The sequence below is a fragment of the Nymphaea colorata genome, chromosome 4 (genome assembly GCF_008831285.2).
Source record: "Nymphaea colorata isolate Beijing-Zhang1983 chromosome 4, ASM883128v2, whole genome shotgun sequence".
Taxonomy (NCBI): domain Eukaryota; kingdom Viridiplantae; phylum Streptophyta; class Magnoliopsida; order Nymphaeales; family Nymphaeaceae; genus Nymphaea; species Nymphaea colorata.
The window spans coordinates 18,041,865-18,113,953 of NC_045141.1; the positions used below are offsets into that span (position 1 = coordinate 18,041,865).

The 72,089-nt window shown below is 40.8% G+C and overlaps 3 protein-coding genes and 1 pseudogene across 3 annotated transcripts; all 4 read right to left on the reverse strand.

Moving 5' to 3' along the window:
- Positions 1-2,627: 2,627 nt before the first annotated feature.
- Positions 2,628-4,264, reverse strand: LOC116252284 (septum site-determining protein minD homolog, chloroplastic). Its single transcript, XM_031626441.2, has one exon. It carries the CDS (start codon positions 4,086-4,088, stop codon positions 3,003-3,005), a length of 1,086 nt encoding a protein of 361 aa, XP_031482301.1. The 5' UTR covers positions 4,089-4,264; the 3' UTR covers positions 2,628-3,002.
- Positions 4,265-6,997: 2,733 nt separating this feature from the next.
- On the reverse strand, positions 6,998-9,492 carry LOC116252142 (50S ribosomal protein L5, chloroplastic). The gene is made up of 3 exons (XM_031626226.2): positions 9,103-9,492; positions 8,705-8,905; positions 6,998-7,712 (listed from the first exon to the last, which is right to left on the reverse strand). Exons 1-3 carry the CDS (start codon positions 9,391-9,393, stop codon positions 7,374-7,376), a joined length of 831 nt encoding a protein of 276 aa, XP_031482086.1. The 5' UTR covers positions 9,394-9,492; the 3' UTR covers positions 6,998-7,373.
- A 1,457-nt stretch (positions 9,493-10,949) lies between these two features.
- Positions 10,950-15,643, reverse strand: LOC116253598 (probable polygalacturonase). The gene is made up of 6 exons (XM_031628504.2): positions 15,500-15,643; positions 14,959-15,378; positions 12,649-12,769; positions 12,363-12,537; positions 11,877-11,947; positions 10,950-11,748 (listed from the first exon to the last, which is right to left on the reverse strand). The coding sequence occupies exons 1-6, from the start codon at positions 15,518-15,520 to the stop codon at positions 11,027-11,029; spliced, it is 1,530 nt and encodes a 509-aa protein (XP_031484364.1). The 5' UTR covers positions 15,521-15,643; the 3' UTR covers positions 10,950-11,026.
- Positions 15,644-27,202: 11,559 nt separating this feature from the next.
- On the reverse strand, positions 27,203-32,088 carry LOC116253064 (selenium-binding protein 1-like; annotated as a pseudogene).
- Positions 32,089-72,089: the final 40,001 nt, after the last annotated feature.

Genomic DNA, 72,089 nt, shown 5'->3' on the forward strand with positions numbered 1-72,089 from the left:
CCTCTGAACTGAGTGAAGAAGGTCACTGCATTTAATTTTACTCTCTGTGCGTGATCATTGTGTTTCAATGATTTCTGTTTTCTAAACACAATATTTCCAATTTTACATTTAGGGCTTTGATTTCCTTATTTTACATAACAGGTGGAGTGTCATCATGTATAAATGACCTTTAGAACTAAACATCCTTTTTATGCCATAGAGTTTACACAGAACAAGTGCAATCATACATATCACCCATATATTTATGAAAATAGATACAAAAACCATGAATCTCAGTTTTAAAAATTTTCGTCTGGCAACATCAAGCTATTCCAAACATATATTTTTCTTCCTTATCATTTTTTGTGTGGATGGTTATATCTACCAAGATTCCTAATCAAAAGCAAGAATAACATCTTAGAATGTATAATTTTTTAACAACTCATTAAAACTAATAAATAACGAAAATAAATCAAATTCAGTGACTGGAATTGTGCAACAAGAACAACAAATTAAAAAAACAAAAATAACAATAGTCGCCAACAAATCAAACTTATAAGGAAAAAAATGAAGATATTAATAAGATAATCAGGTCAAACATGAGCTAGATACAGCCATCAATATCAGATTGGATCCAGAATTCATGACAGTATCACTTCAGGTGAACAAAATAATGAAAGGTTAGCAGAAGCCATATAGCTATAGTTTTGCACAAATGTGATAGCATTTGGGTTCTTTTTAAATTTTAAATCTTTGATTACACGAGTACCAATTCTTTCATGAATCTTGCGGACAAATTTTTAAGACAAAAACTATGATGTGTATATGAGTTCCTGCTGCCTTCAAAAGCACATTCAACTTTCCCACTTTCTTCCTATTCTCAACTGTCATGGATATGTAAAAAGGACATTTTAAAAAAAAAAAATTCATTCTCTATTTGAACATTTTCTTTTCTTGCTCATTTGAGAATATTTTAAATCGTCCCCTAGTCCCTACTTAATGTTCTGCACAGGGTCCTTTCCACTTGGTCAGCAAGCCAATGATGCCAAATGATTCCTTTTCACCTTCTTTACATCTCAAGATGCAACATTAGCCCTCCTCAAGTGCCTTTACTAAATACTACAAAATCCAGCCTTTGGCAGAGTCTAGGGGACAACTATAAGAAGTTTCCCTCATCATTCTTCCAGATTTCATGTTCCATGAGGAACAGCTGGCAATAGTACTCACATACTGCAAGAAAGCTTCAAGTAGATGCAAATGCATTTGGGTTGCCTATCACTATCTGATAAAATGAGTATAATATGGATCTGGAGGTCGAGCTCTGGAAAGAAAAGTCATTTTCTAGATATCAAAAGGCATACAAAAAAATGTTAATCACAAGAAATGGAAACTTCCCTTACCCTATAATCATGTAAAAGACATACTTAGATGTAATAACACCAGATGCAATATATGAAATAAATTTGACAGCGAAAAAACTAATTCCTGAAGGAAGCCATAAGAACTTGACAGAACAGAAATCAAGAACCTACCCAGTTTTTTTCTCAATAAGTGAACAGATTGAGGATCGTTCTAGGAAATTCCAAACTGGAGAAGAAGTGAAAACCGTATTTTTTCTGTCATGATCTACCCTGGAAAGAATATCTGAGGGGGAGGGGGTGGGGAAAATCAATTTCAGATATCAATGGTCTCCATTCCCGTTGTGCTAAATCAAACATGGATGAAAATTTCACTTGAAAAACTTCCTTCCCTATCCCCAAATATCCCCAACAAGGGGAAGAGAAGTGCACTAAAGGGTGAAACTGGTTTCACACAATAAGAGCCAACCACTCCCAAACCAAGAAAAGGACCCCAGACTTCCATGCAATAAACAAAAAGTTCTTAGTCTTGACAGCTATATAATGCTTCAGAACCTTCAACAACATGTTTTGCATTTTAATTTTCTGTTTCTCTTTTGTGACATAGCTTTATAAAACAAATTAACTTTAAACTATTTCAGGTTCCACAGCATGATTCAGTTTTCTTGACAAATCAGTTGTTTAAAAGCCAAATATACGTACCTGGTCCTTAGTGCTCCTAAAAGGGTAAAAACAGTAGTCTGATTTTTTTTACCAAAGAACAGTGGAAGCGAGATATCTGGGACAGCAATGACACAGCTAGACTGTATAATAATCAATACGGAAACCAGACTGCTGTTGCAACAGTTGTTATAGCAGCTTCCTTTGAGAGGGAATTAAAGGCGGCTATTTATATTCCACGGTTCGCCAAGTCCATACCGTGATTTTTAGTCTCACGGCAGTTTTTGTCATCCAAAGAACACCATCAACCCCACAGAATCTGACTCTCCATTAAGGTAGTAGCATGTAAGTCGAACAGAAGATACAGCATTTCAGGGCAAATACTAAAACCTTTAGTTTTTGTTTCCTCTAGTTGAATTTTAGAAGTCTTCATTAGCAGAGAGAAACATACTATGGGAACACATGAAGCTGATGTTCATACTCCTAATCTGCAACATCTAAGGGGCAACTAGATGAATGGATTAATGACCAGCAATCTGACAGGCAGAAGAACCAAGAGGAAGGCGCACATTGATGTTTTGATCCAATGCAGAACCAAGAAAATAATTGAACGCAGAAGTTTCTTCAAGGTAAAAAATAGAATCAGTGGTTTTCCATAATTCATGCAAATCATTCCTTTAAAGATATACAATTGGCCAAACAAAACCCACAGTGATAAAAAATTCCCACAAGTTAAAACAGCTGACTTTTGGGAGGGACAAGTTGAACACATTTCGATCCACTTGGCTAAACTAAACATTAACAGAAACAACTACGGAAGACAAGCAACCGAACTCCAAGTAAACAAGGGTGATTTACTCTAGCAACCGTTTTGAACTTTTCACATATGCATAACGGTTACTCACATCCACATTGCTCTTGAACCTTCTTCAATTCAATTACCGAAACCCAATGACGAAGATGAAAAGCAAGAAAGAACACTTCATTGAACCGACTCTTTTCTTTTCAGCCACCGAAAAAGGAGAAGAATCCACCTCTTTTTTTGGGCTCTTCTTCCACCATGACAGCCTGCATACTGTCCTGCTCCACCAATCGCCATGCCGTCTGCTCGAACGCCAGCCCCGCCAATGTCGGGGGGTTGTTAAGGACTAGAGGGTAGCCTCTGTTGGTGCTTCGAATCACCTCAGCATCCTCAGGGATGACGCCCAACAAGCCCAATCCCAGCATCTCTTGCACATCCAAAACCGACATCATATCCTCCCCCTTGATCATATCCGTCCTCACCCTGTTCACAATCATCTTGATGTCCTTGATTCCGTCGCACTCGAGCAGGCCGGTGACGCGGTCCGCGTCGCGGAGGCTGGTGATGTCCGGCGTGGTCACGAGGATGGCCTCGTTGGCTGGGGAGATGGCGGTGATAAAGCCGGCGTCGATTCCGGCCGGGCAATCGATGAGGACGAAGTCAGGGCAGCCTTCAGGGCGGGACTTGAGGGCATCGACGAGCCAGACGAGGGCCTTAGCGCCGAATGTTATGGGGATCTTGAAGCGAGGTTTGCTGATGCAGAGGAGGTGGAAGTTGGACCATCGCTTGTCGGAGATGAGGGCCTGATCGAGCCGGCACTCTCCCTGCAGCACGTCGACGGCCGTGTAGTTCACCCTGTTCTCCAGGCCCAGCAGGAGGTCGAGGTTCCGGAGTCCAACGTCCGCGTCGATGGCTACCACGTTGAATTGCAGGCGAGCGAGGGAGAGGGAGAGGTTGGCGGTGGTAGTGGTCTTGCCAACACCGCCCTTTCCGGATGTCACGACCACCACCCGAGGTGGCTCCCCAGCGTACTGCGGCCTACGGTTCCACTGTAGAACTGCATTGACGGAGAGCTTCTTCTTCTTCTTCCTCTTGCACTTGTGGTGGCTGTCTGGATGGTGGGTGACAGGGGTTACCAGGGTTTTAGGAGGGTATAAAGCGAACGAAGAGACAAACGGTGGGAAAGTGGTTCTGGTGGGAAGATGGTTGAGCGAAACAATCCCCATTCTTGAACAGCAGCAGAAGCTAGGGGAAAGGAGGGAAGGAGAGGAGGGAGAGACGGTGCACATTCGATATTATTGGACTGGATCCAGACGAACATGCGGACCTTGAAAACAACTGCACATGTGGGAACCGCTCGGCTCCGACTCCTCCCTTTTGGTTCAGTTTCTGCGTCGGTTGGATCTTGGCTCATCGCACGTGAGGCCAGAGCATGATAGCAAGCCGGAAATTATGTCAGCTTCAGTTTTTCAGCATGTATACCAGCTCCAGCGGACCTGAATCTCGGTATAAACATGTACCATAGGTGGATTTGAAAGAATTATCAGGACCGATCATTAGTTGGTAAGTTGGCAGGCACTGCAAATGAAGAGAGACCAGCCTTTGGTATAGGAGGAGCCAACTTAGTGTGCAGTCAATGCAGGTGGTACATAAAAATGGAAGTATTCTGCGGGTTAAGTAGTTTTTAACCTACTTCTCTAGGTGACTGCAGTCATTTTTTCATCTACTAATGGTGGTGCCCATTTTGTCGAAGTTCATATTAGGTGGGACCAGGAGCATCTGAACTTGGTAGTCATGCAGAATTCCCAACACTTAGAAAAAGAGTTGACACTGTGCAAACAAAGTTCTTATGTCCGTGGAGATAAAGATCATGATCCTCTGGAGTTGCATGTAAAGAAAATCGTTTTGTTGGTGTTAGAAGGCAAGTAAAGTTCTCTCTCGCCTATGTCATCACAACGCTCATCAGAGACTGTACCGAGTAATCAGATGAACCTCCACCCAGAGAAAGGGGGCTGGAACAGATCAGGGTGACCCGGTGCCCGCTGGGTAACCTTATGTAGGTCAAACATCCACCGGGATGCAACTTGCTTTCCGGCTGTCTCGGTTTCCTGTTGATGGTATATAGAAGGAAGCATCACGCACCATCCCGAAATATATTTCCTTTATATTTCATGTAATATATTTTCATAAATATTTTTCCACCAGGTTTTCAATCCATCAAACGGCCCCTAGATGATTGAGATTAAAATTTTTTTACTATATGGAATCAGATGGGTATGCGTAGGAAAGAAGACACCAACTCCATGACAGCCGAAAGGGATAAATCACCTCTCAAACCCTCAAAATTTGATTGTGGTGAAATAATGGCCCTACTTCGCTTTTAGAGAAATGGTGACCGAAAAAAAGATTCATATGCCATTCACATAATTATCACAATGTTTCAAGTTCTTGGTTTTTTCCCATTATAATATAATATGATCTGCGCGATGTGAATGCCTTCATGAACTCATAAGAAAAGAAGTGCCATTTATTGATTTATATGTTTAAAAAATTTCTTTTGTGATTTATCTTGAAAATAGGTGTCTGTTTATTGTACAAGATTAAAAGCTGTCGCCTTGTGAACATTAGTGCATATCAGCTGATACACATTTTATTGGCCCTCCCTAGAACATAATAATTCAGATCCTTTCAAATTAATATCAACTGATATGTGTCCGATTAAACTTACCAAGTTCAGCTCTATATCAGTCAGTGTTCTAATAAAAATAGTAAATTTATTGTTTTTTATTTTAAAATGCTCAATACAGGCCGATACGAGATGATGGTGTTGGCTCAGGCTTCTGTAAGCTGATATTTACAACATTGGAATGTGCTCTTCTTGTAAGTATTTAAATTTACAGAATCAAATATATGGATCTGAAGGATCATTTGGAATCAAATATAAGCAGGTTCCCACCATTGGCCTGCTGCGCCCTCAGTCGACGGTGAAGGAACAGACATCTCTGTGTTGGGTACAAGAAATGCTGTTGAACAGTGTACTGGGTCTATCTTGCCTGTCCAACTTCTAGGTTTTTTTTCCCCCATTGTCTTGTTGCTTCTTTTTCTTTCTCCCTGGTAAGTTGGGGTTTGGCAGACGGATACAATAAAATACCCAGTGGGTACCCCTTTATAGTTAGAAGGTTTCAAACTGAACCCTTCTGTTTCACACTAAGAACATTTTGCGAAATTCCTTGATTCCCAAACTGACAGAGTTCCTTTTTATTTGACATAATTCAGAAGATTGAACGGACAATCAATATCTCATAATCAAAGATGTCTTTTCTCTTCATGAAGTGCATAGTATTCTTTCTCATTACAGACCTGCACAAATAAAAATTTTCTTCGCCCCATTGCACCACGGAATGACACTTTCATTTTAATGGCAGTTTTAATGACACTTCATGTGAATGCAAATAGAGCACCATGCACTTCGTGAAGGTAACCATCCGGTAGCTTCCCACTTTATTACAAGACCAATTCATACTAGTTGGTGACTTTTCCTGTTTATGTATTCGTTTATTATTATTCTTATTATTATTATTATGGAAACCCAGTACTACTTAAAGCCTAAAGCGCAAGCTAGTTAATTAAACATACAAAAGTACATGAATTTAAACCTGCATAGTACGCTGACTGGATTGATTTTGGTTTAGAACCATCAACAACTTATTGAGATAAGAGGATATATTTGTTGGACTTTATAATGTGAAGCTAATAAATCTCCAAGTCTGGCCTTCAACGGCAGAAAATTTATTGAATTCATTATAGAAGTTTTACTTTACCCTTTTCAGGAACTCTTCCAGAAAGACCGCTTAATCAGCCTGCCCTTGAGAAGCTGCAACTTCACATGAGGTCTTCAATTGGAGGACTCTGAAATCCCCTCTTACCACTTCTTTTTTTATTTCCAGTGACAACTCTCTCTTATCACCTGCTTTGCACTTGTGACGATTTGAAGAGAATTTTATGCGCAATTGAAGGTCCATACATCTCTTTAATTGCTTATTTGCTACTCAATCCAAAGTCTTTGGGAGAAAGCATATACAGGCATTGCGTAATGAACAAGAAATTCACTTGCTGAAATCCTGTCAGAAAAAAACGAATTAAGCTATGGCATACCAGGTCAGATGATTAGTAGAATTTGCTACTCACCGCAGGCACATGCATCTAAGAATTTACTCATTGAATTAAAGAGTTACAGCTCCACCAATGACAATGACACTTGGGTAGGTAGCAAAAGAGAATTCAAACCTATCTCATCCCAAGTGCGCTCCAACAACTGGAGAAGAACATCAGACTTTAGGACGTTGCATAGAAAGAAGATCGTACCAGAAAGAGTTCAGATTCCCATAACAAACCAAGCAGAAGATGATGCCAAACTCTAAGCTTGATTCAAAAGAATGGTGCTACAAACAGAAGATTGGAGCATAGAATTTCTCTAATTCCGATAACACAATGAGATAAAAGAGATCGTTGTTCAAAGGGAAAAAGGATAAAAACATGACTCCCTAGAGTTCCCTTCATAATCTCAACTATCATTACTTCCTTCCTTTAGATTTTTTGGAATCAAAATGAACAGCTTTTAGCTTCTTCTTTCTGACAAGTGGGGCCGTGCTCACACCTTGGCGGAATGGCATACCCAAGAGGGATAGTAGCTTCTGAGCTTCATTATCTGTCTTTGCTGTGGTTGTTATGCAAACATCCATTCCTCTTGGCTTCCCTAGAGCATCAAACCTAATTTCAGGGAACACACTCTGCTCACGCATCCCAATACTGTAATTCCCATGTCCATCGAAACTGTTAGGGTTCACACCCTGAAAATCTCTAGTCCTAGGAAGCCCCAAGTTTATCAGCCGATCCAAGAATGAATACATCAGCTGTACAAAGTCACACGGATGAGACAGAAATCAGTTAGACCATAGAAATGCAGATTGCTGGCCATCTTTGAGGGAAAAAAAAAAACTATTCCCAATGATGATATCTTATCATTCAAGATAACAGAACATAATATAGATCATGCATCAAGCAAAGCAAGGTGTAGAGAGGCCATGACTCGGAGATCAATAACTCTCTTTATTTGCTTTGAAACTGTACAACACTGCAGGATAGCAGATAGTCTAACCGCTTTCATGATTCGAGCTACAGCAATCAGATGGATAGTATTCCACACAAAAACTGCATGGTCTGCATTTAGGAAAGAGCTTCCTATTGCTCTAGTATAATAATATTAACAAATGGACATCTTGTCAAGCTTCAAAAGACCTTTTTTTCTAAAATTATCAAAATTGAATAATTGAAGCCAGGAAACAGGTAAGCAATCGTGACAATACTTGGAGAAAGCTATCATATGGTCCGCTCAAGATCATTTGCTGCAAATTTGACAAACGAATAATACAAATAGTGAAGACCAAGAAAAAATTGGATTGACATTTGGCTTAGCCCACCTCACTAAAAGCTTATGGAAAACAATGCTAAGCTGGGATATATCGCTTTACGAGAAAATTCACGAGGTCTGAGGTCATTGTTGATGAAAACCAAACTCAGCAGTACAGCAGTGGCAACCCGTGGCAAGCATAAGAATATGGTTTCCATTTAGCGTTACGGACACAAAATAAATGGCATTAAGCTGTTCGTTAAGTCTCCCCAAATGTATGTCTCTCGTCTAATGAAAATATAGATGCAAAGGCAACAAAATTTAAAGATAGTTAGAACATTAATTAATATAGCAAAAGCAATGAACCCACCTTTTTCACTATTAAAATAAAGATATTACACTGCAGAGGAAAAACTAAAGAAACCATGAAAAACTCAAGGAGGCGAACAAAAACAAAATTGAATTCAAAGAGCTAGTGTAGGGGAAGAGATTTACATTTCCTCTGAGAGTGACGGCAATGCCGACGGTAGAACCCTCCCGGAGCTTAAACCCAGCAATGGACTGCCTAGCCTTGGTCTTGACAGGCCTTTGCCCCGTAATCAGACTCAGATCCTTCATCGCAGCCTCCAAGCCCTTCGAATTCTGCGCGGCATCCCCAATTCCGCAATTCACCACGATCTTCTCTATCTTGGGCACCTAAATACCAAAAAGTACGAGGAGAAAAGCAGGGGACTAAGAAAATTTTTAGATGCGCTTAATCTAACGATAAATTCTGTAAGAAGGGAAGAGAAACGTAAAGAAATAGAGACAGACCAGTATAAACCCTAAAAAAATAAAAATTGAAGGTGAGCAAGAGATCGAAAACCCCCGAGGGGGAACGAAAATCGGCGGACCTCGTGTATGTTGGTGTAGGAGAACTCCTCCTTGAGGAGCGGAACGGCCTTCTCTAGGTAGGCGGTCTTCAGGCGGTGAACCTTCTCCGCGTCCGAGCGGTCTACAAGGACGACGCCCGTCGGGGACGTCGACACCACCGCCGGAGCAGCGGACGCCCTCACCACCCTAAGCCCATGGGTGGATGGTCGCAGCCCACACTTTCGTTGTTGGTAATGTTGCAGAGAGACCGAAGGAGTGAATGAAGAGCGGAGCTTCAGATTACAGGGAAGAATGGCGGAAGACGAAGCCATTGAAGCTACAGAGAAGGGAGTGTGGCCTCTCCCGCAATGTCAGTTCCTCGCTTCTCCGACTCTTTCCTTGCCGAACGGATAGGACAGCTAAAATTACGCGGGTATCCTTCATCTCAAAGCAAAGTCGCGTCTACGACACATGGCATGTTCGGCGTGCAGCTCGAGTTCATGATCTCATCGAATTCTCGCGCTAACTAGCTGAGATGTTTATGATCCGAAACCAAGAAAGCACCTTCAGATCACTTTTTGGGAGGATGTTTAGTGAAGAAATTTGTATTCATGATACATTTTGTTCAAGATGTATAAATAATTAATTCAGTAAGAAAATCTTCCATAACAGATCCAGGATAATAACCGTTTTCCTTGGATGATTCGTGCATTTATTGTTGGTAGAACGATGAGGAATTTTCTTGCACATACGCTAAATAACATGATTCAGATACTAATTAGTGGCTTTAAAGATCATGACCATATCTGTATAATTATTTCCAGTTACTTGTAGTCTTGTAGATATGTATTTTAAGTCATCAATACTGTGACTGAGAATATAATCACCAACAATATTTAGGTCATTTTAATACTCGTAGACATTTTGCTTAGCCTTAATCCTTGCTAAACGAATGAATGACAGCCATTTTAAAAAATGAGAAGTGCTAAACCTTTTGGGATCTGCTAGCGCTCCCTCTGCTTTTATAATATTTGAAATAAGATTGTACATATTTGATACGGTATGCTTAGTATACCTACTATTTCTTTTATGTCATTGGGTCAAATGTTTGTTCTCTTCCCATGCAAATGCTTTTTAAAAGAGTTGATATAAGAGAGAATAATGGGAAATCAAAATTCTCTTTGCATGGAAAGAGAACAAACATTTGAATCTCTTATCTAAGCTATCGAATTAGACCTAATTCGAAATTTCGAGGGACTAAAGAAACAAAGCTGCATTGTGTTGCTACCTACGTATCCTTCACTTGTCATGTTTGGTGGAGAAGTTGCCAGCACCACAACCGTATCTACTTCAAAGATTTCACCCCTTGGATTGCCTCTTCGTTCTGGTATTCACCTCGCCTCTCGTTCAGCTTGACGTCCGCCTTCACCCCGCTGCGCATCGGGATTCTCCATTGTTTTTGCGTCTTTTGAATCTCCGGTTTCCCCCTTTCTTTTTCCTATCTTGTTGCAGGATATCCTGAGGTGATTCCTTATTACCGCTTTTTTTTTAATGAATTCCCCATTTTTCACCTCTCTCTCTCTTTCTCTCTCAAACTTGCATTTTACAGCAGCAAGCTTGAAGATATTTGCTTAATTTAGGGGCATAATTTAGAAAATTTTGATCCTCCTATTACATTTCTGATACATAAAAATTGCAGAGTTGGATTTGTTTTTGTAACTTGGTTGCTAGGATTAATGGATCTGGTTCTGCAGCTACTGGCATCATTGATCATTTAGCAATGGGTCGTCTGCTCGAGTTAAGCCCTTCACTTATTAGATGCCTTTTTTTGTTTAGAGTATTTCTTTCTGAAGAAGATCGATGCAATGAAATTATGAAACTAGGAAGATAATACTAACAAGCAGATATATGGCTCCTGGCCTTTACATTCATAAGTTAAATAGAACGTAGTCTACACAACCCACTTCACAGGTGGGTGCTGCTGAAACTGCAGTCCTTGAACTCTACATAATCTATGGGGTCGCTCACGTCAGGAAAAGGGCATGGGCCTAGTTCATTCTTACCACTCTGCTCACCGGACAACAATTCACATGGTGGCGGTTCAACACCATTTGATGTACCCTGGATGTTGGTGCAGCTCCATGCTGGATGCTTTGGCGACCAATTCTTAGCCATGTTAATGGTGATATTGGACATGCATATTCCGGTGAACGGCGCATTTTCGATTCCGTCCATTGCTCCGGCGATGCTGACATTATCGGCAACCATGTTACTGTAACTTACACCATCAACAACTGGGATTGCATTGGGATCATACTTTCCATCAGGGTGCGATCCATAAGCCCCTGTCATTCTGAAAACCCACTTCATAGTCTGCATGGTCACTCCTCTGACATAGATTCCCTTGATGAATCCTCCTCGGCCCGGTGCAGTTTTGATCCTGACTGCTGATTCTGTATCGATTGCTGTTATGTCTTCAGCATGAACTTCTTGTATTCCACCAGACATCTCACTGCCCACAGCAATGACGGCACTTGTGGGGGAGATGCAGGTGAGCCTTCGAATGTAGATGTGCTCACTTGGCATGCCGAAGCTGATCCCATACTCGTCCCAGCCGCTCTTTATGGCTACACAGTCGTCTCCAGAGACAACGTAGCAGTCCTCAATTCGCACATGGGAACACGAATCTGAGCAGGAGATAAATGAATGAGAATATCAACAGCAAGCAACTTCTTAGTGAACATGAAATTTAAGTTATTTAACTCTAATTTCCTTAGTTTGATGGGTATCTGACTGCCAAGATCGATATACCCACCTGGGTTGATACCATCGGTGTTAGGAGATCGAACAGGAGCAAGAATGGTGATCCCTCTAACAATTACATTCCTGCATATTTTCTTCACATATTAGTAACAGGGGTTTTGACATCTCAAGAAAATCGTCGTGAGGAAGCTTTTTTGATCAATTAGAAACTTTGAACTTCTAAAGTAAATAATGGGCACAACCATTTCTGTATCTGTATCAGGATGAATACACGATATGTCTAAAACAAGCGATGATTCATCTGAATAAGTGAAAAACGAAGAAGGAAGCTTCAGACATTAGTTTTGTTGCATCTGTATCATGATGAATACATGATATTTCTAAAACAAGCAATTTTTCTGAATCTTGTTGATGACCCTCCATAAACATACTACAGCAAAGCTTGGTGTTGTCAAAGGTAGTGACTGTATAAATAGTACAACCATTTACATGACTTGTACTGTTAAAAATGAATGAGTACAAAAATTATTGCTTATACCTGCTATATACAGGATGAATATTCCATGATGGAGAGTTGAGAAGTGTAAGGTTTGATATGACAACGCCATCTGAATGCATAACTTCTATAAGGTAACCGCGAGTGTATTTTAGTTGGTTGCCTCTGAACTTGCTCCACCACAACTCTCCCTGTCCATCAATCGTGCCATTATCACCTGCCATTTTTTTAAGGAAAACCATAAAAGTTATCAGCACATGGAATAGATTCAAGTAAATTACTGTGAGATTTCTCAAGGAGAAGTTGGGATTACAAAAATTAAAGTTACCTGTGATTACCACATCGGTCAGGTTGGTTCCAAAAATCAGACTGCTGTATCTTCCTCCTGGCTCGTCCCTTCCTCTCCCGTAAGAAGGTAAAGGGTCAATCAGTGGCCACTCATTGAAGTCCTGTCACATAATAAAGAAGCAAATAAATGCACTTGCTAAATAACTTATACTAAGGGAGGAAGCTCGTTTCTGGATTCAACTCAGAAATGCTTACTGCTGCTCTCTAGTTTCTCTTTTTTTTCTTCAGTTAGGAACTGGAAAAAGCATCTGCTGTAAAAATTTGCATTTTGCAAATATTATTTTCAAAATCTCTTTCATTTACATAGGTAAGTACTTAGGTGTATGCAGATTACGATTTTCCCAGAGAGGTGCTCCTGGGTCTGGAACTCTTGGCCTTCTTCAATCTGAAGGTTTTAGCTTTTGTGTGACACAATACAAATAGTAGGAAGAGGAAAGAAAGCAAAGTGGAGCGGCGTGAGTAAAGCAGAAAAAAGTTCTGTTGCATGGAAAAAATTAACTAAAGGCAGATCAACAGGGTTGCTGGTAAAATGGCTGGTTTAGAAATTTGTTCTTGGTGAACTTATTGCTGAATGAAAATTTGCATTAAAATCGCAGAGTCCCATGGTTTACTAAAAGGACGTTGTTTTCAGACCTACTTTTATATAAAAGTAAGCAGGCAGAACAGCTTAACTGATGGGTGCAAGGAGAATGTTGTATTGCAGGTTTGGGAATAAGAATGTTGAGAAAGAAAAGGCCCATTTAGACGTGGGACAATTTTTTCTTTTCCAAATTTGGAAATCCCCAAATGGGTCTACATTTTGAAACTTGAAAGTGAAGCCTTCTACTTGTGGGTACTTGTCCTTCTTTTGATGCACGCTATATGTGGAGGAAGTTTTCTCATTTTGCTCTTGTTACAAGAGAAGTTGTCCGAGACAAGTTTTATGCATGCCTTTGAGGGGGTGAACGAAAAGGAAAGTTCAAACGCAAAACTATAATTTTCTTACTGCAATCAAACAAGGGCTACACTTTCCAAGAATTGCATAATATGGGTTGAGTAGGTGCAACCGCCCCACTAACTTGAGTGAGGTTGATGTTGAATCACTGCTCAAAGAAATTCTTTGAGTGGTGCATCAAAGCCCAAGCTTCATTCATATAAGGGTTTTCAGATATTTTAGGCAAGGCCCTAAGAACCTGTTTGGCAACAGTAACAAGCTGTTACTGTCATTTGTCCCATAAATTTGGATCAAAAATTGGGTTAAATACATATCACATTATGTTGTCATAATTCAGTGTCCCGTAAATCTGGATTAAAAGTTAGGTTAAATACATAGGACACTATGTTATCATAATCCATGAATCTATTTCAATCTTTAAGTAGATTCAACAATGCAACTTGTTGTGTTAAAACATGCTCTAAGGGTTTGCAAATGGAGGGTCCAATTTGGGTCTGCTAAATACATTAAAGATCCGATCAGATTTGGATCTGATGCACTAGAAGTCGGAGAAACTTTCAAATCCAATCCGCCCCATATAACTTTGCAGTAATTGGAAGCTTATCTCATGACAAAAATGGGGTAAAAAATGTCTCAAAACTTGAGTAACTTTTTTTTATGACTGGGAATCTTCCAAAAACTGAACCAAAGGTTTATGAAACAAAATTGTCCAAATCATGTGACCGATTTTGGTTCGCAAAATGAGAAATATATATATATATATATATATATTAGTCAACATCACGACAAGGTGGTGAGCTTGCCACAACAATCACGGAAAAAATTTTACCAAATAAATAAACGCCCAATAGACCAAACCCAACCCCTAACGGCAAACTTGAAGGGTCTGTCATAAAAATTCTCTTTGTGAATTTACAACCAACTACCTCAACTTTCAAACATTTGCTACAAATGTCTGATTCGAGGGGTAACAAATTACATAAACTCAGATGCCAGACGCCCATAGCCATAGGCAGCTTCATATATTGCCGTTTTCTGAAAAGACAATTACCCCTCTGCCCACAAAAAGGCCAAATTTCTAGGCAACTTTCAATCATTAAAAGAGAAAAATGTTTAGAAAAAAATAGCAGCAGAATTGATAGAAGCAACTCATGAGACCGCGGGGTGTAATTTCTTAAGCACTTGTGCAAATTATTCGGAAATTTTAGCTGGTCAAATATTGAAAAGCCATGTGGTCATCGGCCCTATTAATTTCTGGAAAACCTTAGGGGCGTTTTCGACTACAAAAAAGAAGGCCGGACGAGCGGCCTGAGGAAAGATCGGAAACCGGCGAGAATGGAGGCAGGAAGGTCGGACCTGTGAGCCGAGGATGACCGCGTCGCGGTGGAGGTAAAGGGTGAAGGCGCTGGTGAGGTTGAAGCTACCGGTGAGCCACCGGCCGGGAGGAATGAACAGCTGACTACCACCGTCGTTCGCGTACTGGCTCAGGTGCGCCACGGCGTCCCGGAAGGCATTGGTGTTCAACGTTTCGCCGTCACCCACCCCTCCGAAATCCGTTATAGACGCGCTGTGAGCCCTGCACGTCGGCGCCAAGTACGTGAACGACGACGAGATGGGGGTGCTCAGTCCAGGCCTCGGCGTTGGCGATGTCGTAGGCGCCGTCGGCGACGGAGATGGAAAATGGGTTTTTCTCGACGACCTCCTCCTGCATTCCACCGGAGCAGCTAGAAGGCACAGAGCCACTGCTGCCAACACCACCAGTCGCCTGTTCATAACCTGCACACAAGCACAAGCACCACAACCTGACAGTAAATCTTCGGAACAAGAGAGAGAGAGAGGGAGAGACGCTTCTTTATATGCAGAGCAACAGAATGAAGGAAGAAAGAAGAAGGATTACGTTGCGTCTCTGCGAATCCATGACTACCAAACAAGAAGAAGGATATAGAAAGGTTGAGAAGTTGCAGAAGAGCTGGAGGGGAGGACTCCCTTTTATACCCGTAATGAATTATATGCGTCTGTTACTTTTCTTTTGAGATAGCTCTGTTGGTGCTTTGTGATCGTTAACCGACGGTTCACGTGCGAACTGGGAGGCCAGTCCATTGCATCGTCCAGAATCCGACGTAAAATGATGCGGGTCTCTAGTTAGTTTTAGATTATACTAGTACTTAAAGAAAAGAAACACGACCTGCATTTGTTTTTCTAGTTTATTTATACTCGATCCGATGAGTGCAGCAGATCTCATGGCCCTTCAAAGAAAGTTCCGCTAATAACCGAAGTTGGATCTCTTTAGGCTTTAATATTGTGAGTTTATATGCTGACTATACTTGTGACACATCGCCTTGGAAGTTGGAAGACAATAGTTGGTAGCAAGAATTGGTGGAAAAAGAGGTTGAATTTGACTAGTAGAAAGCTAGGAGCAATTGATTTCTTCATTAAAATCATAAATCCGATCAAATGGATGGGTAACTTATGGACTTCAACCGACCAGTTTCCTGCAAAACAGAAGGCCAGTATCAGAAATCTTGCAATTGGGAAGTTCATTCCCAAATTACTGGCAAAATAATGGCTTTGAATAAATCTCCTGATTTTAAATTTATGAAGGGACCTGATGGTTTTCTTCTCGTGACTCATTTCTTTTATTGCTATCAACATCACGAAGATTCCTACTTTCATTAAAAAAAAGGAAGAAAGAATTTCGTCATATCATTTTTCTTTTGTGCTGGCTCCCGTGCTCAAGTGGCACCTACATTATTTGCCTTGTGAGTTGTGAGTTTGGAGAAGTTGACGCTGTTCAACGCAAAATCAAAAAAGGAATTTTTCACTCGAGAACCCTATTTTTTGTCATAATTTTAAATAAGGGCCTCACATTTCTGATCTTTCTGATACAGGCAAAAGGTCTTTCATGTAAGTTGCCAACTTTTTATGCCAAAAATTGTTTTCTAAAACCATCATTGAGATTTCCTTCTTTCTAACACACAGAGATGATAAAAGGCCCTTATGATCGAAGTTGTACTGGCCTGTAAGGAATCCTCTAATTCTTCTTGAATTTGCAAACATGAACAATAACATAAATCACACGAAACAAATTTTGAAGGTTACCATTCAGTCACATGTTGCTCCTTGCAAAGTGGGTTCGACTCTAAAAAACTTGATCATATATATATATATATATATACATATCAGTCAAAGGTGTGAATTAATTAGCTGTTGAAAGCCACAGTGATCAAAGGTATGAAGCTTAACGCCTACGGATGAAAGCAAATCTCGAGGTTCTGCAACTTGCAATAAGGTACATCTTACTATATATGTCAATCTAACCAGAAACAGCCTGTTGCACACAGCTTCACACAAACTCTTTCTTTCCCTCTCGCGTTTTCGAAGAGCTTAAACCTTGTGATGCATGGTAGTGAATGTGGCATCAACTTTTATTGTTATCGACGGATACACGGGAATAAGCTTAAGGACATGGAAGAAGAAGCATTCCCGACTACTTCCAAGAGAGTTCGGTCATCTGCTTTTCTTCATTTCCAAATAAAAATGATTGAAAGCGTTTGGTGATCAGATTCGTAAAGCAATCAATCCACAGGAAAAAAAAAAAGAAACTCCTTTTTATTTAAAAACATTATTTTAGAATAAAAAAAAAGAAAAAAGTAAAAACTACATATATTGAAAGTGGAGCAGGGCAGAAGTGTGACACAACAGTGTTAATTAGTATGAGCATGGAGGTGTGTGCTTCTTGGCCGTTTGCTAATCTTTGTGGAGGGGAGGTGTGGGCCCCACCCACACTTTTTTCGCTTTGCTTGCAGGGCGTGCAAGTGATCTCGTGACCTTTTTCTTGGCCGCACTCTCTTCTCCCGCCCGTGCTCTCGCCCCGTCACGGGTGCACCCCCCCCACCCTGGGCCCCACCCACGGCCTACGGGGCCCCACGCCCACAGCTACTGTTACCAAACCAACTCCCCTCCCGTCCAATCTTTTTCTCAGGACTTCTTCTTCCTTTTCCGATCCTTTTCTTCTTCAAACCGTGGATTTCAGCATTCATTCCTGATGTGAATTTTGAATTTGTATTTGAACGTAAAAAACATGGATCTAAAATGAAACGAGAAGGTTGGACCTGAAACCTGCAGAGAGATCTCTGAGATCATCGATTTGAGATCGGCAGTAATCAAAGACAAAAGTGTTCCCATGATCGTATGTGGAATGTCGATAAAGAATTCAGGCAATCTATTGCTGATGGTGACGTACAACGACACTACTTAGTGATATTAAGCATGATCTGACTATGGTGCAGCCATAAGATTCTCGGCCGGCCGTCGGTCGGCCCAAGATCGCGAAGTTGTTAGTTTTTATCTCCTTCTCAACCGACTCGGGCCACCATTCCATCAACATATTTTCTGCTCCTGCTGCTTTAATTCAGGCGCTGCCGCCCTTTATTCTCGTGGTCGTTGCTTTAGCTTCAAGTTCTGGCTGCCGGCCCCTTCCACTTACTCCCCCACTTACTTTGGCTCTCCATGCTCTACAGTAGCATTGGTCGGCCGGCGTGCTTGCACACACAACACACACACATGCACGCACACATTTTTAATCAATACTTGTTTTACTGAATCTTTATTCATCGAAGTTGTTGGCCATGGCGCCATGGTGCCATAAGTTTCCTTTTAGAGTCGCCATTTATGGGGAAGGAAAAGTTGTTTTGTAAAATTAAATTAATTTCCGGATTTCAATTGGTGGTATGAGAAAAAGTTCCGTTTCACATTCAACTTTTGATAATTGCCAAGAAAACATCAGTGGGTTCACTTGGGGAAGGATGGGGCTCTGAATCCATGTCTGGTTAGCTATGAGAAAGAGAAGGATGTCCTATCCATCCAAAAGCCAAGATGAATGGAAAGATGATCTAAGAATAGAACAGTCTTTTCTTCTAAAAAAGCAATGCAGTTGATAATCTTCAGATGAGATCCCACTTCACCGCAGAGTGCAAATTGATATCCTCCAGCCGCTGATGGAGAACGAATAAACTATACTCAGTCGATTAATTCGGCCCTTTTTAGATGAAAGATTCGAGTGCTGAACGTCACAGGAAGTCTGCCCACCTACTGCATTTGAGGTTCCGAGAGGGCTTTTCTTCTTTCAAAACTTTGGTGATCAAGTATAATTTTAAACATCTATTGCCACATCATTGTTATTGCGCCGACAAGTTTACGCAAATTTCCCTTTGAATGCTCTTTTAAATAGGCAACCTAGCGTTAGGCGGATTCTCACTAAATTATGTTAAATGGAGATGCACTCGAAAGGTAGAACTCCCAGTGTCTGACTTTTTTCAGGTGAGTGGGAGGAGTATCCTATACACAAGCAAGAGTCCAAGTCCCCAGCTTAAGGATGTTCAATGAGTCTCAGTCAACTCCAGTTCCACTCAAACTCCTCTTCTGGTCAAACTTGACTCGAGATCGACTAGTTTAGTTCAAGTTTAAAAATAAACTAGTTTAAGAATATGAATGCAGCCCAAGCTAGCCAAGATCAGCTTAGTTAAGCTCGATTAAACTTGTGGAGACTTAATTTTATAAAAGGGCTTTCAATATACTAACAATCAAAGATAGCTTGAATAGGACGTTCTTTTGGCTAGCAAGGGTTGCACCATCTTAAATTTTTTCTTTTTTTTTTCTTTTTTTAATGGTTTGGCTAAGCTCAAACCTAAGTGAGCTTATATTTGGTGGAAGCAAATAATATGATTTTATATTTGGAAGCATGTTTTCTAAAATATTTTCAAAACTAAATACCCTCCCTAATGTGGCCTTGAAGACTTAGCTTAGGCTCTTTCATGAGCCCAAGTTCCCCTCCGGCCTACATTAAAAATCGAAGTCGGATATTTTCAATTCATTTTTTTATTTTAACTCTCATGAAGACATATACGTATATATATGTTACATAAGTACACGTGCACATGAATATATTTCTTTGTTTTTCTTTCTTTATGATTTAACATATTTTTACAAATTCTCATATATGAATATATATACATGTATTTTATTTTAAAATCTCTTTCTGTCTTTCTAAAATGATCTTCTCTTCTCTACTTGATTTAAACCTCATTTATATATATATATATATATATATATATATATATATATATATATATATATATATATATATATATATTCTTTTAAATCTTTGATTTTGTGATTTTCAATATCTCTTTATTTACTGACTTCACCAAGATCAAAACTCAAGTAGTAACCCAATATTAAATTCATGCTTGATAGTCTACAACCTCAATCAATTTTCAAAAACTTTTCTTTTTTTATAAAAATATTTATGATAATTATAAAAACAAAAATCTTATATGTATGTGGTTGTAAGAATGCTTTTAGATGAATGTTATGGTACAAATGTTTTATTCTCATATAATCATATAAGATCAATGCATTCACACTCACTTAATATCACTTATGATCACAAGCACATTTCTAAAAGAATTTAAGCAAGATGAGATGAAGTTCTAACTATGTAGTAACTGAATTAGAGCAAAACCTCAAACCTACTTAAAGATTTAAGAGAACACTAAATGTTTTTAAAAGATGATTTTCAAATTTTTTTAAAATATTTATAAATATTTCTCAATTCAAACTTTCTCAAATCAAAACGTTTTACATCTCGAGTAATTCTTCAAGAGCCTTTTCAAAAGTTTGAAACATCAAACTTTTAATATTTTTTTCAAACACTGCAATGCATATAGAATGAAAAAGATATTTAAGCCAAAACGAAATGCAACAACAATAACCATAGCCCTTGAGTTGATTACTTTCGGTAAAGGCACCGGGAACGGTCGATTCTTGTACCGATGGGCGAGCCAATTTCTCTCTCATTTTCAAAATAAAATCTCATTTTTTGGAGCACTCTAAAAACCAAAAAAATATTTTGGGGATGCAAACAGATGGCGACCGTGATGAAACCCATCATTATTTGACTCTGACTATAATTGATGCATTTTCACAAACTTGAACATCTTATATTGCCGATGATAAAACATCTTCCCCTCTTTGACCTTGACCTCATTGGCATTTTATTGCATTGCTTGATGACTATGTTTGCTCTCTTGTATATAAGAATAATGAGGAAGATCAATCATGTTCACTTAGAGCTAGGATCAAATACAATCCTCCTCAATTTAAGACTTGATTGAAATAATGTTTGTTTCTCTACTATTTTAATCATTATCTTATAAATTACTGCATTAGAGACAATCGATTTTGCATGCTTGCTCATATTTCAAAACTCCAATACCTATTTGTCGCGGTCATCGTGTTGTCGGGCTTGGCCTTTGGCGGCAGTACAAGACTAAGCCTAACAACTTGACTACACTTTGGGCAGGAAAGCCCCCTCGTTAGTACCATGAGCGTTAACTTTTGGTATATCGACGAGTGTCCATGAAAAAGTAGATAAACCTTACCCCTAGTTGCCTAATGAAAGATTTTATGCTCCTATTAAGCCTTTTGGCTAAGGTATATTGGCATATCTTATATGAAATAATCATAATTGATCAAATTAAACTCAATTAGGGTCATATGCTCCTTTTTCAAATATATGCATGATAAATGTGACCTTCCAAAATATTGGATTATCATTGTATGATGATGGCATGTGTGTCTTGCATACAATCTTTGATCAATTTAATAATTTTACACTTCATCTTTTTTATTTAAATCAATGTCTTCTTCGATCATCTCTATATAATCTTCAAAATTACCACGTCATAAAATCATGTTTTAACCCTTGTATCTAAGTGACATTGAATTTTCAAATTCTCTTTATCTGGCAAGTCCATTTGCTTTCAAAATCCACATTTTATCATACATTGTCAATCCCTCATTTATCCATTTATCTAACCTCCTATTCTTGAACATGATAGCCATCTATTGGCTCAATTACTAGTTTTGCTTAATTCAGGTTGTGCATAATTTTTTTGACCTCAACACTCATAGTATATCTTCCTCCCTATTTTATTACTTTCATTATTTTATTGGGTTCATTTATTCCAAATTGAATATCAATCTTTGCTTTACTCAAACATTGGACATGTGATTTTAACTTATTGAATCTATATCAATCAAACATTATGTATTTATTATACTCTACTGGAGGTTCAATCCTTTTAAAGTTAAGATTCTTCACAAGTGATAAATTGCTCATAATTTTCTATATTATTAACTTGATAGCTCGATATAAGAATCACTATTTACCAATCATATTTCTACAACAAATTTCTTTCCCACAAGCTTTCGTCCATGCATTCATTTTATTGAGGCAACTTCCTTTGCCTCAATCTCACGCTTGACTCTGGTCATGCATTCCCTTTTACCCTCATTTATATTTAAGTTCAAGTGTATTTCTTCATATTGATTTTATTGGGTCATCATTTATTCTAAGTTGGTTACTAATCTTTATTTTACTTCAACATATTCTATTTTCAATCATCAGACACTTGATTTTGACTTATTCATTCATCCCTATTAAGTGTATATCTTCATGAATCAAACCTCATATATTTATACTTTAATTGAGATTTAATTCTTTAAAAATTAAGATTTTCTGTTTTCCTATATTATCAACTTGATTTCTCGTCATGAGAATTGCCATCCACCGACCATATTCTTATAACAAATTTCTTTCGTACAAGCTTTGTCTTAATTTCTTCTCATTAAAGACAAAACAGAAATTCTTGCATACCAAAGCTCATATATATGTTATTACCTTGCACCCTAATTTTTCAAGAAAATATATCAATTTTCTTTATATAATTTTGTCCACACCTTCTTTTCATTGAAGTAATTTTCATTATTTTCGTTGCCTCAGTCTCAATCCAAGACATCAACCATTCATCTTCTAAGTACATTTGTGCATTCTGTTTTGAATCAGATCATAAGGCGAATAGCATTTCCTAATCCTTGAGCTCCTCGACATCAGTGAACCCATCTTCATAGCTCACACAAAAAATCTTTTCAGTCTTCTCATTCAATTGATCGACAACAAGGGCTTGAAACTTCCTCTTTTACCCTCAAAGGAATACCTAAGACCAAGAGAAGGTACATCAAAATTGCTTTTCAAAATAAAAAATTCTTGACGTCAAGTGATATATTGCCTAAATTGTTTTCCCTTTTCCTTCAAAAAGAGTATGCTTATAAAACCAAGTGACCTATGGTTGGAAGTAGAAAAATGATTAGGATGGTGAAGACCCCCTGAAAATATAAGGCTTTGTGATGGAAGAGTCCATAACAAGATGAATTCCTAAGACTTCTCCTATTATGAGGGTTCTTTGAGAAAAAGGGAAAAAATTCACTATGCGAAAAGGCTAATTGCGGCTTTCTTACCCCACTAAAACACCATTTTCAAAGCTAAGGCAAAAGTTGAAGGTTGATAAGACGAAAGGATGGATTTCATGGCCCATGACACATAATTTGTAGGTATAACTTTGAGGAATGGTCCGAGGGAAAGGTACTCTTTGCCTTTCATTTCATATAGAAGAAATTAACTCAAACTATGAAAGAGATATAACACACTAAAAATGAAAAACATGATAGTTCAAACCACTCAGCAAGATTCAATCTACTTGTTGTAAAAAACTGCGACATATACAACCGGTCTTCTAATTGCCACTACTTATAGCAGTAGACCATCTTTTTTTTTTTTTTTAAAAAAAAAGCCCCAACTTGACAAACAAAACAAATCACACATAGTCAAGCTATGATACCATGTGAACAAACTGAATATCTCACAAACAGGCAAATCTATCACAGTTCTGAATCATAAATTAATTTATTAAGAATATCACAAAATAGCTCTTTAAGAGCTTGATCGGCCAATAAACAAAGAACAACATGAGCTGTTGGGATCTCCAACAGCTTGAAACGTAGCCGATGAGAATCCTCAGCACTCTACAGCTAAGACATTTTGCTGGGCAAGCAGGAAAAAAAAGATTACAAAGATAAGAAAATAAAAAATAAGAGATTACACAAAGCAAAAGAAAAAAACATACTGCTGACCTCCTAACAAAGTGGATGTCATCCACAATAAAAGATATCCAGTGTTTCATAGCAATATTTGAAAATCATATCCACCAGTAAGCTTTTCCATCCACTTATGGCACAGATCAAGACTAGATTAACCAATCCCTTGGCATTCCAATGCAGAAGAACTCAAATGAATAAATGCATATAGAAGTACAAATATCATAACTGGATTGGAAAACAATCGATGATCACATGATGATACATACATATATGTTCACTCACTTTAACAACTGCAAGAAAAAAGTCAATATTGATTTAAATAATTTTGCTGCTCCTTGAACGCTTCAAGAATAACATGAAAAAAGGGAAGTTAAAAGAATTAAATTGCCAGAGAATACACTTATGGAAGCTAATGACAGACTTAACGTACTCCAATGCGAATGAAATACAAAAAAGTGTTGTAGAAGCATAAAAAAACAAAGTGTACGACACACAAAAATTTCATCAAACTTGAGGACTAGCACATTGAAGACAACAAATGAGTGAGATTGATAGGAAAAGATAACATACAAGAGCTGCATTGGCCATGGCAGACGCAGAGCCTTAGCTAGAGAGAGAGAGAGAACATGTTAACATAGATGTTTCAAGTGACCTCATATGAGAACACCCACCAGCGATTAGTGCTGGACCACCTTTGTTCTGCAGGTCAGGGTTGTAAATCAGAGACAAAGGATGAGTATCTAAGCAGAGAAAGGAGTTTTGTGTCGGCCATGGCCTATTCAAAAACTGGTGTGAGCAAGAGAAAGGGAGAGGGAGTGGAGGTAGAAGGTTTAGTGCATACCTTGAAAAAGAGCGGGAGCTTGGAGGGAGACGGGTTGCATTGCAGTTGAAGAAGAGGGGAGACGCAGGGAAAGAGCCTGTCGTTGAGAGGTTTAATCGAGAGGAAAGGGAGACAGTGTGTGGGCCGGAGTCTCGTCGAGAGGGAGCTTGGAAGTTTGTCTGGATTTACATTTTTAAGGAAAGCAAATAATTTTAAACACCATGAACGTTGCGATAACGTTTTGGTTTCTTAAATTAATTTTCTTCCTTTCCATTAATGAATAACACGGATAGTCCAACTGCAGATTGCGAAAGATGTCATATTATAATATTCCAGTCCCTTTAATCGTACATACACGAACTGAACCTGGTTCAGTCAATCGGTGGATCCGGTGCCCACCAATTAATAACCAAATACTTAATTTAATGTGTTTACATGCTTTGCAAAACCTTTATCCAATAAATTAGGATCCGTATCCCGTCTGAAATAATCAGGTCCAAAAAACTGCCAGGTTTCAAAGTGACTGATTAGGAAATTTCATGTGAAACCAATCACTGAGCTGAATAAACAAGTCCAATTAATTAAGAAACCAGATCTAGAACAGAAAATATCATATAAAACAAACCATTCAATCAAAATATTAATATACCACATACAAAAGAGAATTTGGTCCAGGAACATAGATTTTCTTGCTCAAACACCCCCCCCCCCAACCCTCTAAAGATCGATCAGAGAATCAGATCTGGATCACCAGCTTTGGTAATATCCTGACCCATCTACACATTTACTTTTAATCTGCTGGCAGCCTTTCATCGCTTTTTTGTGAAAGTGTTCTTATATGTAAATTTACACACATAGCTGACTATTTTACCCAAAAAAATATAATTTTTTACTATTTACATAACAAAAGTGCAGTATACAATAATAAATTACTAATTATAGACAAAAATATACATATGTATTAAAAAACCTTTCTACTACATCTCTATACTATATAGGGGTCTCCCTCTTATTTCTGAGATTTGTTCTTAAAGGTTCCATTGGGTGGTCAAAAATCAATTAAATCATCAATAAACATTAAACGCTCATCTGGTACTTGTTTCATAGCTAGTGTCATATTTTGTCTTTTTAACCATCGGGAACATCTAACACTTGACATGTTTTAGCTCAATATATGTGCATGTAACACATACATGCACTAAATTATCATGTCTACCAATGTGACCCAATATGACACCAGGTTGTATTAATTTGTTGATTATCTGTCCTTATTCAGCCAATGCACTACATTTTATGCATTTAATTAATAAAAAAAAACCTTCGCGCTTGCAGTTGTCAGGATTGCCAAAAGTCATAATGCAGTTTTATATATTCAACATGTGGATGTGCATGGAAAATTTAACAGGGAAAAAGAAATGCAAAATCTAACGCTTGCGTAGATTCAATTTCGTGAGCCTACGAACAATTCGAGACGTACACGCAAATATTTGATCAACATATCAGGTTTTCGAGATTTTCTACTTCGATAGATTTAAAAATTTTGGGCTTATAGTTAAAGTTAGATTCACTAAAAGGAACTTCAAAGGTCGGACATGTCAAAGACGGTACAGTACTTTAGATGGCATATTTGTAAGCAACACACATAATACAATATATACTTTACACAATCTTAATTAACTACCTTCTTGCACGATTTTCAATTTGTCACTAATCTCTTCATTTTTTTTGGTATCACATTTCATTTTGAGGGAAAAGAAAAACCGGTTAATAGTATAGTCAGGATTTACTGTCACATGTATGGTGAGCAAATAATATAATAATATTGATAAATTTGCCATTGAATTAATTTTAACTCACTGCAGGATTTGGTGGTCATAATCTTGTTAGCAGTGTTCTTCCTAGCTTATCTTCCCTAATAAAGCTTAAAGCTTGCCGTAATAAGTAATGTCACGATGAGACAACACTGGCTCAAACATCTTCAATTGCCCACCAAACCTTGTACCTGTTTTTTTATTTTTTTTTTCCCTAAGCAAATACCAGCCTGGTTCGGTTGCAAGATGAACATCAACATGATGATCACCCCGGTAGCAGAACGTGCTTCTAGTAGTGACCATTTCTTGCCCCGCCAACAAGCTCGCCAACAAGCTCAAGCAATTCCCTTCTCAACCTATTATGGCACGATTTTCAATTTATCACTAATCTCTTCAGTTTTTTTGGTGTCACATCTCATTTTGAGGAAGAAGAAAAACCGGTTAATAGTATTGTCAGGATTTAGTGTCACGTACGCTCAATTTTATGGTGAGCAAATAATATAATAAGATTGATAAATTATCCCTTCAATTAATTTTAACTCACTGCAGGATTTGGTGGTCGTAATCTTGTTAGCAGTGTTCTTCCTAGCTGTATTCGCTGGTAATTGTGAGAAGCAGAATTACTACCTTAAGTGTGTTGAACAGCATGAATTAATGCATAAAAAGAGAAGACAAACGTACAGTATTTCATTCATCTCGTTCTCTTCTTCTCACAAAAAAATTTTTAGCTTTCTCACAAAAAAAGTTTTAGCTAGCCGTCAACACTTAGTAACACTTGTGGCCAGCACGTCTTGAAATCAACATAACATATATAACATACATAATCCCTACTTGGTCTCGTGTTTTACCTGCTTGTCGACTTGGATATTCGTACCAACTGAGAAGCAACGCCGCGTATATTTTACAAGCAAGTTCCGTTGGAAGGGTGCTTTGCAAAAGGATTGACGCATGTGACTCATCGAAGGGGTGATGACGTCCAATGCAAACAGCTGAGGTATGGATCCCCTCCCATTTTATTAAATTTAACAATGAATGAAACAATTACAAAGAACAAACAATCAAGAACAAGAACCAGCCCTAACAATAGCCAGCCCTAGCCTAGGAACTTGCTGCCAACACCCGGCAAGATGTTTTAAGCATGGCGGACGATTGAGACAGGCAGCAATTCACATTTGTTATCCATAGTTGGACCTCTATGGGCAATGGGCTTTCATATGATCCCTACTTATTATATTGCTTGTGAACTCCTTATATCTCTACTGTACCTCTCTATTTCACCTTGATCCAGAGCCACCATTGAGAGCTTATTCTTTTGATACTTTACCTTTTACAAACCATGCACATATATATGTCTCAGTGAATGCGACTTAGGCCCTTTCTTCCTGGACGGGCCGACGGTGTCCATTTTCCCACCTTTAACCTAGCAAGAAAATCAGTTTGGTTGTTTTACTTACTCGACCATATGTTTCATGTTTCAGGAGACAAGTAGTTGGACGGTTGCACCATTATTGAGAGATATAGTTTCTCTATGGTAACAAATTTTTTCTTTCTTTCAGTATGATTATGCCTTGCCATAATTATGAACGTGGATTGGTTCGACTGTTGATGGGGTGGGACTGGATGAATTTAATCATAGTCTTTGACAATTTTTTTTCCCTTTTCCCTAAAGAGGATGACCATTGCATTTATGGTTCTTTTGAGTAGTACTCTATTTTCTAAGAATGACAAATACAAAAAGAAAGAAACTATTTAATGCCATAGGAAAACTCTCCCACGAATGGTGCAACCGTTCCTTAAACATATGGGCAAGTACCTAAACAACAAACCTGACTTCTTGTTAGGTTAAACTGACTTGCATTGGAAAATTAAACATTGCTCCACAATTGCCCCACATCCTTATCCCATCAATGTGTATCATATGAGAAAGAGAGGGAGAGAGAGAGAGAGAGAGAGAGAGAGAGAGAGATCACCTTCAACCATTCATCCAGTGCACCAGCAGCTCCAATTCCTACCTCTATCTTTGTTGTCCTCTTGGTTACCATTCATCCAGTGCACCATTCCTGCCACCAGCATTGTTGTCCCCTTGATTTCTAGACAATAAGCCAACAAAAAAGGTCATTATCACACATGCATGTTGTTGAATATAATATTCAAAATGACATACACGTTGAAACTTTATTTGGTATTCATTGCTTTACAATGGCTAGACACATCTTAATGCTTAGATCATGCACACAATAACCTATACATATGCACATGCACGAACTCATGGGTGTAAATTATTTGTCCCCACTGGAAACATTCAGTAATGGAGTATGTATGCCACTAAATCTTGTAGTAAATTATACCAGCCATGCAAATAGTCTCACTCTAAGAGGGAGGAGCTTTAACCCTACATTACCAATGTTTAAGAATCCATTCTAGGATCAGGGTCAATAGGCCGTGAGCCTACTTTAAGAGACTGTATAAAAAACTCTTGTAATGAAGCATATTCCTCCAATGGTAAACCAACTCCTTCAAGATCTATAAAAAAGAGATGGTTATCGATACTCTTTCAACCTTAGATACCTGACAGACATAATGTAGCATAGCAACGACAATACAGGGTGTCCAAGATTACATATTTTATTACTCAGGCATACACTTTTGCGAATCCTATCATTTCAGAAGATGACAATACAAAGTTCACAGTAAACAATCCCAAAATTTGAAGCATGATGACATTTTTAAAAGGCACGATTCATACAATTCCAAGTAACTAAATAGCATGTATCACAGTTCTCTGGTCATAAAAAGGACAGTCCTTAAAGGTTTAAAACAGGTTGACATATTAGGCAACAAGAATACACATAAAACATCAACTCAAGATTATTCAAAGACAGAAGTAGACATATCAAAAGCCACAACCTCTTTGGAATGTTATCAATGTAAAACGAATTGGCACATAAAGTTTGTAAGGTCATACTTTGTAGTCTGTAGATTTGGTTGTTTATATGCAATAAGGCAATGCGAATAGCAGAAAGAAGCCTTACTCGTGTGAAATGCTCGAGCCCAGCATTTGTATACCAACGATGGAAAAGGTATTGGTATTTCCTGTGGCAAGAAACCAGTAAAATTGCAATTAAAAGTTTAACTGGTCAAAAGTTTTATGTGGAAGAAAAGAGCAAAGTTCAGTCAAGTCTCTGGTCAACTACATCTGCAACACAGACATTTGATACTGATAAGAAAAAAACATCCAAAATAATGAAGACTCAAGTACAGAAGCACCTAGCAGCTGCCATACACAATAAAATAGAAGCACGGGAATTGAATAAATGGAAATAAATAATAACCAACATTAGGTCAGAAACTACAAATGTATTTTTTTCCAGGAGCTGTACAACAAGAAATCAAGTATTACCCAAAAAATACTGCAGTCACGAACAAGAGAATTCAGGTGTAAGGTTTTATCATGACAGCTGCTGAACAATACTTTCTTTTACATGCATGCTTTGAAGAGAACAGCTTTTACTGGTGAAAAAAAAGAGAGTTCAATGAGACATAAATGATTGGAGAAAAAACCATGGTTCGCTAACCACGAACACTTCTCATCTATGAAGAGATCTATGGTACTGATATGAACAAATGTATGCTTGTGTGTGTTTCATACAAAATCATAATCACACTATACAAAGCGCTATAAACAAATATATAAATGTATGACTTCAATGGACGTAGTGCAATCAGGCGCAAGGTGGCTCACACTTACGAGATACGAGGTTTAAATTTTGTAGTCGTTGTCACTCTCCGGTATGTTACTCCTTTAGGTTGCAAGCGGTGGTAAGCACAGAGACTCAATGGGGGCTCAGTTCATTTTTTACTTTTTATTGTGTCAGACGCATTTTCGTCTAGTTAGAACCTGCAGTAACCACAGAGGATTCAATCTACTTGGGTCGGGTTGGACAGCTCGAGCCTTGTCCACTATACCTTGATATGGATGCGCTAGTTTTGCTGCATTCTGATCTTGACTCTGTACCCAAGTGGTCCACAACCCAATCCATCTTCTTGTCCTCTTTCTAGGATGGCGTGAGACTAAAAAAAGAGAATTCGGGTAAAATTTTCACCGTCATTTCTTTGATGGGAAACATTTTTTTTTTCATCCGCGAACTGGGAAGGAAAACATGCGACAAAGACATCTACTCTTGTATTTAAAAACTTATCTTGGTGTGTACATGCCATCTCTTTGAATTCTCCAAATTAATCCAACAATCCAAGGCCTTGTGCTTCTTGAGCAATTCCCATGTGGTATCTCAACATAATGTCACTCTTGTTTGAATATGCATCTTATTTCCGTTCTCATTTATTCTGAAATGACCACGAAGTCAACCCCGAATAGGACCGTCAGGTTCAAGCCCAAAATCTACAAAGAAGTTTGGATTCAGCTTCAATCCACCCTTCTCTGTGTCAACGTCAATCTGCATCATATGTGAGCCCTCCTCCAAGATCCCTGGATAGAATTGCCGATCCCATGTGCTAAAGAGCAAGTTAGTCATGTACAATCTCTTACAGTCCAAGCTCAACTGGATCATTTGTGGCCCACCTCTGAGTCTGTTTCCCTGAGGAAAGCAACAAAAGGTAAGCACAATAATGACTTGACCAGAAGCAGCAATGGCGAATTTTTTCAGTAAATTACACACTTTTACTTCTGGAACATCAAACTGAAACTCCACCCCATCTTCAGATACTGCAACTATCTGGCTTCCCTTCTCAATGAGTCCACCAACCCATAGTTGTCCAGTCAAACCAGGCTTTGAAGGGTCCTCAATGATGTATTGCCTCACATCACCATGCAACCAGTTTGAGAAGTAGATAAGGAAATCAGTTATAAGTCCAGCCATGTTGGGCAGAATCCAATTCGAACCTTCAAAGGTGTCACTGATATTGCAACCTAGAAGAAACAAACAAGCAATTTAGGACCCCCCTCTCTCTCTCTAGTACTCTCTCACAGATGCGCACATACAGTAATGTGAACATCAGCAAATGGTACCTCATGGCTCCACGATCCACTTGGAGGCTGAAAAAACCTAATCATGTTGCTGCTTAATGCAGACCCAACGTAACATGTATCTTTTGATGGGTCATGAAGAAAACGAATCTGCAGGACAGTATCAAACTAGTCAGAACTAATGGCGACTACAATAGATGATCATAGGCTGTAATTTAAAGCCTATTCAAGCATAGGGTGCACTTTTCAGGCCGATGATATTTGACACTAACCTCCAAAGGTAGGAGACCTGAGTTACCAAGGTCCAATGTCTGTTTCAGTTCACCATCAGGCCAGCTGTATACATGTAGATGTCTTCATAAAGACCATCTTTTATATGTTGGAGACTGAATCCTTTCGTAAAAGCTTTTGGTGCTCCCCATCATGATGAACTAATTATGGTGTTGTGTCGGGGCTGATACCAGAAGTCATATCCAAATAGAGGACTATTACCAGGTTTGTGCCATCTGAACAAGAACATACATATCGGAGATCAAAAGGACCAGATTTCAACACAAATGAAGATGTGCCCATCAGAGCACTCACATCAGATGCATGGGATAAAAGCTAAAATTCATTCCAAGAAGTCCATGTGATCTTTAGAGATGTATCTTATCACAGCAAAATCAAGTGAGGACAGAGGTCATGCTCATGTGAGGCAGTGTTAAGTAATCTTGTACAAGTAAAAAAAAAAAAGAACTTGCCAGAACCAGTTCACTGATGGGAAAGCTCAACCAGTCACTTAAATTTATAGAAAGAGATCAGATTTGGTGTGGGAAGAACTAGTGATACTGGTACAATGCAAGTCCCCTGCTTGTTTTCTCTAAACAATGAAAAATAAAAACTGCTGAGCCATGTGGCTCAAATTCACCGTCATGCTTGGAGATATTAAATAAAACTGGATTGCATAAATAACTGACATATAAGTTTGTACTAGCACCAATACCCACTAAATCCCTTTGAGAGTTACAGGCGACATGAATCACCGGTGGAGGCGGGATGTACAGGTGAATCTTTTCACTGCAAAAGATCACTTCCGACAAAGATTACCATTGCTATAGACTTACAACGACGAAGGTAATCACTGTTAGCCTCGGATTGGCTAGCACCCACTACAGCCACTTGCTGCAGAACTCACACACACAGCCGTAGGAAGCCCAGCTTCTCTTCACGTCAAAAGAATAATCTTCATTAGGGTTTGATTACCCTTAAGCGAGTTTAAGTACAAGACGTTCTGGGTTGGGTTACACAACCTATCTAGACCCGACCCATTATGAAGAAATGACTAATTTAAAAGCACTCAGAAATGATAACGACAGAAATTAAAGAGTTGCTGAAAAGAATTGCTGAATGAAATAACTTGCGCCTAACAATTCCCCCTCCCCCCCCCCCCCCCTTCAAAAACACCTTGTCCTCAAGGTGTAAAATCTGGAAATCGATTAATAATGTCTTGCGCCTTCCGCCTTTTCCCATGTTGCTATGCCTTCCTTGGTATTGTTCCACTCGATTAACCATTCAATAGATTTGGTCCCATCCTGGTTGATAGTGCAAGTGCCAAGTCGGCAGAAGGGAACAGCCCTGGTTTGGTCTTTGTTAATGGGCTCCAAAATTATGTCTTCTTCAGCTGGTGGTTGGGAACACGGCTTAAGCTTGGAGACGTGAAAGAGGGGATGTGTATTACTTTCAGCCGGTAGTAGCAACTCGTAAGCGAGAGAACCAACGCACCTGACAATGCGAAACGGGCGAACATAGTGGGGGGCGAGCTTATTGTACCCTCGTGGCCGACGATGCTCTGCTGCGTGGGGCGCAAATACACCCACTCGTCTACCTTATACTGCTGTTCTCGGTGTTTACGGTTGTATTGGATAAACATCCGGTTGTGCGTCGTAGCGGGATGTGCCTTGAGATCTCCCAAAATGGCATCCTCCACTGACTTTTCCCTCACTATGTTTGGCTGATAGCGACGTATGGTGGGAGGGGGACACCCATACACCGCCTCAAATGATGTGACACCGGTAGAGGAGTGCCAACTTGTGTTGTATGAGAATTCAGCCCATGACAAATAGTCTGCCCAAAGGCGGGGTCGTTGCCCTGCAAAACAACATAAGTTTCTAAGCACCTGTTTACGACCTCTATTTGGCCATCGGTCTGCGGATGGTACGCTGTGCTAAACTGCAACTTTGTGCCCTGTAACTGAAAATATTCTCTCCAAAAAGTGCTAATGAAGATGGAATCTTTATCGTTGTTTATCGACCTGGGCATTCCATGCAGCTTCCCAATATGATCTAGGAAAGCACGAGCTACCGTCTAAGTTGAATATGGATGCGACAATGGCACGAAATGATTTTGACAGGCGGTCCACCACTACCAAAATAACATGCTTTCTCCGGGACGAGGGTAGGCCTTCTATGAAATCCAGTGATATGTCTTCCCATAAAAGCTCTGGCATGGGAAGGGGTTGAAGTAGTCCTGCTGGTTTCATGGTCTCATATTTGTTCCGTTGATAGATGTCGCACCTCCGTACAAAATCGATGATGGCTCTTTTCATCCCCGGCCAATAAAAAGTAGGCCATAACCGACGGTACGTGCCCTCCACTCCTTCATGACCAATCGTCTGCTCATTGTGGTAATGTTGTATAAGGGTTTGCGACAGGGTGGACTGGGGTGGAACGAAGATGCGTCTACTGCGATATAGGTATGGTGATTTCCACTCATACCCATACACCTTATGGGGATTCCGCTCCAACTCTTCCCTGATTTTCTTTACTGAGGTGTCTCTTTCTTGCGCATGTCGAATCTCGTCCCACAAGTGAGCCTAGACTTGTGAAATTGAAAATAAGCTACTAACCTATGTGACACGGATACGGCAGTTTGGGTCATGTACTGGCATCGACACACCGACACACGGATCCCAACACGTGGACACGGCTGGATACGTTTTGGATCGGGTCTGGGTCAGACCCAATCCAAACCACTCTCATAACCCGATTTTCTTTTTAAACCTCGTTTTCTTTTTACGCTTTACCCTCGACGGTCGACCTTCCTTTACCCTCGACGACTTTCGCAACAGCACAGTTCAGCAATGACGGGCGACAGCGACGACCTCCGGCGATCGACGGCGACATCCGGTGGCGTCCGGCGGCAGCCGGCGACAGACAGGTAAGTGTTTTTTCTATTCTTTTCGATATTAGAAGTTAGGGTTTCAACTTTCATTTGGGGATTTTTTAGATTGGGTATTTCTTGCCGATTTGGGGATGTTTTGGTTTGAAGATTGGACGGTTAAGGATCCTATTCTTCAATGCTATGTGCGATATTTTCTTTTTTTTGTTTGATTTTGGGATTTGGGAATTTTGCCAATTTGGGAATTTTGCCTTCGTTGTTGTTGATGATGCTAAATAATAATGAATACGTGATAATAACAATCAAGTGAGATAAGCAGGTTCAGCTACATAGTCGATCGCAGCTAGATATTATAGATGAACTCGGCTGTTGCTCAAAATTATTAATTTCATGTTTTTTTTATTATCATTTTTAATTTTTTTGAATATAATCTTAGTTGTGTCTGCGTATCCTAAAATTTTGAAAATTGCCGTGTCCGCGTACCCGTACTCGTACCCATAGGATACCCGTATCCGTGTGACATAGCTACTAACCTGTTGGTCGTTGGATCGGGACAGCCCGTCCGCTGCCGCATTTTCTTTCCCCTTGCAATAGCAGATTTTAGAGTCAAAGCTCATCAATTTCAGCATCCACTTTTGCAGTGATGAAGATAGGGTGGGCTGTTGCAGGCAATGTTTGAGGTTGCAATGATCAGTTAAGACAATAAATTGTTGCCCAGAAGATAGTGCTTCCATTTGAGGATGGCAAGGACTATGGCGATCGCTTCTCGTTTGTAGGCTGATTTACTCGCAAATGTCGGGCCCAATGCTCGGCTGAAATAAGCAATTGGGTGTTGTTCTTGGCTAAGTATCGCTCCCACCCCCAAATCGGATGCATCTGACTCAACGGTAAAAGAAAGCTGAAAATTAGGCATCTATAAAACTGGGGCTGTAGTCCCTGCCTCCTTGAGCTGTTGAAATGCTTGTTTGGCTTGAATACTCCACGCAAAACAACCTTTCTTAGTTAGGGCTGTGAAAGGCGTTGCAACTAGAGCGTAATTTTGGACAAATTTACGATAGTAACCCGTGAGCCCGAGGAACACACGCAACTCTCCTACAGTTTTAGGTGTACTCCATCCCTTCACCGCATGGACTTTTTCTTGTTCCATGCTCACCTTCCCGTGACTTATCACATGCCCTAGATAAGAAATCTTGGGAATATCAAAAAACACATTTAGAGAGTTTGGCATGTAGCTTATGTCGCTGCAAAGCCACTAAAACAGTCTGTAAGTGGTTGAGGTGTTCTTGTTCCCCTTTACTGTAAATCAAAATGTCGTCAAAGAAAAACAATATGAACCGTCGTAAGAAGGGCGAAACACATCGTTCATCAGCGACTGAAAGGCGGAAGGTGCGTTCGTCAGTCCGAAAGGCATGACGATGAATTCATAGTGCCCGTCGTGCAAGTGGAAAGCTATCTTAGGAATGTCGTCCTTCACCACACGGATCTGATGATACCCTGAGCGCAGGTCTAGTTTGGAGAAGACGCGTGCCTCATAAAGCTCATCTAGCAAGTCCTCTACAATGAGGATTGGGTACCTGCCTTTGATAGTGATGGCGTTCAATGTGTGATGGTCCACGCAGAATCGCCAACTTCCATCTTTCTTTTTGACCAGCAAGGCGGGCGAAGCAAAGGGGCTGCGACTTGGCTGAATGACCCTTGCTTCCAACATTTCCTGCACAAGTTCTTCGAGGGTTTCTCGTTGTACTTGGCTGTAGCGATATGGTCTGGATTTAACAGGTTCGGCCCCCGGTTGTAACTCAATACGATGTTCATATCCTCTCTCCGGCGGTAGCGCCTTAGGTGCGCTAAAAACGGACCCAAACCCTTGTAGTATTTCCTGCAACGTTTTTTGGAACTCTTCGGAGCCGATTCAGATTTCTTTTTCTTGTGTATGCTCCTTCACTTGAGTGGACAGCAGAAGAAAAGAAGCGGACGGTCCCTTCATCAAGCGGACAGCTGGTGCTTCTGAACAAGGTCGCCTGGGGCTCGCCTCCAACGTAAATCTTTCATTCGCGGGTCCCTTAAGCTGCATTTTCATGCCCACGAAATCCCATACCACTTCTCCCAATTCGTGCAACCATTGGATGCCTAAGACCAGGTCGACTCCCGCCATGGCTAAAATGTATAACTGTACAGGGAAGTGAAAACCTTGGATCTCTAACCTTTCCATCTGGCACTTACCCCTACACCTCAGGGTACTCCCGTCTCCGACCACCACATCAAAGGCGGGTTGAACCTCCATGTTCAAAAGTAAAAGCGTAAAGAACAACTGATGTAACGTGGAAAACCCTCAACAAGAGAGAAAAAAAAACCACGGGTGAGGAGGTCGGTGCTCACTAGCAGCCAGACTCTCTCTCTCTTAATTCTTCACTAAATCTTAAGATTAGGGTTTACAAAGGTATAAGTATGCCCAAACTAGGACATAATGGATCGGGTCCAGACCCAAACCCAAACATCAAGATCCGTCAACACTCCCCCTCAAGTTGAGCATACATATCAGACATGCCCAACTTGGATACATTTCTCTCAAATGGAGTTACATGTAAAGCTTTAGTTAGAATATCAGCAGTTTGGTCTTCAGACTTCATGTATGGTAATGTTAACTCTCTGGCATCAATTCTTTCTCTGATGAAGTGACGGTCAATCTAAACATGCTTTGTTCGATCATGAAGCACTGGATTGTTGGCCAAGTTAATAGCAGACTTGTTGTCACAATACATCCTCATAGGCCCTTCAATCTCTAACCTAATATCAGTCAGCAAGATCTTTAGCCACAACAACTCTGATACTCCAGTAGCAACTGCCCTATATTCAGCCTCTGCACTTGAGCGGGAGCAGACATCTTGTCTCTTGCTTCTCCAAACAACTAGATTTCCCCCCGAGTAAACACAGTACCCTGAAGTAGATCTTCTGGTGTCAACACAGCCTGCCCAATCTGCATCAGAATACCCTTCAATTTCTATAGACCTCTGTTTCACATATAGAAGTCCCTTGCCAAGATTCTTCTTCAAGTAACACAGGATTCTATCTACAGCCTTCAAGTGCACATCCGTAGGTGCATGCATAAACTGGCTCATTACATTTACAGCAAAGGTGATATCCGGTCTAGTCAGAGTAAGGTATATCAATTTACCAACTAACCGTTGATATCTCCCTTTAGCTTCTTCACACAAAAGTTCTCCATCCTTGCTACCGAGCTTGTGCCCACCATCCAGAGAAGTAGAAGAAGTAGAAGCTGGTCTGCATCCCAGTTTTCCTGTCTCCTTCAGTAAATCCAAGGTGTACTTCCTCGAGATATCCGTCGAGAAAGACATTTTTAACATCGAGTTGGCACATCTCCCAACCCTTCAGTACCACCAAAGAAATAATAACTCTAACAGTCTTCATCTTCGCAACTGGGGCAAACGTCTCTAAGTAGTCGATCCCATATTTCTGACTGAACCCCTTGGCCACCAGACGTGCTTTGTACCTCTCAATGTTCCCATCTGGTTTGTACTTAATGGTGTAGACCCACTTTGACCCCACCAAATGAGCTGCTTCAGGAATCTCTACCACTTTCCATGTCTGATTTTTGTCTAAGGCCTCCATCTCTTCTTGCATAGCATGAGTCCACTTGGGGTCATTCTGAGCCTCTATAACACTCCTGGGAATCACAGCCACAGACAAGGATGATACAAAACATTTGTAGTCAGTGCTCAATCTAGAATAAGATACAAAGTTACCAATAGGGTGTTGGGTACATAACCTGACACCCTTTCTCAGGGCAATGGGAAGATCCTCCTTTTCATTTTCTGTCTGACTTTCTCTCTCAACAGGTTGCTTCTGAGCATGACTTGGGTCATCCAAAGAAGAAGTAGAATTGGGATTTGGAGTGGGCTTCTCACTACCAATCACCTTGTCAGTACAAACTCTCCTCCTAGAATACACCCTGCCCGAACTGACGATTGCATTCTTTCTCCTTTCCCTGTTCATGTACCTCAATAGACGTCTCATCTTCTTCTTTTCCAAGCACATCGACGGATGGATTCTCTTCACGCCTGTAATCTAGAAAATCTGTAAACTGAATGTCCTGACTTGGAGAATACTCTTCCTTAGACATTGACTTCTCCCCCTGAAGAGAATTCTCACCAAAATAAGAGACATGTCCCAAGAATGTGACATCCTTGGTAATGTGAGCACGACCAGTGGTGAGATCTAGACATTTATACCCCTTTTGAGTAGGAGAATACCCAAGAAATATTCCCTTAATTGATTTGGGGTCAAGTTTTTTTACATTTGGGCTGTGATTATGAATGAAACACACACATCCAAAGACCCGAGGAGGGAGGTGGAAAGGTCAGCTACTCCCTGGAAGCATGGAGTAAGGTGTACGACCATTTAGCACTCGACTAGGCATGCGATTAATCAAATAGGCACTAGTAATGACTACATCTCCCCAATAATATTTTAGAAGATTCCTTTGAAACAGTAAAGCTCTGGTGACATTTAGTAACTGACGGTTTTTCTCTCAGCAACTCCATTTTGAGGAGGAGTATAACTACATGATGTCTCATGAACAATCCCCCTTTTTTGAAGGAATTCCTCGACAGTGAGACACATATACTCACGAGCATTATCCGACCGGAATGTCTTGACAGACTCACCATACTGGTTTTCCACTAGGAGAATGAAGGTTTCTATAATATGAGGCACTTCGCTACGGTCTTTCAACAGATAAACCAAAGTACATCTGGAATAGTCATCTATGAAAGTCATAAAGTACTGAAAACCACCACGAGAATGAATGCCTGAAGGCCCCCACACATCAAAATGAATCAAGGAGAAAGCTTTATTAGCACGACTATTTGAAATTGGATACGAAGCTCTAACATGCTTGGCAAACTGACACACATCACAAGATAACATGGAAATGTTTAAACTGGAACATAATTCAGGGAATAATTGTTTCAAAATCCCAAAAGGGAGATGACCAAGGCGTTCATGCCAATATAAAAATAACTGACGACACTCTTCCTTCTTCTTCTCTGTCCTGCTGACTGCTGACATGAGGGCTGTGGCAACGCGTATAGGAAGCCGATATAACCCATCAGACACCAAACCAATCCCAATCTTCTTCTCGGTCACCAAGTCCTGCAAAACACAACGTTTTTCAGAAAATATAAGTTCACAGTTGAGTTCCTTGGTAATCTTGCTCACAGATAAAAGATTTAAGGGAAGATGGGGAACATGCAATGCACCATGCACTAAAAAATTGTTCAACAACGAGAGACTCCCTTTCCCTGCCACAGAGGTAAAGGAGCCATCGGCAAGGGACACACGTTCCTTCCCCGATGATAGCTTGTAGTCATGAAAGAGTTTGGGGTTGCCAGTCATGTGATGAGTGGCACCGCTATCCACAATCCACTCTCCCATGCAAGAAGTACCGTGTTCACCTAAAACAGCCAGTGCTTGATTGACCTTCACCTCATCTGACGTGTCTGCCTGACCAACATCAATCTGGCTCAAATATGCGCGTAACTCACGAATCTGTTCTGCAGAAATAAAAACTTTACCATCACTAGAATTCGTTGCATTCGACATAGGGCCATAGGCTTCTTCCCACTAGAAGGCCGCCCCCTACTATTCTTCTTCTCTGGATGCAGGTCCCAACAAAAGTCCACAGTATGACCAAGTTTCTTGCAGTGAGTACATTTACGAGAAGAACAGATAGTTCCCACAGAGACACGGCTAACGAAGGCAGACCGTTCATTGTGAGACATGGGATCCTCCTTTCTCCCACTTGTGATCAGTCTCCTCTGCTCTTCAGATTCAACACGAGAATAAACATCTTCAATACTGAAGGATTCCTCAGAGTTAAGAATCTGACTCCTTATATTTTCAAACTCATCGTTCAGTCCAGCTAAGAAAAGGAATACCCTATTCTCCCACTCCTTGGCCATATACTGCATCTGGTCTTGAGGAGAACTCCATGTAAGATCAGAATGGTAGTCAAGATCCTCCCACTTAGATTTTAATGTTGCGTAGAAATCTGCGACCGAGAGATCCCATTGTCGCAGAGCATACACGTCCTTCATTAGTTGATAGACACGAACCTTTCTTTTCTTTTGACCATACGTCTTGCTCCAAAATAATCCACATATCCCTCGCAGTCTTCTTACGAAAAATAAGGGGTTGAATATCTGAAGAAACTGAATTAACAATCCAACTTTTTACCTGGTTGTCCTCAAGAAACCATGTATCCCAAGCCATACTATCCACAGCAGGTTCGACCTTTCTACCATTCACATAGGCAATTCGACCGCGACCAGCGATCCTCATAGTAATTGCAGCAGACCATCGTAGATAATTCTCCTTGGTAAGGCGAATAGTGGTGACTTGAACGAGAACATTCTCAGTTCTATAAGCTCCAATTTCAGATTGATCAGTGTTGACGGTGGACGAGGAAGACGCTGCCATAATTAGAGACCAGCCCTACAAAGAGAGCAAAAAAGGAACAACAACAGCGAGCAGCGGCAGAGCACCAACAGCAAACAACGCTGGACAGCAACGGCACACCGTGAGTGACTAAACGCAGGGCAGCGATCTAGAAGCGGAAGGACACCAGAGCTCACAACAGTAGGCAAGGCAGAGTCGGACAGTGAAGGGAGAAGATGATGGGAGTCGAGAAGAGAAGCAGCGGACAGGGAGCAGCGGACAGATAGACAGAAGCAGCAGGGAGCTACTGCGAGTAAGCGGCAGGAACACCACGATGAAGGTAGCAGACGATGCAGAGGGGAACGCCGGACCCTCACGGCGGTAGAGACACAGCGGTAGAAAAAGGGGCGGAACCAGGTCGTCGGAAGATGCAGAGGAGAGACGCCGGGAACCTCACGGCGGTAGAAGCAGGGCGACGCAAGGGGCGGAACCAGGTCGCCGGAAGATGCAGAGGAGAGATGCCGGGAACCTCACGGCGGCAGAAGCAGGGCGACGCTTGACGGGGCGTCAGGCGACGCCGGGCGACGCTTGACGGGGCGTCGGGGGCGCAGGTAGGAACCCGTCAGAGTCGGGTGATGAACAGTGTTGGGCGATGAACAGTCCTCCTCCAACACGAACACAAGCAAAAGACAAACCAGTAACGCCGAAACTTCACGGCTCTGATACCATGTTGAAAAGTAAAAGCGTAAAGAACAACTGATGTAATGTGGAAAACCCTCAACAAGAGGGAAAAAAAAACCACGGGTGAGGAGGTCGGTGCTCACTAGCAGCCAGACTCTCTCTCTCTTAATTCTTCATTAACTCTTAAGATTAGGGTTTACAAAGGTATAAGTATGCCCAAACTAGGACATAATGGATCGGGTCTAGACCCGGACCCAAACATCAAGATCCGTCAACACTCCATACGACAGCCCAGGGCCCAGGCAGATTTCTCACAAATGAAATTGTGAGTCAAGCCTGTGTCAATCAGCACGCTGACTGGCCGGCCTCGCAACTTGCCTTCCACACGCATGAGATGCGGAACCTCATCCCCAGCCAATGCATGCAGCGAAATTTCAGGGATCGTTTGGTTTTCCATCGCCTCTGGTTTCATGGGCAAGGGCGGATCCGCATCGACCTCTACTGGTTCGTTGCTCTCCTCGACAAAGTACATATGTAGGCGTCTACAGTTATGCCTGGAACGTATGGCTGATCGCAGTGAAAACATTGGTTCAGTTGTCTCTTCTCCTTGATTTGCTCGAGCGTCAAATGTCTCACAACTTGGCGCGGCGCGTTTCCCTTCCGATTTTTTCCTGGGGCAGGTGGAAAAACGTCAGATTTCGGCTTCTCTCGTGGGCTGGTCCTCGCATCCGGCCACACCTTATGGAAAGTCTCGCGTGGGCTGGTTCTCACGTCCTGCTAAAAGTGCCCTGATTGAACGTGTGCAGCCGTTCGTTTTTCTCCTCCACCGTGCGGGCTAATTTGAAGCAGTTCACTAATGTTCGTGGCTTCATCGCTTGGACTTCGATGCGTATTTCATCCTTCAATCCTGCTAGGAACGCACCGATGAGGGCTGGAAGGGGCCATCAATGCACCATATTTGTCAGCGCCTTGAAATGTTCCTGGTCCAACAACGTACCCGATTGTTTAATGCTCGACAACTCTACATTGTAGTCGAGATATGTCGACGGCCCAAAGCGCGACGTGAGCTCTTTCACCAAGGTCGCCCAGTCTGGTCTTCCTTGCTACGACACCAACCAACGGTACCAGCATATCGCCACACCCTCAAAATAAACTGTCGCTTGACGTTCTCTTTCGTCGCCCACGATCCCTTGGCAATTGAAGTACTGTTCGGCGCAGGATACCCATCTGAAGGGGTCGTCTCCGGAGAACCGCGGAAAATCCATCTTCGTTGGGTGCCAGGCTGCGCCTCTGTTCCCTGGCCAACCCTACTCCTTGCGCTTGTCTGACTGGGTCTGATCGGAATCAGGCGACTGTTGCTAAGAGCCTTGTCATAGGCTTTCAAGCAAGAGCGCCGACATCGCCTGCTGCTCCACCATCATGGCCTCCAACTGTGCATCCACTGCGTTCAGGCATTGATCCATCCCATGCATCCGCCCTTCCAGGCCGCCGATCACCGTTTCCACTTGATTTATGTGTTGTTCCATAGGTGCAAAGGCGCCACGTGCAGTGATTCTCTCCTCCATGGCCGTTGGAGCTCTGATACCTTGTTAGCCTCGGTTTGGCTAACACCCACTACAGTCGCTTGTTGTAGAACTCACACACACAGCCTTAGGAAGCCCAACTTCTATTCACGTCAAAAGAATAATCTTCATTAGGGTTTGATTACCCTCAAGCGAGTTTAAGTACAAGACGTTCTGGGTTGGGTTACACAACCTAACTAGACCCGACCCGTTATGCAAGAAATGAATAATTTAAAAGCACTCAGAAATGATAACGACAGAAATTAAAGAGTTGCTGAAAAGAATTGCTGAATGAAATAATTTGCGCCTAACAATCACCATTACTGCTCTGTATATCGGTGATTAGAATCCCCGCTCTGTATATCTCAGGAATGCGCAGAAATTTGATGTAATCAAGAATTTAAAGTGTCGCTAAGATAGAAACAACATGACTAAACATATGTCAGATGCATAGAAGTTATATGTAATCAAGATCATAAAATGTCGACAAGATCAAAACAACATGACTCTAATTATATGTTTCAGTGTTTTGAACTTCTTAGAAACATGCAGAAATGAGATGTAAGCAAGATGATAAAGTGTCACTAAGATAGGAAAAACATGGCTCTGCTCATATGTCAGATGCACAAAAATTACACATAATCAAGATCATAAAATGCCAAGATAGAAACAACTTGACTAATCATATGTCAAATGCATGTCTGTAATAAACTTCACAATTCCCACATCCACGTAACATTTTTTTTCCACGAAAAGTTTTTGTACATGGAACTTTTTTCATGACCTTTTTCATAAAAAGTTTGTAAAATTTTTCATCAGCAAAAATTGAGCAGCTCCCCCATCTGGTCTCGAAACGCTGGAGGCGGGATATTTCTATAGAGAAAAATACACCATAAGTAGACAAACATTTAGTTAACCATTTGCATCATGTTCTCGCACTTCTCTAGTATTGCATGTTTTTCATTGTCATTTCTTTTCGCCTCACACATAACCTCATAAAACTGATTATCATACTGATGCATCTAATTGTCGATGCATTAGTTTTGTCAACTAATCAGTTATTTATTTCAATTGCATCTAATTGACATTTTCAACTTGATGGTAGGGACGTTGCTTCATCAACATCCTTGGGAAGTTCTCAGGTCTCACGAGACTGTTTCTCCTGTTGTTGAACGTCAATCATAATCCCAAACAAGTCTATGTTAATAGTTCATCCTATTTGTCCAAAATGTGCTCCCACATGCAACATCAGCTACTTTCCCACGACGACCAGCCAACGATTTATATTAATTGCACCTAATTGACATGTTGAGCTCGATGGTGGAGATGTTGCCTCAACAAGATTCTTGAACAGTCCCCAGGTCTCACGGGACTGCTTCCATCTCTTGTTGTATGAGGTTCATCGTATTTTTTCTACCCTAGTTCGATTTAACTATACGATTTTGTTTTTTCAAAACCCCTTTTCACATATCCTCTCATTTGAAAATTTAAACATTGCCCACTGATTTCAACTGTTATTTTGTCTTATCTTTCATTGAAAAGGAAACAAACACATCTTACGGGAATCAAATACAAAATTCTTGATAGACACATCTTATATCATATTTTGAGATCAAATTTGTCAAGAAGACGACAAGGGTCTTCATGACCATTTTCTGACCGAGCAGCTTGTTAAAATATAAATCCTTCACCAGCACGTTGAAGAGGAGTCTCTTAGGATTCCACCTCCTTGTAGAATGTGTTAAGATATTTAATGTCCTTATAACATGTGAAGAGTCTCCTAGGATTCTATGTTGTAGTTAATATCCTTGTTATATGGGAAGTCTCCTAGGATTCTATGTTGTAGTTAATATCCTTGTAATATGTGAAGTCTCTTAGGTTTCTATGATGTAATTAATGTCCTTGGAGCTTGTGAAATCTCCTAGGATTCTACGATTGGAGACTCTTAGAATTCTGGAAATGGGATTATAAATAGAGGCCGTGCAAACCATTTTGGTCACGGCTTCTTCTCCTCAGTTTCTTCTTGTTTTCAATTTCTCTCTCCCTCTCTCTCTCTCTCTCTCTATCTCTATCTTCCTGCGTGAGTGCTGTTTTCTGGTTACAGATATTGGTGCTAGATTTCTATCACAGCTCCCCCATCTGGCCTCAAAATGCTGGAAGAAACATGAACTTTCTATAATGAAAAATACACCTTAAGTAGTCAACCATTTAGTTAACTATTGGCATCATGTTCTGGCACTTTTCAAATATTGCATGATTTTAGTAGTCATTCATTCTGTCTCACACATAATTTGCTAAAACTGAATATTATACCGATGCATCTAATTAGTCATACATTGGTTGTGTCAACTAGTCAGTCACTTATTTTATTTGCATCTAATTGACATTTTCAACTTGATGGTAAGGACGTCGATTCATCAAGATCCTTGAATAATTCTTGCATCTCACGAGATTGCTTTCCCTGCTGTTGTACAGGTTTCCTCGTATCTTGTGTACTCATAATGAGACAATAACGCATCATTTACATCTTATCCCTTGAGTGCTCATTCATACAAAGAGGCAAGATGTGCAAGATTGTCAATAATAATCCCAAACAAAGTCCCTGTTCGTTCATCACTATTCGCCAAGAATAATGCGCTCCCACAAGCAACATCCACTACTTTCCCACGACAACCAAAAAACCATTTATATTAATTGCACCTAATTGACATTTTCAGCTTGATGGTGGAGACATTGTCTCAGCAAGATCCTTGAACAGTTCCCAGGTCTCACGGGACTGCTTCACCCACTTGTTGTACGGGGTTCATTGTATTTTTTCTAACCTAGTTCGAATTAACTAAACATTTTTTTTTAAAAAAAAAAAAATCTTTTTTACATCTCTCATGCACTAATTTGAACATTGCCCATTGATTCAACCAATATTTTTGTCTTATCTTTCATTGTAAAAGAAACAAACAAACCTTAAAGGCATCATATCCAAAATTCTTGATACGCACATCTTATATCATATTTCCAAATGAAATTCGTCAAGATGACAACAAGGGTCTTCACAAACATTTTCATAAAATGTTTGTAATATTTTTCATCAGCAAAAATTCAGCAGCTCCCCCATCTGGTCTCAAAATGTTGAAGGAGGCATGATCTTTCTATAGTAAAAAATACACCTTAAGTAGAAGAACATTTAGTTAATTATTCACATCATGTTCTCGCACGATTCTAATATTGCATGTTTTTCATGATAATTCCTTTGTCTCACACAAAACCTCCTAAAACTAACCATTATACTGATGCATCTAGTTGGCATGCATTGATTGTGTTATCTAGTTGCAAGGCATCACGAGACTGCTTTCTCTATTGTTGTATGTTCATCGTATCTTTTGTGCTCATAATGAGACGATCACACGTTGTTTACATCTCATCCAATGAGCGCTCCTCGAGTTATACGTATTGCTCTCTTTTGTCATGACAATAAGGTGAGATGCACAAGATTGTCAATAATAATCCAAAACAAAGTCTATGTTTGTTCATCACTATTCGTCAAGAATGCGCTTCCACTGGCAACATCCACTACTTTCCCATGACAACCAGCCAATCATTTATATTAATTGCACCTAATTTACATGTTGAGTTTGATGGTGGGGACGTTGGCTCGTCAAGATACTTGAACGGTTCCCAAGTCTAAGGGATTGCTTTCCCCTTTCGTTGTATGGGGTTCATCATATTTTTTTCGTCCACAAAAATTGAGTAGCCTTCCCATATGATCTAAAAATGCTGGAGGAGGCATGATCTTTCTTTAGTGAAGAATACACCTTAAGTAGTTGAACATTTAGTTAACAACTCACATCATGTTCTCGCACTTTTCTAGTATTGCATACTTTTCATTATCATTTCTTTTGTCTCACACACAACCACCTAAAACTGACCAATGATGCATATAGATGGTCACACAATGGTTGTATCAACCAGTCAGTCATTTATTTCAATTGTATATAATTGACATTTTTAACTTGATGGTAGGGACGTTTCATCAAGATCCTTGAGCAGTTCCCATGTCTCACGGGACTGCTTTCCTTATTTTTGAACAAGGTTCATCATATCTTTTGTGCTCATAATGAAAGGATCACACATCATTTACACCTAATCCCTTGAGCGCTCCTTCCGTTGTATGTGTTGCTCTCTTTTGCAATGACAATGAAGTGAGATGCACAAGATTATCAATAATAATCTTAAACAAAGTCTGTCTGTTCAGCACTATTCGTCAAGAATGTGCTCCCACATGCAACACCCGCTACTTTCCCACGACAACGAGAAAACATTTACATTAATTGCACCTAATTGACATTTTGACCTTAATGATAGGGGCGTTGCCTCATCAAGATCTTCGAACAGTTCCCAAGTCTCACGGTACAGTTCCCCCCTCTTGTTGTACGGGCTTCATCATTTCTTCTCTACCCTAGTTTTGTTTAACTATATAGATTTGTACAGGGTTCACCGCATCTTTTGCACTAATAAATCAAGTACCTTGAGCAGATTTTAGGTCTTACGGGACTGTTTCCCCTCTTGTTGTACATGGTTCATCTCATCTTTTGCACTTACAAAGAGATGATCACATATAAACTCTTAAAACTGACCATTATACCAACGCATCAAGTTGGCCATGCATTTTAAACTTGAAGGACGGGATGTTCCTTCATCAAGAACCTTGAGCAGATCTCGAGTCTCACGGGACTATTTCCCCTTTTGTTGTACATGGTTCATCGCATCTTTTGCACTCATAATGAGATGAACACATATAAACTCCTAAAACTGACCATTATATCGATGCATCAAGTTGGCCACGCATTGGTTGGGTCAATCAGTCAGTCATTTATTTCAATTACATTGTGTAGAAACACGAACCACAAGGAGAGAGCAGAGAAAGAACACACAATATACGTGGAAAACCTCAGAAAGAGGTGAAAAACCACGGGGAAGCTCTGACCTAGGGGCAAACCGCAACCCTAGGAGAGAGAAAATTATATTCACTTAACTTAACAATTACATGTAAGTGAAGAATATATAGGAGGGAGAGAAAGAGTGCCGCCTAGGGTACCGAGTCCGCCTCGGTATCCGTGCCCATAGGACCGGGTCCATATATGGACCCGGTTCCCAATACAATATATTCTAACACTCCCCCTCAAGCTTGGCATACATGTCAAACATGCCAAGCTTGCTAACATTTTTCTCAAATTGAGATGTACATAAAGACTTAGTTAAGACATCTGCAACTTGATCTTCAGACTTCATATAGGGCAGAATCAACTCCTTTGAATCTATGCGTTCCCGTATGAAGTGACGATCGATCTCCACATGTTTGGTCCTGTCGTGCATGACCGGATTGTTTGCCAAGTTAATCGCAGACTTGTTGTCACAATACATCCTCATCTTCTCTTCCATTTTAACCCCAATATCTGCTAAAAGAATTTTGAGCCATAACATCTCTGTAACCCCCATAGCAACCGCCCTGTATTCAGCCTCAGCACTGGACCTGGAACAAACTTCTTGACGTTTACTTCTCCATACCACAAGGTTACCTCCAAGAAATATGCAGTATCCTGTGGTAGACCTCCTAGTATCTGTGCATCCTGCCCAGTCGGCGTCAGAGTATCCTTCAATGCTTAGTTGATCTTGCCGAGTGTAGAGTAGTCCTTTCCCTGGGTCATTCTTTAAGTATCCCAATACTCTTTCAGCACTTTTCCAATGACAATCAGTAGGAGCATGCATAAACTGACTTAACACACCCACAGCATACGTAATATCTGGGCGAGTAAGAGTGAGATAAATAAGTTTACCAACCAGACGCTGATACCTCCCTTTTCCTTCCTCATCCAAGATAGTCCCAGTTTTGATACTTATCCTTGTGCCAGACTCCATTGGGGTAAGAAAGGGCCTGCATCCCAGTTTACCTGTCTCTTTTAGAAGATCCAACGTGTATTTTCTTTGGCTCATAACAAGCCCAGTCTCAGATCGCGCGATCTCAATCCCCAAGAAATACCTTAGTTTACCCAGATCTTTGAGATCGAATTCTGCAGCTAACGTTTCTTTCATCTTCCTTTTCTCCCCCTCGTCGTCGCCTGTGACAATCATATCATCAACATATACAAGTAAAAGGCTCACCAGACCATTTCTCTGCTTGATGAAGAGGGTGTGATCACCATTTCCCTGTTTATACCCATTAGTCTTCATTACAACCCTTAGTCTTTCAAACCAAGCTCTAGGGGATTGCTTGAGACCATACAAAGCTTTCTTGAGATAGCAACACTTCCCGTTCCGAGCATACCCAGGCGGCATGCTCATATAGACTTCTTCCTCAAGGTGACCATTCAAGAAGGCGTTCTTTACATCAAGTTGGTCCATTCTCCACTTCTTTTGCACTGCAAGAGCTAAGATGACCCTTACGGTCTTCAGTTTCGCCACGGGAGCAAACGTCTCAAGATAGTCAATCCCATATTTCTGGCTAAACCCTTTAGCAACAAGACGAGCTTTATAGCGTTCTACAGTGCCATCAGGTTTGTACTTCACATTAAACACCCACTTGGAGCCAACTAAGTGAGTTCCCTTGGGGATATCAACAACCTCCCACGTATTGTTCTTTTCCAGGGCGTCCATCTCTTCTGTCATGGCCTGTAGCCATTTACGATCCTTCCTTGCATCTTCCACTGACCTGGGAATAACAGCCATAGATAAAGAGGTAACAAAGCACTTGTAGTCTTTACTGAGTTTTGCATATGAAACAAATCTCTGAATAGGATGAGAAGTACATGACCTGGTGCCCTTGCGCAGAGCTATGGGAAGTTCTTCATTCATTGGACTTGGATCATCCGGGGAGGTCACAAGATTGGGAAGATTGGGATTGGTAACATCAACATCTTCCATCACATCCTTCTTCTTCTTGCTGTAAACCTGACCAAATAGGTGATCGCGAGACTGTTCTTCCACAGGGCCCCCCTCCATCTAACTGTCTCTGTCCTCACTGACAACGTTTTCCACACTTGGAGAACTCACCGTATAATCCAAGAAATCCATGAACTGAATCAACTGATGCGAAGAATACTCTTCCCTTCTGTCACCTAAACACTCCCCCTGAAGAGGATTCGCAGGAAAGTATGCCTCATGTTCATGAAAGGTCATATCCCTGGAGACATATACTCTGGAAGTGCTAGGGTCAACACACCTGTATCCCTTCTGGGTGGAGGAATATCCCAAGAAGACTGCTTTGATGGACCGAGGATCAAGTTTCTTGAGAGTGGGACTATGATCATGGACAAAACAAACACACCCAAACACTCGAGGGGTTAGAGGCCAGGGATTCTGAGTGGGCCACAACACAGAATAAGGGGAATGACCATCCAACACACGAGTAGGCATACGGTTGATAAGGTGGGCACTAGTGAGAAGTGCGTCCCCCCAGTACCTCTTAGGGACATGACGTTGAAACATAATTGCCCGGGTAACATTCAACAAATGACGGTTTTTTCTTTCAGCCACGCCATTCTGAGGAGGGGTGTAGCTACAGGATGTTTCATGAATAATACCCTTGCTTCGCAAGAAGTCATCAAGGGATTGGGAGACATATTCTCGGGCATTGTCAGTGCGGAAGGCTTGAACAGTGGTCTGGAATTGAGTTTCGACAAATGCCACAAAGTTTTTGACAATGTCGGGAACTTCACTACGTTCTTTCAACAGATACACGAACGTACACCGGGAGTAGTCATCAATAAGAGTCATAAAATAGTGAAAGGCACGACAAGTGGGTACTCCCGAAGGACCCCAAACATCAGAGTGAACCAAAGCAAAAGGACGGTTGGCTTTATTGAACGAAATAGGGTACGAGGCCCTAACATGCTTAGACAACTGACACACTTCACAGGCGAAGGTGTCCAAAGAAACAGAATGAAACATCCTAGGAAACAACTTTCTAAGCAACTGGAAGGGAAGATGACCAAGTCTCTCGTGCCAACGCATAATGACGGATCTGGCCTCCACGCCAGGCAACTGACCACTGGTGGCTGAAATCAAAGCAGAAGCAACTCGAACGGGCAGTCTGTAGAGCCCATCAATAGCCGAACCAATCCCAATCTTCTGCCCCGTCCCCAAGTCCTGCAGGAAACAACAATCAGCAGAGAAAATTAGATTACAGTTTAGCTCTTTGGTAATACTGCTGACAGATAACAAATTTACGGGAATATTGGGAACATGCAGGGCATTATGAAGACAATATTTGTTCAGTAGTGATAAACTCCCTTTTCCAGCCACAGAGATAGAAGAACCATCAGCCATAGACACACGCTGCTGCCCAGAGGTCAACTTGTACTCTTGAAACATCGTAGGGTCCCCTGTCATATGATGAGTAGCCCCACTGTCAACAATCCAATCACCGAGAGAAGAATTACCTTGATCACTAGTAGCAACCAGAGCCTGGGCTAACTTAGCACCCTCAGAAGTAGAAGCATCATCCTGGGTAGACAACCGACTAATGTAGGCTTGCAACTCTCTGAGTTGATCTGAGGAGAGCTTGGATTTGGCAACATTGGACAACCCCGGGCTAGGCTCTGGCACAGAAGAGGCTCGGCGATGAGGAGGAGGACGACCGCGGACGAGACGCTTCTCAGGATGAAGATCCCAACAAAAATCAACAGGATGACCCACTTTGTTGCAATGGCTGCATCGTCGAGTAGGACGCTGCCCCGTCCCAGAAGTATGGCTCACAAAGGCTGCTGGAGAACTCCCCTGATGGGAGTCAATATGCATAATCTGGCGCCGTTGCTCCTCAGACTCAATACGGGCATACACCTCTTCGATTCCAGGAATCTCATCACAGTTAAGAATCTGGCTTCGAATGGTTTCAAACTCATCACGCAAGCCTCCAAGGAAGATAAAGGTGCGGTCCATCCATTCCTTTTCCCAATACAGGGCATGATCTACACCACATTTCCAGTCATCATTCACATGATAGTCAAGTTCCTCCCATTTGGTCTTCAGGGCGGCATAGAAGGAGGCAACAGATAAATCTCCCTGTTTAAGAGCATATATGCTACGTTTGATTTGATAGGCACGTAAAACACGCTTCTTACGACCATACATACGGGCAAGAACAGTCCACATATCATACGCCGTCGATTTACGCAAGATCAAAGGCTGAATATCTGCGGAAACCGAACTAATAATCCATACTTTTACCTGACTATCCTCCAACGCCCAGGTCGGCCATTGCGAATCAGTTTTAGAAGGTGCAGGCTTCTCCCCAGTGATATAGTGCAGGCGACCACGACTAGTAATTCCGATTTCTAGGGCAGCAGACCACGAGAGATAGTTATCCTTATTCAGCCGAATGGAGGTGACATGAACAGGCAAGTTCTCACCCTTGGTATTGCTGCCCGTGTCGAGGGCATCATCAAGCTTGGGCATCGCTGCATCAGCCATCGCAATCCCCAAAGGTCACAACCGGCGGCAGAGAGGGCGCAACCCACGGCGGCGGAAACAAGACACCCGGCGGCGGCGCAGCTAACCCAGCACTGGGAACAGCGACGATAACCCAGGCGACGGCGGTGCTGGGAGCAGCGACGGCGACCGGGCAGGGCAGCGCTGGGAACCACGGCGGCGGCGCTGGGAACGATGGACGGCGGCGGCGTTCCTGGACGGCGTCAGACGGCGTCAGCACTGCAAACAGCAACAGCAGCGGCACTGGGAACAGTGTCGGCGGCGGTGCTGGAAACGGCAACGGAGGCGGCACGTGAACGGCGGAAAAAACACTACTTGCACACCAACGATCTCACACGCGGTGGCTCTGATACATTGTGTAGAAACACGAACCACAAGGAGAGAGCAGAGAAAGAACACACAATATACGTGGAAAACCTCAAAAAGAGGTGAAAAACCACGGGGAAGCTCTGACCTAGGGGCAAACCGCAACCCTAGGAGAGAGAAAATTATATTCACTTAACTTAACAATTACATGTAAGTGAAGAATATATAGGAGGGAGAGAAAGAGTGCCGCCTAAGGTACCGAGTCCGCCTCGGTATCCGTGCCCATAGGACCGGGTCCATATATGGACCCGGTTCCCAATACAATATATTCTAACACATTGAATTGACAATATTAACTTGATCGAAGTGACCTTGCTTCATCAAGATCCTTCCGTAGTTCCCAGGTCTCACGGGACTGTTTCCCCTCTTGTTGAACAGGGATCAACGCATCTTTCGCACACATAATGAGATAATCACACATAAACTCTTACAACTGACCATTATACCAATGCATCAACTTGGCCATGCATTAGTTGGGTCAATCAGTCAGTCATTTATTTCAATTACAATGAATTGACAATATTAACTTGATCGAGGTGACCTTGCATCATCAAGATCCTTCTGCAGTTCCTAGGTCTCACGGGACTGTTGCCCCTCTTGTTGAACAGGGATCAGCGCATCTTTCGCGCACATAATCAGATGATCACACATAAACTCTTAAAACTGACCATTATACCGATGCATCAAGTTGGCCATGCATTGGTTATTTCGATTGCATCTAATTGACATTTTTTAACTTGATGCAGGGAACGTTGCTTCATCAAGTACCATGAGCAGTTCTTAGGTCTCACGGCACTGTTTTTCCTCTTGTTAAACAAGGTTCATCGACGTCTTTCGCACTTACAACGAGATGTTCACACATAACCTCTTAAAACTAACCATTATACTGATGCATCAAATTGACCATGCATCGGTTGTGTCAATCAATCAGCCATGATTTGGTTATTTCGATTGCATCAAATTGACATTTTTTAACTTGATGCAGGGGATGTTGCTTCATCAAGTACCTTGAGCAGTTCCCAGGTCTCACGGGACTGTTTTCCTTATAGTTGAACAAAGTTCATCGACATCTTTTGCGCTTACAATGAGAGTTTCACACATAACCTCCTAAAAATGCCCATTATACTGACGCATCAAGTTGGCCATGCAGTGGTTGTGTCAATCAGTCAGTCATTTATTTCAATTGCACTGAATTGACAATTTTAACTTGATCGAGGTGACCTTGCTTCATCAAGATTAATGAGAAGTTCCCAAGTCTCACGGGACTGTTTTCCCTCTTGTTGTACATGGTTCATCGCATCTTTTGCACTCATAATGAGATGAACACATATAAACTCCTAAAACTGACCATTATATCGATGCATCAAGTTGGCCATGCATTGGTTGGGTCAATCAGTCAGTCATTTATTTCAATTACATTGAATTGACAATATTAACTTGATCGAGGTGACCTTGCTTCGTCAAGATCCTTCCGCAGTTCCCAGGTCTCACGAGACTGTTTCCCCTCTTGTTGAACAGGGATCAACGCATCTTTCGTGCACATAAGGAGATGATCACACATAAACTCTTAAAACTGACCATTATACACATAAACTCTTAAAACTGACCATTATACTGATTCATCAAGTTGGTCATGCATTGGTTGTGTCAATCAATCAGCCATGCATTGATTATTTCGATTGCATCTAATTGACATTTTTTAACTTGACGCAGGGAACGTTGCTTCATCAAGTACCATGAGCAGTTCTCAGGTCTCACAGGACTGTTTTCTCTCTTGTTAAACATTGTTCATCGATGTCTTTTGCGCTCACAACGAGATGTTCACACATAACCTCTTAAAACTGACCATTATACCGATGCATCAAGTTGGCCATGCATCGGTTGTGTTAATCAATCAGACGATTTGGTTATTTCAATTGCATCTAATTGACATTTTTTAACTTGACGCAAGAGATGTTGCTTCATCAAGTACATTGAGCAGTTCCCAGGTCTCACGGGAATGCTTTCCCTCTTGTTGAACAGAGTTCATCAACATCTTTTGCGCTCACAATGAGAGTTTCACACATAACCTCCTAAAACTGCCCATTATACCGACGCATCAAGTTGTCCATGCAGTGGTTGTGTCAATCAGTCAGTCATTTATTTCAATTGCACTGAATTGACAATTTTAACTTGATCGAGGTGACCTTGCTTCATCAAGATTATTGAGAAGTTCCCAAGTCTCACGGGACTGTTTTCCTTGTTGTTGTACATGGTTCATCCCATCTTTTGCACTCATAATGAGATGAACACATATAAACTCATAAAACTGGCCATTATATCGATGCATCAAGTTGGCAATGCATTGGTTGGGTCAATCAGTCAGTCATTTATTTCAATTACATTGAATTGACCATATTAACTTGATCGAGTTGACCTTGCTTCGTCAAGATCCTTCCGCAGTTCCCAGGCCTCACGAGACTGTTTCCCCTCTTGTTGGATAAGGATCAACGCATCTTTCGCGCACATAAGGAGATGATCACACATAAACTCTTAAAACTGATCATTATACCATTGCATCAAGTTGGCCATGCATTGGTTGTGTCAATCAGTCAGCCATGCATTGGTTATTTCGATTGCATCTAATTGACATTTTTAAACTTGATGCAGGGAACGTTGCTTCATCAAGTACCATGAGCAGTTCACAGGTCTCACGGGACTGTTTTCCCTCTTGTTAAACATGGTTCATCAACGTCTTTTGCGCTCACAACAAGATGTTCACACATAACCTCTTAAAACTGACCATTATACCGATGCATCAAGTTGGTCATGCATTGGTTGTGTCAATCAATCAGCCATGATTCGGTTCTTTCGATTGCATCTAATTGACATTTTTTAAATTGATGCAGGGGATGTTGCTTCATCAAGTACCTTGAGCAGTTCCCAGGTCTCACGGGACTGTTTTCCTTATAGTTGAACAAAGTTCATCGACATCTTTTGCGCTCACAATGAGAGTTTCACACATAACTTCCTAAACCTGCCCATTATACCGACGCATCAAGTTGGCCATGCATTGGTTGTATCAATCAGTCAGTCATTTATTTCAATTGCACTGAATTGACAATTTTAACTTGATCAAGGTGACCTTGCTTCATCAAGATTATTGAGAAGTTCCCATGTCTCACGGGACTGTTTCTCCTCTTGTTGTACATGGTTCATCAAATCTTTTGCACTCATAATGAGATAACACATATAAACTCCTAAAACTGACCATTATATCGATGCATCAAGTTGGCCATGCATTGGTTGGGTCAATCAGTCAGTCATTTATTTCAATTACATTGAATTGACAATATTAACTTGATCGAGGTGACCTTGCTTCGTCAAGATCCTTCTGCAATTCCCAGGTCTCACGAGACTGTTTTCCCTCTTGTTGAACAGGGATCAACGCATCTTTCGTGCACATAAGGAGATGATCACACATAAACTCTTAAAACTGACCATTATACTGATTCATCAAGTTGGTCATGCATTGGTTATTTCAATTGCATATAATTGACATTTTTTAACTTGATGCAGGGAACGTTGATTCATCAAGTACCATGAGCAGTTCTTAGGTCTCACGGGACTGTTTTCCCTCTTGTTAAACAGGGTTCATCGACGTCTCCTGGGCACACAACGAGATGTTCACACATAACCTCTTAAAACTAACCACTATACTGATGCATCAAGTTGGCCATACATTGCTTGTGCCAATCAATCAGCCATGATCTGGCTGTTTCGATTGCATCTAATTGACATTTTTTAACTTGATGCAGGGGATGTTGCTTCATCAAGTACCTTGAGCAGTTCTCAAGTCTCGCAGGACTGTTTTCCCTCTTGTTGAACAGAGTTCATCGACATCTTTTGCGCTCACAATGAGAGTTTCACACATAACCTCCTAAAACAGCCCATTATACCGACGCATTAAGTTGGCCATGCATCGGTTGTGTCAATCAGTCAGTCATTTATTTCAATTGCAGTGAATTGACAAATTTAACTTGATCGAGGTGACCTTGCTTCATCAACATTTTTGAGAAGTTCCCAAGTCTCACGGGATAGTTTCCCCACTTGTTGAACATGGTTCATCGTATCTTTTGCACTCATAATGAGATGAACACATATAAACTCCTAAAACTGACCATTATATCGACGCATCAACTTGGCCATGCATTGGTTGGGTCAATCAGTCAGTCATTTCTTTCAATTACATTGAATAGAAAATATTAACTTGATCGAGGTGACCTTGCTTCATCAAGATCCTTCTACAATTCCCAGGTCTCACGGGACTGTTTTCCCTCCTGTTGAACAGGGATCAACGCATCTTTCGTGCACATAATGAGATGATCACACATAAACTCTTAAAACTGACCACTATACCAATGCATCAAGTTGGCCATGCATTGGTTGTGTCAATCAGTCAGCCATGCATTGGTTATTTCGATTGCATCTAATTGACATTTTTTAATTTGATGCAGGAAACGTTGTTTCATCAAGTACCTTCTACGCTCACAACGAGATGTTCACACATAACCTCTTAAAACTGACCATTATACTGATGCATCAAGTTGGCCATGCATCGGTTGTGTCAATCAATCAGTCATGATTTGGTTATTTTGATTGCATCTAATTGACATTTTTTAACTTGACACAGGAGATGTTGCTCCAACAAGTACCTTGAGTAGTACCCAGGTCTCACGGGACTGTTTTCCCTCTTGTTGAACAGAGTTCATCGACATCTTCTACGCTCACAATGAGAGTTTCACACATAACCTCCTAAAACTGCCCATTATACCGATGCATCAAGTTGGTCATGCATTGTTTGTGTCAATAAGTCAGTCATTTATTTCAATTGCACAGAATTGACAATTTTAACTTGATCAAGGTGACCTTGCTTCATCAAGATTCTTGAGAACTTCCCAAGTCTCACGGGACTGTTTCCCCACTTGTTGTACATGGTTCATCGCATCTTTTACACTCATAATGAGATGAACACATATAAACTCCTAAAACTGACCATTATACTGATGCATCAAGTTGGCCAGGCATTGGTTGTGGCAATCAATCAGTCATTTATTACAATTGCATCGAATTGACAATTTTAACTTGATTGAGGGGACCTTGCTTCATCAAGATCCTTGAACAGTTCTCAGGTCTCACGGGAATGTTTCCCCTCTTCTTGAACAGGGATTAACAGATCCTTTGAGCACATAATGAGATTATTACACATAAACTCCCAAAACTGACCATTATATTGATGCATCAAGTTGCCTATGCATTGGTTGTGTCATTCAATCAGCCATGCATTGGTTATTTCGAATGCATCTAATTCATGTTTTTTAACTTGATGTAGTAAACGTTGCTTCATCAAGTACCTTGAGCAGTTCCCAGGTCTCACGGGACTGCTTTCCCTCTTGTTGAACGGGGTTCATCGACATCCTTTGCGCTTACAACAAGATGTTCACACATAACTTCTTAAAACTGATCGTTATACTGATGCATCAAGTTGGTCATGCATTGGTCGTGTCAATCAGTCAGCCAAGCATTGGTTATTTCGATGGTATCTAATTGATATTATTTTACTTGATGCAGGGAACTTTGCTTCATCAAATACCTTGATCAGTTCCCAGGTCTCGTGGGACTGTTTTTCCTCTTGTTGAACAGTTTTCATCGACATCTTCTACGCTCACAACGAGATGTTCACACATAACCTCTGAAAAATGACCATTATACCGATGCACCAAGTTGACCATGCATTGGTTAAGTCAATCAGTCGGTCATTTATTTCAATTGCATCTAACTGACATTTTTAACTTGAAGGAGGTGATGTTGCTTCATCAACATCCTTGAGCAAATCCCGAGTCTCACGGGACTATTTTCCCTCTTGTTGTACAGGGTTCATCGCATCTTTTGCACTCATAATGAGATGATCACATATAAACTCTTAAAACTGACCATTATACCGATGCATCAAGCTGGTCATGCATTGGTTGGGTCAATCAGTCAGTCATTTATTTCAATTGCATTGAATTGACAATTTTAACTTGATCGAGGTGACCTTGCTTCATCAAGATTCTTGAGAATTTCCCAAGTCTCACGGAACTGTTTCCCCTCTTGTTGAACAGGGATCAACGCAACTTTTGCGCACATTATGAGATGATCATGCATAAACTCTTAAAACTGGCCATTATGCTCATGATTAAGTTGGACATGCATGGGTTATGTCAATCAGTCAACCATGCATTGGTTGCTTCGATTGCATCTAATGGAGATTTTTTAACTTGATGCAGGGGACGTTGCTTCATCAAGTACCTTGAGCAGTTCCCAGGTCTCACGGGACTGTTTTCCCTCTCGTTGAACAGAGTTTATCGACATCCTTTGCGCTCACAATGAGAGTTTCACACATAACCTCCTAAAATGGCCCATTATACAGATGCATCAAGTTGGTCATGCACTGGTCGTCTCAATCAATTAGTCATTTATTTAAATTGCATGTAACTGACATTTTTAACTTGAAGGAGGGGATGTTGGTTCATCAAGATCCTTGAACAAGATCCTGAGTCTCACCCAAGTCTCACGGCACTATTGTCCCTCTTTTCGTACATGGTTCATCGCATCTCTTGCACTCATAATGAGATGATCACACATAAACTTCTAAAATTGACCATTATGCCGATGCATCAAGTTGACCGTGCATTGGTTGGGTCAATCAATCATTTATTTCAATTGCATCGAGTTGACAATTTTAACTTCATTGAGGGGACGTTGCTTCATCAAGATCCTTGACCAGTTCCCAAGTCTCACGGGACTGTTTCCCCTCTTGTTGAATATGGATCAATGCATCTTTTGCACACATAATGAGATTATCATATAAACTCCCAAAACTGATCGTTATACTGATGCATCAAGTTGGTCATGCATTGGTCGTGTCAATCAGTCAACCAAGCATTAGTTATTTCGATGGTATCTAATTGATATTATTTAACTTGAGGCAGGGAACTTTGCTTCATCAAATACCTTGATCAGTTCCCAGGTCTCGTGGGACTGTTTTTCCTCTTGTTGAACAGTTTTCATCGACATCTTCTACGCTCACAACGAGATGTTCACACATAACCTCTGAAAAATGACCATTATACCGATGCACCAAGTTGGCCATGCATTGGTTAAGTCAATCAGTCGGTCATTTATTTCAATTGCATCTAACTGACATGTTTAACTTGAAGGAGGTGATGTTGCTTCATCAACATCCTTGAGCAAATCCCGAGTCTCACGGGACTATTTTCCCTCTTGTTGTACAGGGTTCATCGCATCTTTTGCACTCATAATGAGATGATCACATATAAACTCTTAAAACTGACCATTATACCGATGCATCAAGTTGGTCATGCATTGGTTGGGTCAATCAGTCAGTCATTTATTTCAATTGCATTGAATTGACAATTTTAACTTGATCGAGGTGACCTTGCTTCATCAAGATTCTTGAGAATTTCCCAAGTCTCACGGGACTGTTTCCCCTCTTGTTGAACAGGGATCAACGCAACTTTTGCGCACATTATGAGATGATCATGCATAAACTCTTAAAACTGGCCATTATGCTCATGATTAAGTTGGACATGCATGGGTTATGTCAATCAGTCAACCATGCATTGGTTGCTTCGATTGCATCTAATGGAGATTTTTTAACTTGATGCAGGGAACGTTGCTTCATCAAGTACCTTGAGCAGTTCCCAGGTCTCACGGGACTGTTTTCCCTCTCGTTGAACAGAGTTTATCGACATCTTTTGCGCTCACAATGAGAGTTTCACACATAACCTCCGAAAATGGCCCATTATACAGATGCATCAAGTTGGTCATGCACTGGTCGTCTCAATCAATTAGCCATTTATTTAAATTGCATGTAACTGACATTTTTAACTTGAAGGAGGGGATGTTGGTTCATCAAGATCCTTGAACAAGATCCTGAGTCTCACCCAAGTCTCACGGCACTATTGCCCCTCTTTTCGTACATGGTTCATCGCATCTCTTGCACTCATAATGAGATGATCACACATAAACTTCTAAAATTGACCATTATGCCGATGCATCAAGTTGACCGTGCATTGGTTGGGTCAATCAATCAGTCATTTATTTCAATTGCATCAAGTTGACAATTTTAACTTCATTGAGGGGACCTTGCTTCATCAAGATCCTTGACCAGTTCCCAAGTCTCACGGGACTGTTTCCCCTCTTGTTGAATATGGATCAATGCATCTTTCGCACACATAATGAGATTATCATATAAACTCCCAAAACTGATCGTTATACTGATGCATCAAGTTGGTCATGCATTGGTCGTGTCAATCAGTCAACCAAGCATTGGTTATTTCGATGGTATCTAATTGATATTATTTTACTTGAGGCAGGGAACTTTGCTTCATCAAATACCTTGATCAGTTCCCAGGTCTCGTGGGACTGTTTTTCCTCTTGTTGAACAGTTTTCATCGACATCTTCTACGCTCACAACGAGATGTTCACACATAACCTCTGAAAAATAACCATTATACCGATGCACCAAGTTGGCCATGCATTGGTTAAGTCAATCAGTCGGTCATTTATTTCAATTGCATCTAACTGACATTTTTAACTTGAAGGAGGTGATGTTGCTTCATCAACATCCTTGAGCAAATCCCGAGTCTCACGGGACTATTTTCCCTCTTGTTGTACAGGGTTCATCGCATCTTTTGCACTCATAATGAGATGATCACATATAAACTCTTAAAACTGACCATTATACCGATGCATCAAGTTGGTCATGCATTGGTTGGGTCAATCAGTCAGTCATTTATTTCAATTGCATTGAATTGACAATTTTAACTTGATCGAGGTGACCTTGCTTCATCAAGATTCTTGAGAATTTCCCAAGTCTCACGGAACTGTTTCCCCTCTTGTTGAACAGGGATCAACGCAACTTTTGCGCACATTATGAGATGATCATGCATAAACTCTTAAAACTGGCCATTATGCTCATGATTAAGTTGGACATGCATGGGTTATGTCAATCAGTCAACCATGCATTGGTTGCTTCGATTGCATCTAATGGAGATTTTTTAACTTGATGCAGGGGACGTTGCTTCATCAAGTACCTTGAGCAGTTCCCAGGTCTCACGGGACTGTTTTCCCTCTCGTTGAACAGAGTTTATCGACATCCTTTGCGCTCACAATGAGAGTTTCACACATAACCTCCTAAAATGGCCCATTATACAGATGCATCAAGTTGGTCATGCACTGGTCGTCTCAATCAATTAGTCATTTATTTAAATTGCATGTAACTGACATTTTTAACTTGAAGGAGGGGATGTTGGTTCATCAAGATCCTTGAACAAGATCCTGAGTCTCACCCAAGTCTCACGGCACTATTGTCCCTCTTTTCGTACATGGTTCATCGCATCTCTTGCACTCATAATGAGATGATCACACATAAACTTCTAAAATTGACCATTATGCCGATGCATCAAGTTGACCGTGCATTGGTTGGGTCAATCAATCATTTATTTCAATTGCATCGAGTTGACAATTTTAACTTCATTGAGGGGACGTTGCTTCATCAAGATCCTTGACCAGTTCCCAAGTCTCACGGGACTGTTTCCCCTCTTGTTGAATATGGATCAATGCATCTTTTGCACACATAATGAGATTATCATATAAACTCCCAAAACTGATCGTTATACTGATGCATCAAGTTGGTCATGCATTGGTCGTGTCAATCAGTCAACCAAGCATTGGTTATTTCGATGGTATCTAATTGATATTATTTACTTGAGGCAGGGAACTTTGCTTCATCAAATACCTTGATCAGTTCCCAGGTCTCGTGGGACTGTTTTTCCTCTTGTTGAACAGTTTTCATCGACATCTTCTACGCTCACAACGAGATGTTCACACATAACCTCTGAAAAATGACCATTATACCGATGCACCAAGTTGGCCATGCATTGGTTAAGTCAATCAGTCGGTCATTTATTTCAATTGCATCTAACTGACATTTTAACTTGAAGGAGGTGATGTTGCTTCATCAACATCCTTGAGCAAATCCCGAGTCTCACGGGACTATTTTCCCTCTTGTTGTACAGGGTTCATCGCATCTTTTGCACTCATAATGAGATGATCACATATAAACTCTTAAAACTGACCATTATACCGATGCATCAAGTTGGTCATGCATTGGTTGGGTCAATCAGTCAGTCATTTATTTCAATTGCATTGAATTGACAATTTTAACTTGATCGAGGTGACCTTGCTTCATCAAGATTCTTGAGAATTTCCCAAGTCTCACGGGACTGTTTCCCCTCTTGTTGAACAGGGATCAACGCAACTTTTGCGCACATTATGAGATGATCATGCATAAACTCTTAAAACTGGCCATTATGCTCATGATTAAGTTGGACATGCATGGGTTATGTCAATCAGTCAACCATGCATTGGTTGCTTCGATTGCATCTAATGGAGATTTTTTAACTTGATGCAGGGGACGTTGCTTCATCAAGTACCTTGAGCAGTTCCCAGGTCTCACGGGACTGTTTTCCCTCTCGTTGAACAGAGTTTATCGACATCTTTTGCGCTCACAATGAGAGTTTCACACATAACCTCCGAAAATGGCCCATTATACAGATGCATCAAGTTGGTCATGCACTGGTCGTCTCAATCAATTAGCCATTTATTTAAATTGCATGTAACTGACATTTTTAACTTGAAGGAGGGGATGTTGGTTCATCAAGATCCTTGAACAAGATCCTGAGTCTCACCCAAGTCTCACGGCACTATTGCCCCTCTTTTCGTACATGGTTCATCGCATCTCTTGCACTCATAATGAGATGATCACACATAAACTTCTAAAATTGACCATTATGCCGATGCATCAAGTTGACCGTGCATTGGTTGGGTCAATCAATCAGTCATTTATTTCAATTGCATCGAGTTGACAATTTTAACTTCATTGAGGGGACCTTGCTTCATCAAGATCCTTGACCAGTTCCCAAGTCTCACGGGACTGTTTCCCCTCTTGTTGAATATGGATCAATGCATCTTTCGCACACATAATGAGATTATCATATAAACTCCCAAAACTGATCGTTATACTGATGCATCAAGTTGGTCATGCATTGGTCGTGTCAATCAGTCAACCAAGCATTGGTTATTTCGATGGTATCTAATTGATATTATTTTACTTGAGGCAGGGAACTTTGCTTCATCAAATACCTTGATCAGTTCCCAGGTCTCGTGGGACTGTTTTTCCTCTTGTTGAACAGTTTTCATCGACATCTTCTACGCTCACAACGAGATGTTCACACATAACCTCTGAAAAATGACCATTATACCGATGCACCAAGTTGGCCATGCATTGGTTAAGTCAATCAGTCGGTCATTTATTTCAATTGCATCTAACTGACATTTTTAACTTGAAGGAGGTGATGTTGCTTCATCAACATCCTTGAGCAAATCCCGAGTCTCACGGGACTATTTTCCCTCTTGTTGTACAGGGTTCATCGCATCTTTTGCACTCATAATGAGATGATCACATATAAACTCTTAAAACTGACCATTATACCGATGCATCAAGTTGGTCATGCATTGGTTGGGTCAATCAGTCAGTCATTTATTTCAATTGCATTGAATTGACAATTTTAACTTGATCGAGGTGACCTTGCTTCATCAAGATTCTTGAGAATTTCCCAAGTCTCACGGACTGTTTCCCCTCTTGTTGAACAGGGATCAACGCAACTTTTGCGCACATTATGAGATGATCATGCATAAACTCTTAAAACTGGCCATTATGCTCATGATTAAGTTGGACATGCATGGGTTATGTCAATCAGTCAACCATGCATTGGTTGCTTCGATTGCATCTAATGGAGATTTTTTAACTTGATGCAGGGGACGTTGCTTCATCAAGTACCTTGAGCAGTTCCCAGGTCTCACGGGACTGTTTTCCCTCTCGTTGAACAGAGTTTATCGACATCCTTTGCGCTCACAATGAGAGTTTCACACATAACCTCCTAAAATGGCCCATTATACAGATGCATCAAGTTGGTCATGCACTGGTCGTCTCAATCAATTAGTCATTTATTTAAATTGCATGTAACTGACATTTTTAACTTGAAGGAGGGGATGTTGGTTCATCAAGATCCTTGAACAAGATCCTGAGTCTCACCCAAGTCTCACGGCACTATTGCCCTCTTTTCGTACATGGTTCATCGCATCTCTTGCACTCATAATGAGATGATCACACATAAACTTCTAAAATTGACCATTATGCCGATGCATCAAGTTGACCGTGCATTGGTTGGGTCAATCAATCAGTCATTTATTTCAATTGCATCGAGTTGACAATTTTAACTTCATTGAGGGGACCTTGCTTCATCAAGATCCTTGACCAGTTCCCAAGTCTCACGGGACTGTTTCCCCTCTTGTTGAATATGGATCAATGCATCTTTCGCACACATAATGAGATTATCATATAAACTCCCAAAACTGATCGTTATACTGATGCATCAAGTTGGTCATGCATTGGTCGTGTCAATCAGTCAACCAAGCATTGGTTATTTCGATGGTATCTAATTGATATTATTTTACTTGAGGCAGGGAACTTTGCTTCATCAAATACCTTGATCAGTTCCCAGGTCTCGTGGGACTGTTTTTCCTCTTGTTGAACAGTTTTCATCGACATCTTCTACGCTCACAACGAGATGTTCACACATAACCTCTGAAAAATAACCATTATACCGATGCACCAAGTTGGCCATGCATTGGTTAAGTCAATCAGTCGGTCATTTATTTCAATTGCATCTAACTGACATTTTTAACTTGAAGGAGGTGATGTTGCTTCATCAACATCCTTGAGCAAATCCCGAGTCTCACGGGACTATTTTCCCTCTTGTTGTACAGGGTTCATCGCATCTTTTGCACTCATAATGAGATGATCACATATAAACTCTTAAAACTGACCATTATACCGATGCATCAAGTTGGTCATGCATTGGTTGGGTCAATCAGTCAGTCATTTATTTCAATTGCATTGAATTGACAATTTTAACTTGATCGAGGTGACCTTGCTTCATCAAGATTCTTGAGAATTTCCCAAGTCTCACGGACTGTTTCCCCTCTTGTTGAACAGGGATCAACGCAACTTTTGCGCACATTATGAGATGATCATGCATAAACTCTTAAAACTGGCCATTATGCTCATGATTAAGTTGGACATGCATGGGTTATGTCAATCAGTCAACCATGCATTGGTTGCTTCGATTGCATCTAATGGAGATTTTTTAACTTGATGCAGGGGACGTTGCTTCATCAAGTACCTTGAGCAGTTCCCAGGTCTCACGGGACTGTTTTCCCTCTCGTTGAACAGAGTTTATCGACATCCTTTGCGCTCACAATGAGAGTTTCACACATAACCTCCTAAAATGGCCCATTATACAGATGCATCAAGTTGGTCATGCACTGGTCGTCTCAATCAATTAGTCATTTATTTAAATTGCATGTAACTGACATTTTTAACTTGAAGGAGGGGATGTTGGTTCATCAAGATCCTTGAACAAGATCCTGAGTCTCACCCAAGTCTCACGGCACTATTGCCCTCTTTTCGTACATGGTTCATCGCATCTCTTGCACTCATAATGAGATGATCACACATAAACTTCTAAAATTGACCATTATGCCGATGCATCAAGTTGACCGTGCATTGGTTGGGTCAATCAATCAGTCATTTATTTCAATTGCATCGAGTTGACAATTTTAACTTCATTGAGGGGACCTTGCTTCATCAAGATCCTTGACCAGTTCCCAAGTCTCACGGGACTGTTTCCCCTCTTGTTGAATATGGATCAATGCATCTTTCGCACACATAATGAGATTATCATATAAACTCCCAAAACTGATCGTTATACTGATGCATCAAGTTGGTCATGCATTGGTCGTGTCAATCAGTCAACCAAGCATTGGTTATTTCGATGGTATCTAATTGATATTATTTACTTGAGGCAGGGAACTTTGCTTCATCAAATACCTTGATCAGTTCCCAGGTCTCGTGGGACTGTTTTTCCTCTTGTTGAACAGTTTTCATCGACATCTTCTACGCTCACAACGAGATGTTCACACATAACCTCTGAAAAATGACCATTATACCGATGCACCAAGTTGGCCATGCATTGGTTAAGTCAATCAGTCGGTCATTTATTTCAATTGCATCTAACTGACATTTTTAACTTGAAGGAGGTGATGTTGCTTCATCAACATCCTTGAGCAAATCCCGAGTCTCACGGGACTATTTTCCCTCTTGTTGTACAGGGTTCATCGCATCTTTTGCACTCATAATGAGATGATCACATATAAACTCTTAAAACTGACCATTATACCGATGCATCAAGTTGGTCATGCATTGGTTGGGTCAATCAGTCAGTCATTTATTTCAATTGCATTGAATTGACAATTTTAACTTGATCGAGGTGACCTTGCTTCATCAAGATTCTTGAGAATTTCCCAAGTCTCACGGGACTGTTTCCCCTCTTGTTGAACAGGGATCAACGCAACTTTTGCGCACATTATGAGATGATCATGCATAAACTCTTAAAACTGGCCATTATGCTCATGATTAAGTTGGACATGCATGGGTTATGTCAATCAGTCAACCATGCATTGGTTGCTTCGATTGCATCTAATGGAGATTTTTTAACTTGATGCAGGGGACGTTGCTTCATCAAGTACCTTGAGCAGTTCCCAGGTCTCACGGGACTGTTTTCCCTCTCGTTGAACAGAGTTTATCGACATCTTTTGCGCTCACAATGAGAGTTTCACACATAACCTCCGAAAATGGCCCATTATACAGATGCATCAAGTTGGTCATGCACTGGTCGTCTCAATCAATTAGCCATTTATTTAAATTGCATGTAACTGACATTTTTAACTTGAAGGAGGGGATGTTGGTTCATCAAGATCCTTGAACAAGATCCTGAGTCTCACCCAAGTCTCACGGCACTATTGCCCCTCTTTTCGTACATGGTTCATCGCATCTCTTGCACTCATAATGAGATGATCACACATAAACTTCTAAAATTGACCATTATGCCGATGCATCAAGTTGACCGTGCATTGGTTGGGTCAATCAATCAGTCATTTATTTCAATTGCATCAAGTTGACAATTTTAACTTCATTGAGGGGACCTTGCTTCATCAAGATCCTTGACCAGTTCCCAAGTCTCACGGGACTGTTTCCCCTCTTGTTGAATATGGATCAATGCATCTTTCGCACACATAATGAGATTATCATATAAACTCCCAAAACTGATCGTTATACTGATGCATCAAGTTGGTCATGCATTGGTCGTGTCAATCAGTCAACCAAGCATTGGTTATTTCGATGGTATCTAATTGATATTATTTTACTTGAGGCAGGGAACTTTGCTTCATCAAATACCTTGATCAGTTCCCAGGTCTCGTGGGACTGTTTTTCCTCTTGTTGAACAGTTTTCATCGACATCTTCTACGCTCACAACGAGATGTTCACACATAACCTCTGAAAAATGACCATTATACCGATGCACCAAGTTGGCCATGCATTGGTTAAGTCAATCAGTCGGTCATTTATTTCAATTGCATCTAACTGACATTTTTAACTTGAAGGAGGTGATGTTGCTTCATCAACATCCTTGAGCAAATCCCGAGTCTCACGGGACTATTTTCCCTCTTGTTGTACAGGGTTCATCGCATCTTTTGCACTCATAATGAGATGATCACATATAAACTCTTAAAACTGACCATTATACCGATGCATCAAGTTGGTCATGCATTGGTTGGGTCAATCAGTCAGTCATTTATTTCAATTGCATTGAATTGACAATTTTAACTTGATCGAGGTGACCTTGCTTCATCAAGATTCTTGAGAATTTCCCAAGTCTCACGGGACTGTTTCCCCTCTTGTTGAACAGGGATCAACGCAACTTTTGCGCACATTATGAGATGATCATGCATAAACTCTTAAAACTGGCCATTATGCTCATGATTAAGTTGGACATGCATGGGTTATGTCAATCAGTCAACCATGCATTGGTTGCTTCGATTGCATCTAATGGAGATTTTTTAACTTGATGCAGGGGACGTTGCTTCATCAAGTACCTTGAGCAGTTCTCAGGTCTCACGGGACTGTTTTCCCTCTCGTTGAACAGAGTTTATCGACATCCTTTGCGCTCACAATGAGAGTTTCACACATAACCTCCGAAAATGGCCCATTATACAGATGCATCAAGTTGGTCATGCACTGGTCGTCTCAATCAATTAGTCATTTATTTAAATTGCATGTAACTGACATTTTTAACTTGAAGGAGGGGATATTGGTTCATCAAGATCCTTGAACAAGATCCTGAGTCTCACCCAAGTCTCACGGCACTATTGCCCCTCTTTTCGTACATGGTTCATCGCATCTCTTGCACTCATAATGAGATTATCACATAAACTTCTAAAATTGACCATTATGCCGATGCATCAAGTTGACCGTGCATTGGTTGGGTCAATCAATCAGTCATTTATTTCAATTGCATCGAGTTGACAATTTTAACTACATTGAGGGGACCTTGCTTCATCAAGATCCTTGACCAGTTCCCAAGTCTCACGGGACTGTTTCCCCTCTTGTTGAATATGGATCAATGCATCTTTTGCACACATAATGAGATTATCATATAAACTCCCAAAACTGATCGTTATACTGACGCATCAAGTTGGTCATGCATTGGTCGTGTCAATCAGTCAACCAAGCATTGGTTATTTCGATGGTATCTAATTGATATTATTTTACTTGAGGCAGGGAACTTTGCTTCATCAAATACCTTGATCAGTTCCAAGGTCTCGTGGGACTGTTTTTCCTCTTGTTGAACAGTTTTCATCGACATCTTCTACGCTCACAACGAGATGTTCACACATAACTTCTGAAAAATGACCATTATACCGATGCACCAAGTTGGCCATGCATTGGTTAAGTCAATCAGTCGGTCATTTATTTCAATTGCATCTAACTGACATGTTTAACTTGAAGGAGGTGATGTTGCTTCATCAACATCCTTGAGCAAATCCCGAGTCTCACGGGACTATTTTCCCTCTTGTTGTACAGGGTTCATCGCATCTTTTGCACTCATAATGAGATGATCACATATAAACTCTTAAAACTGACCATTATACCGATGCATCAAGTTGGTCATGCATTGGTTGGGTCAATCAGTCAGTCATTTATTTCAATTGCATTGAATTGACAATTTTAACTTGATCGAGGTGACCTTGCTTCATCAAGATTCTTGAGAATTTCCCAAGTCTCACGGGACTATTTCCCCTCTTGTTGAACAGGGTCAACGCAACTTTTGCGCACATTATGAGATGATCATGCATAAACTCTTAAAACTGGCCATTATGCTCATGATTAAGTTGGACATGCATGGGTTATGTCAATCAGTCAACCATGCATTGGTTGCTTCGATTGCATCTAATGGAGATTTTTTAACTTGATGCAGGGGACGTTGCTTCATCAAGTACCTTGAGCAGTTCCCAGGTCTCACGGGACTGTTTTCCCTCTCGTTGAACAGAGTTTATCGACATCCTTTGCGCTCACAATGAGAGTTTCACACATAACCTCCTAAAATGGCCCATTATACAGATGCATCAAGTTGGTCATGCATGGTCGTCTCAATCAATTAGTCATTTATTTAAATTGCATGTAACTGACATTTTTAACTTGAAGGAGGGGATGTTGGTTCATCAAGATCCTTGAACAAGATCCTGAGTCTCACCCAAGTCTCACGGCACTATTGCCCCTCTTTTCGTACATGGTTCATCGCATCTCTTGCACTCATAATGAGATGATCACACATAAACTTCTAAAATTGACCATTATGCCGATGCATCAAGTTGACCGTGCATTGGTTGGGTCAATCAATCAGTCATTTATTTCAATTGCATCGAGTTGACAATTTTAACTTCATTGAGGGGACCTTGCTTCATCAAGATCCTTGACCAGTTCCCAAGTCTCACGGGACTGTTTCCCCTCTTGTTGAATATGGATCAATGCATCTTTCGCACACATAATGAGATTATCATATAAACTCCCAAAACTGATCGTTATACTGATGCATCAAGTTGGTCATGCATTGGTCGTGTCAATCAGTCAACCAAGCATTGGTTATTCGATGGTATCTAATTGATATTATTTTACTTGAGGCAGGGAACTTTGCTTCATCAAATACCTTGATCAGTTCCCAGGTCTCGTGGGACTGTTTTTCCTCTTGTTGAACAGTTTTCATCGACATCTTCTACGCTCACAACGAGATGTTCACACATAACCTCTGAAAAATGACCATTATACCGATGCACCAAGTTGGCCATGCATTGGTTAAGTCAATCAGTCGGTCATTTATTTCAATTGCATCTAACTGACATTTTTAACTTGAAGGAGGTGATGTTGCTTCATCAACATCCTTGAGCAAATCCCGAGTCTCACGGGACTATTTTCCCTCTTGTTGTACAGGGTTCATCGCATCTTTTGCACTCATAATGAGATGATCACATATAAACTCTTAAAATGACCATTATACCGATGCATCAAGTTGGTCATGCATTGGTTGGGTCAATCAGTCAGTCATTTATTTCAATTGCATTGAATTGACAATTTTAACTTGATCGAGGTGACCTTGCTTCATCAAGATTCTTGAGAATTTCCCAAGTCTCACGGGACTGTTTCCCCTCTTGTTGAACAGGGATCAACGCAACTTTTGCGCACATTATGAGATGATCATGCATAAACTCTTAAAACTGGCCATTATGCTCATGATTAAGTTGGACATGCATGGGTTATGTCAATCAGTCAACCATGCATTGGTTGCTTCGATTGCATCTAATGGAGATTTTTTAACTTGATGCAGGGAACGTTGCTTCATCAAGTACCTTGAGCAGTTCCCAGGTCTCACGGGACTGTTTTCCCTCTCGTTGAACAGAGTTTATCGACATCTTTTGCGCTCACAATGAGAGTTTCACACATAACCTCCGAAAATGGCCCATTATACAGATGCATCAAGTTGGTCATGCACTGGTCGTCTCAATCAATTAGCCATTTATTTAAATTGCATGTAACTGACATTTTTAAC

Coding starts and splice junctions, on each gene's coding strand:
- LOC116252142 (XM_031626226.2), bottom strand. CDS start 9,393: ATGGCTTCGTCTTCCGCCATTCTTCCCTGTAATCTGAAGCTCCGCTCT. Junction 8,906..9,102: donor CCTACACCAACATACACGAG/GTCCGCCGATTT, acceptor TTTGGTATTTAG/GTGCCCAAGATAGAGAAGAT. Junction 7,713..8,704: donor CCGTCACTCTCAGAGGAAAT/GTAAATCTCTTC, acceptor GACTTTGTACAG/CTGATGTATTCATTCTTGGA.
- LOC116252284 (XM_031626441.2), bottom strand. CDS start 4,088: ATGTGCACCGTCTCTCCCTCCTCTCCTTCCCTCCTTTCCCCTAGCTTC.
- LOC116253598 (XM_031628504.2), bottom strand. CDS start 15,520: ATGGATTCGCAGAGACGCAAC. Junction 12,770..14,958: donor CGGTCATCCTCGGCTCACAG/GTCCGACCTTCC, acceptor ATTATGTGACAG/GACTTCAATGAGTGGCCACT. Junction 11,749..11,876: donor CACCGATGGTATCAACCCAG/GTGGGTATATCG, acceptor TCTCCTGCTCAG/ATTCGTGTTCCCATGTGCGA.